The sequence below is a fragment of the Terrapene carolina genome, unplaced genomic scaffold, assembly GCF_002925995.2.
Source record: "Terrapene carolina triunguis isolate 2854851 unplaced genomic scaffold, T_m_triunguis-2.0 Scaffold84, whole genome shotgun sequence".
Taxonomy (NCBI): Eukaryota; Metazoa; Chordata; order Testudines; family Emydidae; genus Terrapene; species Terrapene triunguis.
Window position 1 is genome coordinate 17,306,905 of NW_020664435.1, and position 72,089 is coordinate 17,378,993.

The 72,089-nt window shown below is 43.3% G+C and overlaps 2 protein-coding genes across 3 annotated transcripts in view; both read right to left on the minus strand.

The window, feature by feature from the left end:
• NUP42 (nucleoporin 42) overlaps nucleotides 1–7,320 on the minus strand; it is an 11,193-nt gene extending 3,873 nt beyond the window's left edge. The window contains exons 1-4 of the mRNA XM_024223280.2: nucleotides 7,187–7,320; nucleotides 4,543–4,783; nucleotides 2,686–2,780; nucleotides 2,181–2,257 (exon numbers count right to left, since the gene is read on the minus strand). Of these exons, the coding sequence (XP_024079048.1) occupies nucleotides 2,181–2,257; nucleotides 2,686–2,780; nucleotides 4,543–4,783; nucleotides 7,187–7,298 (525 nt within the window). The 5' untranslated portion in view covers nucleotides 7,299–7,320. The remainder of the gene's footprint in view (nucleotides 1–2,180; nucleotides 2,258–2,685; nucleotides 2,781–4,542; nucleotides 4,784–7,186) is intronic.
• Nucleotides 7,321–20,998: 13,678 nt separating this feature from the next.
• Nucleotides 20,999–59,964, minus strand: KLHL7 (kelch like family member 7). Of its 2 annotated transcripts, XM_024223290.1 has the most exons (11): nucleotides 59,341–59,964; nucleotides 49,370–49,472; nucleotides 46,843–46,936; nucleotides 45,366–45,490; nucleotides 44,278–44,453; nucleotides 40,484–40,658; nucleotides 37,741–37,883; nucleotides 27,997–28,237; nucleotides 24,575–24,776; nucleotides 24,182–24,279; nucleotides 20,999–21,391 (listed from the first exon to the last, which is right to left on the minus strand). In XM_024223290.1, exons 1-11 carry the CDS (start codon nucleotides 59,458–59,460, stop codon nucleotides 21,108–21,110), a joined length of 1,761 nt encoding a protein of 586 aa, XP_024079058.1. In that variant the 5' UTR covers nucleotides 59,461–59,964; the 3' UTR covers nucleotides 20,999–21,107. The 2 variants fall into 2 exon arrangements, with proteins under 2 accessions (XP_024079058.1, XP_024079065.1); XM_024223297.1 differs by lacking the exon at nucleotides 49,370–49,472 and having other exon boundaries at nucleotides 59,341–59,426.
• Between the last annotated feature and the right edge of the window lie 12,125 nt (nucleotides 59,965–72,089).

Sequence of the window (72,089 nt, forward strand, 5' to 3'; positions counted from 1 at the left end):
AACAGAGTTTGCTTTTATAATCCCAGCATATTAGATTCTGGACTGCAGCAATATCGGAAGTCTACTTAAAGGAAGATAATTAACTTGAAATCTAGTCAACTAGACAAGGTTTGAAGTAAGGTAGTTTCTATGTCAGTAATTTATGGGTTTACGACAACATTCTTCTATTTTAAAAAAAATGTTTTCAGTTCCCAGTGTGTGAAATATCCACACAAACGGGAAATCTTGTAATTGTCTATCACAAATTGTTAACTGCACAAAATTCTTTTCAAAAAAAATATTTTCCCTTTAATCTCTGAATTAACATTAGGTGTTACTTGGGGCAATTCTTCAAATACTTTCAAAGAGAAATTTGACTCCTGATGTCATTAGGGTGTTATAAAGTTAATCTTTTGCAATAGCGTAATTTCCTGTTTGTGAACTGAGAAAGAAAGAACAGAGGAAAACAAATTTAAAAATAAAACGCTTGGATTATTGAGGGTGTTATAAACAGTTTTATTATTAACCAGACTACTGCAATTGATTTTAGTTTAACAAGCAAGACTGGTGGTAAAAGACAGACAGATTGGAAAGAACAGAGGGGTATAGAGTCAATGGACACATTTTTCTGCCTGGAGAGAGACTAAGGCCAGGTTTACTTGTGGAATTTTTGCTGCTATAGTAATGTCAGTCAGGATTTAATTTATTTTTTAAACATTTCCATAACAACCAAAGCCCTAGTGTAGATGCAGTTATACCAGCACTAAATGCTTTTGCTGATATAGCTTACTTCATTTAAGAAACTGATATTAGCTATACTGGAAAAGCATTTGTTTGCCAGTATAAACTGTATCTACATTAAGAGGCATTGCTGATATAGCTGTAGAAAAAAAAAAGGGAAAAAAATTGTCAACAGTATAGAGGAGGACTTTTTGAATAGGAGACAAAGGAAAAACAAAGACAAACAAAAAAAAAACACTTTGCTCACAAGAAGGGTGTCTTCACAGTGCCATATGTTTGTAATACAGATAAACTAACCTGTTTGTGTCTCAGAAGTTTGAGTCATCTTTTAGTTATTTGTAAATGCGATAACTTGTATTATGAAAGGATGTGGATGAAACTTCAGCCTGACTGGTGCAGCTGGTACAAAACCCATATAATTAGCTCAAATACACACACTTTTTGACTTTGTCCTCTTCTTCACCAGAAAGATCACTGTACCACTTCATAGTACATATTTTATAAATCTAAACTATTATATTTATATTTAAAAAAAAGTAAAGTGCATGATTAGTGATTCAGGTGGCTGTTTTCCTCCCAAGGAAATCTGAACTCCTGACACCGCAAGAGAGGTTGCCTGTAGCAGATCAAATTAAGTGTAGTGACTGCATTCAGGGCAGGCCTACCACTACCTATTATTTCCCTTTGCAGTTTTTCTATATCCCCAAATCTGTCAAACAGCTCAATTCCTACTATGAGACTGCAGTGTCAAATTGTCTCCATTGCCAGGCTGGTTCCCTTGATACTTACGTGGCTTTAGGGGCAGCAAGGACATAAAATTAAAATGAATAGCTGTTTAACTGTACTGGTACAAGTCCTCTGCTCTAAAGAGTAAACTTTAAACAATACATGGAGTTTATCTTCATTGTGCCCTATGCTCTGCCACATCAATATCAAATTATCGATAGCAGCAGAGTGTGTCAAGCTCTCAGGCCATGATTCAAGCAGTTACACAAATAGTACAGAGAAGATTCTAAGGGCTAGCAGAGAAGAAGCTTGAGGAGTAAGGATAAGTGTGAGCAGAGGAAAATCTAGGCAAAGAGCAGCCCCTAAATTTAATTATGTGGGATTAGCCAAAGGCCCTCTCCCATTGCTTCCCATGGAGCAGCAGCATTAACAAAGCAAGTGCCCAGCACTTTAGGAAATCAAACCACTCTCTTTAGCTGCCTAATTTTAGGCACCCACGTGTGACAGTTTTGGCCAATGTTCTCAATGAAATTAATAATTGAAACTGGAAAGCATGCACAGTATATTTAAAACTAAAACCAGCCAATTCATTGAGAGTGTATTTTGGCATTCTGAAAATTCCTTGGAATTTGTTACACAAATCAAATGAGCTACCACTGTAGTTATTAAAGTAGCACTACTCTGAATTGCGTATGTTACATCAGAAAAGTTCGCAATATTTTTAAAAAGCTTACATAGTTCTGAATATTATTGTTTGCTCTGCAGTTATAGTATTCAAGATGCAACTCTTCTGGTGAGAAGTCTGGAAAACCTGTAAGGAAAGGAACAATCAAAATCCTCAGAGGAAGATCTATTGTTTAAGAGCACTTTTATGAAGCTACAATAGATAGGCCTTGCTGCAACACCCATAATAAGTCAATTAGTTACAGTACATTTGAAAAGATGCAAAGGTCACTTGTAATAGAACCTCCAGGTTGCACATGCCAAAAATGAGGCACCATATCACTTTATTGTCTCCTTTTAGTTGCATCACAAGTTAAGTCTAGATCCTGCAAGATCTCCACACAGGTGGAACAAGTGGAAGGTTTGAGGCTTTAGCTTTTTAGGGGAAGAGCTTTTGTCTCGTGCATTTCTGCAAAGCAACTGGCACTCTTTTGGACCCTAAAATAAATATAATGCAACACCTTGAGAGAAACATTCTTGGTAATAAGTGTATGATGACACTAGGGAAGTTACTACCTGAGATGTTAGGTTTTTCTTTCATAGGTGAGTAACAGGAGAACATCCACTGTCCTGAAGATTCCCAGACTTCCATGTCCTTTATTATGCCTTCGCTAGAAAAATTATACCAAGGAAAAAAAATTGAATAAATCAATTATTCGATCAAAAAAAGAGAACAATAAGGTATTTCAAAATAATTCCGGGCCAGATTCTGATACACTCCCTCATCCTGAGCAGCACCATACTCCATGAGCAGTCTCCCTGACTTTAATGGAGTAAGCATTTCCCCATCCTAGTAGTAAAGCTGAACCATGGACATTAATGGTTTACACATGTTGAAGTAAGGCACTCATCAGTATGAGCACTGGGACAATTGGCCCCTCAGTGAACAATTGTGATAACCTATAGGAATGGTCACTTTTTAAATGTTTTGCTAAAGTATATAATTGCATAATGAATTAAGCAAGTTGGAAAAAGATTGGCAGTCTGAAGTGCATACCTCCCATTACATGATTCCCTCTGAGGGCTGCAGATAATTATCTCAACATTACTATTTGAGAAACCTTGAAAATTACAAAGGTAATTCTAAAAAAATAAGCTAATATGTATAGCAGCAAAAAGTAAAATGCAGAAAGACTCTGACTAGAGGAAAACAGCTGTCTCGTGTCAATTTTAAGAGAATACAGAAGTCCATATACTATAGAAGTAATGAAATAATAGGGATAAAGGACAATCAACTGAAGTAAAACAAAATGGAAAGGAGAACATTTAGAGACAAACACTGAAGAGAGCAAAAGCAAGAATACTGTACTGTAGAGAGAAGATCACTAAGTATTTGAAATTTGCTTTTATTAATCTGGATTTTTTGTAATAAAAACCACACATTCATACGAGGTAACCAAAATTTAGGTAAATGCCAGCTTTTAAGGATTTTAAAAATTTCCTCATCCTACTCTAGACAAAATGACCAGCAAAGGGAATTTTTTTCTCTCTCTAATCTAGTTTGTGCCCTTCTTAATGTATAAAGAATGTCTGAATCCCCCCCACAAGAAGGGGGAGGAGGTTTTATTTGTTTTCTCCTTAAGTGTCAGGAAAGTCAAGACAAATGTTTCCTTTGTTGTTGGAGAACTTTTTGAATGACTGAAATGTATATTGGGAGCTCTCAGCCCTTAATTAACATGGCTGGCACATCAAAATCTTAAAGGAAGTGTTCCCCTAGATCTAGGTACATTAAAACTTTTTTCAGAACACCTGTTGAACTAAAAAGAGAATCAAAGCCACTTCTGGCCTCAACCAGTACCTCAATTCCTTAATACCTGTGATATAAAGATCCTATCAGTACTCTAGTCATCCAATAGCAAAAGCCTGGCTTTTTTTGGTTCAAAACAAGCGGGGGGGGGAGGGGGGAGAAGTGGGGTTTTTTTTTGTTTTTTTAAAATAAGCCCTCCAGGTGTCCTTTATGGGTGAGAATAAAGCAAAAACGGGGGGGGGGGGGGAAGATACAAGCCCAATTTTTCCCCTTTTCAGATCACCTTTAAAGAGAAATGCAAATTATTAAAAGAGTATCTTAAATTCATAAAGACTGTCTGTGTGCATTTTAATGTAAGGTTCACTGAGGTTTTCCTTCCAGCTCTACTGAAGTTCCATGAAATTTAATTTCACTACAAACACACTTCTTTATTACCCCCTAGTGAAGACATTCATATTAACAAGTGATCTATAATGGATAATAAATATTTATGCATTAGAAGCCTCTTTAGACTTCATTATGGGGAAATTACATAATACACTCAAGTGCCTCCATACAAATCTACACTTTTAGAATTCATTTTTCTAAATACTTTCTAGATGCTCAAAGACAGAACAAGGACTTACAGAAGCTTCTCCTCTTCATCTCTGTAGCTATTGCCAATATTTTGCTCAGAGCTTAATGCAGAGAATCTGTTTTGAGAAAATCCTGAACTTTTATTGCCACTTCCAGAGTCAATAGAGGGTCCAAAAAATGCCTTTCTGTCATCTCTGCTGCCACCCCATGTAGTGGGTTTAGAGAAATTAGAAGGTTGGACAACATTGGTGTATCTCTGGTTATGGGCACCCCATCCTCCTCTGCCAGTACCTTACAATGAAAAAGAAAAAACAATAATTAAATATTCTTTCACATTTCACACATTTTCCTCACTACCATGAATCAAGTAAACCAAGCCCAGCTGTACATGGTAGCACTGTACAATGGAGCCTGAAGAGAATCAATTTCTCAGACAGTGTCAACATTTTGAGGTTGTGTTTAATGTGATCAAAGTTTATTTTGTTTAAAGATGCATGGACAAACTAAGAGCCCAGGCCTGCACATGTAAGCAACTGTAATCATGTGAGCAGTCTCAGTGAAGCTAATGGGACTATTTATGCACATGTTTGCAGAGTGGGGTATTAAGATATCCCATTCATATCTCAAAACCTTTCAAAAGGCCAAAACCAAAGTAAAATAAACCTTAAGGGACACCGATAAAAATCGCACACATAGACCAATATGAAATTTACCCATTGTTATTGCAAGTAACAATTAAGATTATTATATCTGAAAGATTAGAAAAAAAATTCTTTTTTTTTTCAGTTTATTTTGCTCATTTGACAGCACTTTGTGATAGTCTCCCATTTAGGCCCCAAATCTTGAAAGATGACCTGCGTAGCTGCACCCCTTGCCCTGCCAAGTCAAGTCCAGATGTTCAGCTTAGAAGAATGAGGCCCTCATTTTCACACTGCTTGTGAGAGATTTCACAGGACAATATGGACAGAAACATTAAAAAAAACCCATAACAAGGGAACATGTGACTGTAAGCTACAAACATTTGCTGGGAGATTCAGGGGCAGATAAGCATCTGAAACAACTTAACATATTTTTTGAAACAGATCAGATTCCAAGTTGGCAGCACCCCTTACAAATCATAAACATTAATGATGTATTTAGCAAGCCTTGGGTGGTGGGGAGTTCCCTTTCAAACTGTCCACTTTGGAAACAACAAATCATAGCACTAGGATGTGTATGTTCTGTCTATGGAAGAAATACGGAAAAACCACCTCTGTGCAGTAGGAATTAGGGAAGGTTTCTCTCCAGTGTACCTGTATTTCATCTCCATTAATACTTATGTCAGAATCCTATTAGTATTCCAATCATCCAGTAATCAAGAATGGAGGAGTTTTTTTGGTTTGAAAACAAAAGATTTTCTGAAAACACCCTCCAGAAACTTTCAAGCCTTGCTTATGTATCAGAATAAAACCAAAAATGCATCTAGACAGGCTATAATTTCTAATGAGAAAAAGTCGACTTTATTTTACAAATATTACTAGCTCCAAGCTATTAGTCATTTACAATAAATTCCCACATGAGCTATGTGAAATAGTGACCAATGGCAAGGATGACAGTGAAAGATAATTCATGGTACAATTTTACAAGTAACATTTAATTAAAAAAAATTTTAAAAAAAGGAAAAAGGTAAAATACTGAACTGTTTGCTATTAAAGTTTTCCTATTTGAACTGACAGTTATTTAACCCTTTAAATTTCAAGTTCCTGATAAAGCCTACAGCATTTGGTGCACCTAAATTCTGTATTTATATGTGGTGCAACACAATTTTTGTTTCTTTTAGAAATCTACTGGTTAAGGAGTTGGAAAGGGTCACCCTCTACCAGCCTCCTGTTCATTAAAGAGGGAGGAGAGTTCGAGATGCCAGTTGTCCGGGATTACACATTACCCCACCAGATTAGGCACTCTGAAACAGCAGGTGCTAACAGCAGCACCAGTGGTTACATTGTTACGGCACAGAACAGAGACAAAAACGTTTTAGGATTCTGACAATAATTAGGGATCTACAGAGATGACAAGACTATCTAGAATTATAATAGTAAACGTTAAGAGAACAAACAAGAGTTTGGGCAGGGATATAAATCTACACGCTTTATGGCAGAAGCTAACCTCTAAATGGGGGAGAGAGCATTCAGGAAGAACCTTCTCTGGGCGCAGGTTATCCCACGCCCGCGGCATGGCTCCGCGCAAGCTGTCCCCTGTTGCGGGCGGGATACTGGACGGGTCAGAGCTGAGCAGCTACCAGGGCAGCTGCGGTAATTACTGCTACTGAAAGCGCCTAGGGCCCCAGCCATGGATCACGGGCCCCGGCGCGAGGCTGGATTTGCCAGGGGGTGATTGGCACAAGCCCCATGGCGAGGGGCGGGGCGCAGTTAGGGTCCCAGACGTTTGGCCACTGAAACCGCAGCGCGAAGGGGGGCGCTGGGACCCCCGGTCTGGGACCCGGCCGGCTCCCCGCGGGCCCCGACAGATCCAGCGGCTTCAAACCCGGGGCTCGGAGCCCTCACCCGCCGGCTCCCCGCGCGCAGAGAGCAGGCGAGGGCCGATCGCCGCGGGCGCGAAATCCCAGTAGCTCGGCCGGCGCCCCTGCTCTGTAAGGGCGCCGGGAGGGGCCGGCGGCGGCCCCCGCAGGCGGAGGAGAAGAGGAGACGCAGGTACCCTGGGAGGGCGGCGCGGCCGGGCCCGAGCGCCCCCCGCCGCGGGGATGTTCGTTCCAGCACTTCTCGCCGAAGCGGCAGCGGCCCTGTAGGAAGAAGTGGCAGATGGTCATGGCAGCGGCCGGGCCCCCCTGTTCCCTCAACCGACCCCTACTACGTCAAAACAACCCGCCGCTACAGCTAACGACACGGGCTTACAGAGCCGCCCACTGCCATCACGTGACAGGGCCCACAGCCGCCTCACCGCAGGACATTTCGGCGCTTCTTAATGACGTGTGCGAGCCCCCCCAATGCAAGAGAGGACGTAAGAAGAAGGCGGGACCCGACTTTTAGCGGTTGTGGAGAAAACTGCCAGTTAAGCGGCGTAATGAGCAGCAGAGTGTTGCTGCGCCCCTTACTCCCTGTTTAGCGCAACAGCCAATCAGAGGGCCTCAGTGACACACCTTGACCCCATGCCCATACGAGTAAGGGAAACTAGCTCCTAATGTTCCAAACATTAATTACACTCTCCTCCCAACAATGTTTTTACATATAAAGCAATGAAAATTACAGCCACTTAGGCAAAATGTGATATTTAGGTAGTGGTAGCCTTCAACTAGTTAGAGAACACTGTTTAAAAAAATTGCCTTTTACCCTATCTAGCTACTAAGCCAGCTCTATTTTAATCAAACATAACTTGTGATAATGTAGGATTTTTTAAAGTTATGTAAAAAGTCAAAATAATATTTTGAATTGCCAGATAAACTGTATCAAATTATCTTGATTGCAGGATCACTCCTGCTTCATAGCTGCATCGCTAAGGGCACATCTAAACTGGCTAAGTTACAGCGCCAGCAGTTACAGCGCCGCTCAGAGAGCACCGAAGGGAAATCGCTGTTGTGTGTTCATACTGTCAGCTGCCTGCACAATAGCGTGTTCACAGTTGCAGCACTTACAGTGGTATTCAGAGCGGTGCACTTTGGGCAGCTATCCCACAGAGCACCTCTTTCTCTTCTGCCGCTAAGACTTGTGGGAGGGTGGAGAGGGTCGCACGGCAGCCTGGGTCCTGCCCCAATGACCTGTGATGCATTGCTTCGCATCCCACAAAGTTGGCGCCATCTTTCAACCCTGCCTCTTCGGGCTGCAGGAATGGATCCCGAACTACTGACCAGTATGCTGCTCGCTCTGACCAACACATCACCAGCGGCAGTGGAGTTATTCCTTAAATTACAAAGGCAAGAGAAATGTGACAACTTTTCTTGCCACGCATAGTAGCTACGACACGAGATTGCTTGTGGCATTCATGGAGGTGCTGACCACAGTGAAACACCGCTTTCGGGCTCAGGAAACAAGCACTGAGTGGTGGGATCACATCGTCATGCACATCTGAGATGATGAGTAGTGGCCGCAGAACTTTTGGATGAGGAAAACCACATTCATGGGACTGTGCGATGAGCTCGCTCACCCTAGCACTGCGGCGCAATACACTAGAATGAGAGCTGCCCTGTCATTGGAGAAGTGCTTGGCGATTGCACTGTGGAAGCTGGCTACTTCAGACTGCTACCGATCAGTCGCTAACCAGTTCGGAGTGGGAAAGTCGACCGTTGGACTCATGTTGATGGAAGTGTGCAGGGCCATTAATCGCATCCTGCTCCGAAAGACCGTGACTTTGGGCAACATGTATGACATTGTGGATGGCTTTGCACAAATGGGCTTCCCTAACTGCGGAGGGGCGATAGATGGCATGCACATTCCAATTCTGGCACCAGACCACCTAGCACATTAATCGCAAGGGGTATTTCTCAATGGTTCTCCAGCTGCTTGTGGATCACCGGGGGCGTTTCATGGACATTAACGCAGGTTGGTCCGGAAAGGTGCATGACACATGCATCTTTTGGAACACTGGCCTGTTCAAGAAGCTGCAAGCAGGGACTTGCTTCCCAGACCAGAAGATCACCGTAGGGGAAGTCAAAATGCCCACTGTGATAGTGGGAGACCCTGCCTAACCCTTAATGCCATGGCTTATGAAGCCATACATGGGGCAACTTGACAGCAGCAAGGAGCAGTTCAACAACAGGCTGAGCAAGTGCAGAATGACGGTGGAGTGTGCATTTGGCCGTTTAAAAGCCCGCTGGTGATGCCTGTATGGGAAGCTGGACCTGGCCTATGCTTATAAGCCACGTGCTGTACGCTCCATAATATTTGTGAAGGGAGGGTAAAAGCTTCAGTCAGGGCTGGGCCACAGAGACTCAGTGGCTGGAGGCTGAGTTTGAACAGCCAGAGACCAGGGCTATTAGATGGGCACAGCGAGGGGGCCATAAGGATCAGGGATGTCTCGAGGCAGCAATTTCAAGCTGAAAGCCACTAATATTTGTTGCTATGCTCGGGATTGCAGGGCTTGTAATGCTAGGAGGTGATTAGTGCACATGAATGCATAAGGGGGTTTAACATAATTGTATGTTGCTTTGCAGTGCTCTTTTTGCTTTCACTTAATAGAATAAAGATTGCTTTCAAACCAACACAGTTCTTTTATTAAAAGACAACAAATGAAAAAATGCATCAGCAGGGAGGGGGATGGGGGAAGGGAAGGTCCCAGGAGGAGGAGGGGTCCCAGGCTGGCTAAAGATTTGTGTATGTCCAGGGATCATAGAATATCAGGGTTGGAAGGGACCTCAGGAGGTCATCTAGTCCAACCCCCTGCTCAAAGCAGGACCAATCCCCAGACAGATTTTTGCCCCAAATCCCTAAATGGCCCCCTCAAGGATTGAACTCTCAACCCTGGGTTAGCAGGCCAATGCTCAAACCACTGAACTATCCCTCCCCAACTTATCTCATATCCAACCTTCTCCTTTGGAGTACAATGCAGCGGGTACTGTACGTCAGCAGGGCCAAACTGCAGAGGGATGGGTGTTGAGTGCAGTGGGTAGTTTGAGTCCACGGTTCTGGACTGTGAGGAGGGAGGAGTGGAATGCTGCGGGTAGAGACTGGAGGTTGATATGAGTGTGTTGGCAGTGTCGATGGGGCACATGGGAAAGAGTTTTGCGACAGCGGCTGAAGGGGAGGGTGGGCGCGGAGCTGCTCGGTTTGAAGAGCTAGTATCACTTGGAGTGTGTCCGTTTGGTGCTCCATAATGTTTAAGAGCTGCTCCGTGGCTTCATTCTGGTGTGCCGCGTTCTCCTCGCTGTCCTACCACTCCTTCAATTCCTGTTTCTCAGCGGCAGAGTGCATCATAACCTCACGCAGAAAGTCCTCCTTAGTTCTTCTTGGCCACTTTCTAATTCTGTGCAGCCTTTCTGCTGCTGATAAAGAGGGAGGCTGGACTCCGAATGTCATCTCTGTGAAGTTTAAAACATTTTACAGAAGCAGTATTGTTTGCAACACAGACAACACTGATTCAGTGATTTAAAACACAGCCAGTTCTCACACACCTGTCACTAACTGGCTGCCCCCAGGCAAGCACACATGAGCCACAAGACCCCCAAAATGGTGAGTAGCCACAGGGGCAGGGTAAATCACTGTTCCCGGATCCTACTGTAAACTGGGCATGTGGTTCTTGGGGAGAGCCAGATCTGTAGGAGGGGCCTGATAATCATTCCTCTCCCCACACTTTCCGCAGGATGTGATCATAATGGAAGATATCTCGCTGCTGAGGGCGAGCAGAGAATCAAGGAAGGGCCTTCTCCAAGCCTGCGGCTTCTGCCCTGGCCCTTATGCGGCTCACCTGTGTGCAGCAATGGTTCCCCTCCCCCTCCCCCCCAGTGACAGCACAGTGGCACAGGAAAGTTACCATTAATGGGGCAAGAAACAAAGCAGCTCTGCCGAAGAACCTGAGGCTGCAGATTGCCCAGTATCTCCACAAGAGTTTTCTGGAGATCTCTGAGGGAGATTCCCGTGAAGTGAGGGAGTCAATCAACAGCCTGTTCCGCCGCTCAGACTAGGCATGCGCTAGGAGACAAGCCTGCTTTCCAACAACTCGCTTCAAGAATTCCCAAAATCAGGTCCACTTACCAGGGGCCTCCTCTCCTGTTTGCGCTTCGCCAAAATCCGACTGCTGTGACTGGCTAGGCTCCTCCAGGGTAGAAAAGAGTTCCTGGCTGCATGCATCTCTGGCCTCTGAGTCATCCTGTGCCTCCCCTCCTCGTCCAAGATTTCCTCCTCCTGGCTTGGTCCACTCTCAACTGGCATGCAAGCCAACGAAGTATCCACAGGGGCCTTCGCAGTGGAGGTGGGGTTGCCACTGAGTATCACATCCAACTCTTTGTAGAACCGGCAGCTTGTGGGCGCAGCACCAGAGCGGCTGTTTGCCTCCTATGCCTTGTGGTAGACATTCTGCGGTTCCTTCACTTTTACCCTACACTGCAATGTGTCCCAGTCATGGCCCCTTTCTGTCATGCATCGTGAAATCTGTCCACAGGTATCATAATTCCTATGGCTGGAACGCAGCTGGGACTGCACAGCCTCCTCTACCCAAATGCTGATGAGGTCCAGCAGCTCGGCATTGCTCAAAACGGGGGATCGCCTGGTGCATGGAGCAGGCATGGCCACCTGGAAGATGCGCTGAGAGCACTGCACGCATCACCAAGCAAACCGGAAGGGGACTTTCAAATTTGCAAAGGAATTTATGGGGCGGGGATGATGGTTGATCACCTGAGGGCAGGGCAGTAGAGTTCAAACCGATGACCAGAAAGGTGAGAACAGGCATTGTGGGACACCTCCTGGAGGCCAATCACAGTGCTGTAATCACCACGGTGCCTACACTGGCACTGCAGCGCTGTAGGCCCGGCGCAGAAAGCTGTACGTCTCTTGTTGGGTTTTTTTTTTTTTTTTTTTAAAGTGCAACAACTGCGCAGTTTCTGCACACTAAGTGGCTTGGCAGGGTGTATATCTTGGGAGTTACAGCGCAGAAAAAGACAGTTACCTTTTCCGTAACTGGTGTTCTTCGAGATGTGTTGCTCATGTCCATTCCACAACAGGTGTGTGTGCTCACCACATGCACTGGTGTTTTTCCCCTAGCAGTACCCGTAGGGGAGTGCCCCTAGCGACCCCAGGAGTGGCGCCTCTATGGTGTGGTATAAGGGGTGCTGCGCGCTCCCCCGACCCTCAGTTCCTTCTTGCCAGACAACTCCGACAGAGGGGTAGGAGGGCGGGATTTGGAATGGACACGAGCAATACATCTTGAAGAACACCAGTTACAGAAAAGGTAACCGTCTTTTCTTCTTCGAGTGATTGCTCATGTGCATTCCACAACAGGTGATTCCAAGCTATATCTGTTGGAGGTGGGTAGGAGTTCACAGACTCTTGGGACAGAGTACAGCTCTGCCGAACCCGGTGTCCTCCCTGGTTTGGGAGACGATCACATAATGCAAGGTGAAAGTGTGAACCGAAGACCATGTGGCAGCCCTACAAATGTCCTGAATGGGAACATGGGCTAAAAAGGCAGCCGACGAGGCTTGCACCCTAGTCGAGTGTGCCCTCACAATCAGCGGCAGGGGGACTCCTGCTAGGTTATACCAGGTACGAATACACAAAGTGATCCAGTTGGAGAGCCACTGAGTGGAGATCGGCTGGCCTCTCATGCGTTCGGCCGAGGCGATGAACAGCTGCGAGGACTTCCTGAACGGCTTAGTCCGCTCCAGGTAAAAGGCAAGAGCCTGTCTCACATCCAGCATGTGGAGGCGGCACTCCTCACTGGACACATGGGGCTTGGGACAGAGCACTGGCAGGAAGATGTCCTGACCCATGTGGTAGGTGGAGACCACCTTGGGGAGGAACAAAGGATGTGGTTGGAGCTGGACCTTATCATTATGGAACACTCTGTATATGGGCTTGGAGGTCAGGGCCCTGAGCTCCAAGACCCATCGAGCTGACATGATCGCCACCAGGAAGGCTACCTTCCACGAGAGGTGCGACCAGGAGTACGTAGCTAGCGGCTCAAACAGGGGACCCATCAGCCAGGCCAGCACCAAGTTCAGGTCCCACTGCAGGACTGGGGGCCTAACGTATGGGAAGAGACGATCCAATCCCTTAAGGAATTGGTCAGTCATAGCATGGGAGAATACCATGTGCCCCTGCACCGGCGAGTGGAAGGCCGATATGGCTGCCAAGTGCCCCTTGATGGATGAGGGCGCTAGGCCTTGGGCTGTAAGGTGAAGGAGGTAGTCTAAAATGAGTTGGATCGGAGCAGCCACGGGCGAAACGCCCCGATTGGCTGCCCACCAGGAAAACCGAGACCACTTTGCCAGGTAGACCCGGTGCGTAGAGGGCCGTATGCTTTTCAGGAGGACGCGCTCAACCCCTTCCGAGCAAGTCCTTTCCTCCCAGCCTAACCATTGAGCAGCCATACCGTGAGGTGGAGTACTGCTAGGTTGGGGTGGAGGCGGCAGCCCTGGTCCTGGGAGAGCATGTCCGGGCGGAACGGCAACGGCCACGGCGGGGCGACTGCCAGGCTCGTGAGAGTCCTATACCAATGTTGCCTGGGCCATGCTAGGGCAATCAGGAGGACCCGAACCCTGTCCGTTTTTATCTTCTCCAAGACCTCGCCAATCAGCGGGATTGGGGGAAAGGCATAGAGAAGCTGGCCCCACCAGGATAGGAGACACCAGCTCCACCGAGGGGGGCCTGCCCCTGAACGGGACCCCGTCAAGTATGTTCCCCGTGGAGGACCATTATTGTAGGGAGGTGATCACTGGTTTGGGCACAGTGAGGACTTTGTCCATCCTGTCTCTGGACTGGGAGAACACCGAGGCCAACCAGAGCTGGAGGGGCCTCATCCTGAGCCTGGTGTGGCAAACTACATATGTGCCGACATGTGACCCAGGAGCTGGAGGCATGCTCTGGCTGTGATCACAGGGAATCTTGTGACTGTGTCAATGAGTCCTTTCAGGGTCTCAAATCTGTCCGGTGGGAGGGAGGCCCTGGCCGATGTCGCATCCAGGACTGCCCAGATAAACTCTATGCGCTGCACCGGGACTAACATGGACTTGGTGTCGTTTACCAACAGGCCCATGGTGGCGCATGTGGACAGGAGGAGCGCCACGTGCTCCCGCTCCTGCGACCTGGAGCTGCCCTTGACTATCCAGTCGTTGAGATGGGGAAGATCTGAACCCCACAATGTCTGAGGTAGGCCGCCACCACAGACATGCACTTTGTGAATACCCTGGGAGCAGTGGACAGGCCAAATGGGAGGACCGTAAATTGGTAGTGTCCCTGCCCAACTGTGCAACAGAGGAAACGCCTGTGTCCCTCGAATATATGAATGTGGAAATATGCGTCCTGCAGATCAAGGGCGGCGAACCAGTCCCCGGGATCCAGGGAGGGGATGATCGAGGCCAGAGAGACCATGCGAAACTTGAGCTTCACCATGTACTGGTTCAGGTCTCACAGGTCCAGGATGGGCCTGAGCCCCCCTTTGGCCTTCGGGATAAGGAAATAGCGGGAGTAGTACCCCTTGCGTCTGAACTCCGCTGGCACCACTTCCACCGCTCCTAGGCCAAGGAGCTGCCCCACCTCCTGCTCGAGCAGGGCCTCATGAGAGGGGTCCCCCAGGAGTGACAGGGATGGAGGGTGGTGAGGGGGTAGAGGTAAACTGGAGGGTGTAGCCCCGGGAGACGGTGTTGAGGACCCAACAGTCTGAGGTCAGCCGCGACCACCCCGGTTGGAGAAGGGAAACTTTATTGCGGGTGGATCCCTAGTATGAACTGGTAAGTCGCCCCTGGGCGTCCCGTCAAAATTGACGTTTCCCCACCTGTTTGCCATTGGAAGGCCCAGGTTGGGGGCAAACCGGGACTGCCTCTGTGGGCATTTCTTATACTCCCGTGACTTTTTATAAGGGGGCTCATATTTAGAGTGGGTGGCCTGGGTGGGAGCCTGCTGAGGCTTAAACTTGGTCCTGGCCGGAGCCAGGACATAGAGGCCAAGTGTCTTAAGTGTCGTGCGGGAATCTTTTAGGTCGTGCAATTTCACATCCATCTGTTCCGCAAACAGGGCCTTGCCGTCAAACGGAAGGTCCTGCAAGGAGTTCTGTGCCTCGCTGGACAGCCCCGACAACAGGAGCCATGAAACCCTCCTCATGGACACCGTGGAGACCATAGACCTTGCAGCCATATCCGTGACAGCTGACGCTGCCTACAGGGTCGCCTTGGCAGCCTCTGTACCCTCCTCCACGAGAGCCTTGAACTCCTTCTTGTCACGCTCCTAGAGGGAGTCCTCAAATTTGGGCAGAGAGCCCCACAAATTGAACTCATACCACCCCAGGAGGGCCTGATGGTTTGCCACCCTTAACTAGAAACTCGAGGACGAATAAACCTGTCTCCCGAATAAGTCCAGCCTCCTTGAGTCCTTATTTTTTGGTGTAGGGGCTGGTTGGCCCTGCCTCTCCCTGTGGTTGACCGACTTGACCACCAGGGAGTTGGGGGCAGGGTGGGTGTACAGGATGGGGGGGGGGGAGGGAGGAGGAAGCTGGGGTTTGCCACGAAGCATTTGAAATTTTTGCCACCCCTTCGTGGAGTGGGAGGGCCACCCAACCCTGGTGCCGAGGCCGAGAGGACGTTGAAGAGGGAGTCTGAAGGTTCCTCCACCTCCTCAGCTTGAAGGTTGAGGCTCGATGCCACCCTTTTCAACAGTTCCTGGTGGGCCTTAGAGTCCTCCTGTGGAACAGGTGGAGGAGGGGCTGTAATCACCTCATCAGGGAGGATGAGGATAGGGGTGCGGTACTCTGCGTACCCACCGATACCGGAGGTCCCACCACTTGGTCGCCCTCTGGGCGCGGAACCGGAGATGAACGCCCCACCGACTCCTTTCTGGGAGGCTAGGAGAGGGAGGCCGATGGTCTCTCTGAGGCTACAGGGCCCATTGGTACCACGGTGCCGGCCAAAGAGCTGTGACACTGGCGGAGCAGGCTGTTCAGCCTGCCTAGCCTGTCCCATTGACTGATGACTACAAAAGGAGGCCGGGCTGGCGTATGACCTGCCGCTATCCTGGGACCGGGAGGGGCGGCGTCATCGGGAACGGTGTTGACCACGAGACCATGATCCCGGCATGGAGGAGCGGGAATACCGCTGGTAGCAGCTGTTCCGCGATCAGCTCTGACGGGCGGATCCGCGACGGTGAGGTGCTGGCGATCGAAGCCTGGGACTATGGGAGTGGTGCCACGGTGGGGTCTTGGAACAAGATGAAGAACGGAAATGGCATCGATGCCCATAATGGGCTATGGTAGCCTCTTGGAGATAAGGACCTCTGGTGCCATCTGTCCCGGTCTAGATGGGGTCCACTCCCAACTAGGGATCAACGCTGACTCCATCAGAATGGCTCGAAGCCGAATGTCCCTTTCCTTCTTGGTCTGAGGCTTGAAGGATCTTCAAATCCTGCAGCGATCACTGAGATGGGTTTCCCCCAGACAGTGTAAAAAGTCCGTGTGCAGATCACTCACTGGCATCGGCCGCCTGCAAGTGTTGCACGACTTAAAGCCCGGGGTATGCCCCTACCCGGGCACACTAAACTGAACTAACACTAATCTAAACTACTTTAACTACAGGTACTACTATGAATGAACAAGAGTTCAAGAGGAAAGCTACAGCCAAGCTGGAGCAGAGCAGTTCCAATGCACCTTCACTGGCGGCAAGAAGGAATTGAGGGTGGGGGGAGCACGCAGCACCCCTTATTCTGCGCCATAGAGGCGCCACTCCAGGGGTTGCTAGGAGCGCTCCCCTACGGATACTGCTAAGGGAAAAACTTCCGGCACCGGTGCACGTGGCGAGCACACACACCTATTGTGGAATGCACATGAGCAATCACTCGAAGAAGAAGCTGCTTTACTGCGCAGAAACTTGCCAGTGTAGACAGGGCCTAAGTAGGGCATATGGATTTGTCACTACAATACTAAGTAACAAACAATTGTGGTTTTTTAAGTTTTTGTGGTGAGATAAGACAAGCATTAACACTTTACTGTTAGTACTGAAGAAAACATTTACTGAACAATGTTTACTGATCCACAAACTTCACTGAGGTATTTGTTTCATTTCCATCAGAAAGTTTCAAAGGGTGCTTCTGATACTTAACACGGAAGCCATAATTTTAAGGTTTATCAGTACACGTGCTTGATACACAGAATTATCTATGAAGAAAAGTTTTGTTGCACTCTCAGTAATGTTCAAATACTGATACCGATAATTCAGACAATGAACCAGGTTTAGCATGCTCTAGACTACAAGCTAGATTACATAGCATGAGAAAACCCAAATAAACTCTAACAGATGAAGTACATAAGCAAGATCTTCATTACTTTACACTAGTTTAAGTCAATAAATTATAGAAAGTATTGAGACTGACTGATTAATAAGAGGTGGATTGATCTTCTAGAAAAGACAAAAAGGCTAAAACCAAAAGTACCGTATAGCAGTTCCAACAAAATGTCCAACTGACGCTGCTTTTTAACTGTGCTACACGACAGCCAAATTTGTTCAAATCCTTTCATTCTTTGTATTTATAAATTTGTCAGTAGTTTAAGAAAATTATCAACCTATCGAAAATAAAATTAGAGAAATGTGCTTCGGAATTTTACAAACATACTAGCAGTTATAAAAATCAGCCTGTTGAACCCAGAAAGTGTAGGATTTAATCCAGTCTATGAGAGTATATGTGATACTTTAGCCCCCAGAGATTCTTGAAAGGTAGTGAGATCTGGAAGCTGGGATTTTACCAAATTTATATAGAACTTGGAGCAGAGCATCTTTTGGACATCCCATTTTCCTTTTGGCAGAGTATCCATTAAAAATGTAATTTTTTTTTTTTATTAAAGTCATTGCTATCTTGATAGTCTAGCAGGGATGGGTCTGAAAAGGATAGGAGGTTATGGAACTGATAAAATTAGGGTGAAAACTCATGAACTAACTGAACTAATGTGCACAGCAGTACAAACTTATGCATACAAGTCTGTAGTTTTTCAAAGTGGGAAAGTCTATACAGTATTGACTTTGATAAGTGTACGAGAGGTTAGCTGACAAGCATTAACACTTTAGCTTATTTGTCTTGTAAACTGAAGCATGGGGGAACTGGAAGATTATATTGTTGCCATGTTTACAGTGAAGTTTTTGATGATTTCGATACACTTACAGTACTGTATGCTTATAGTCCACAGATTTTTCAAAATCTTCTCCAACTTTATAAGTCTCTATAAAATTATTGTAAGGAATTTTATAGTGTCAATTCCAATAGGAAGAAAGTCAATATAACTATTTTACTGACTACTTTTCCACCCCAAATCTTCACAAATGGGTTGGCTTCCACAGTGCTTACAGCACATTTGAATGGGAAAACAGATTGGGAATTGATCCCAAGTGCCCAATCTGATAGTACAGAGCACTATTATTGTGAGGAATGACATATGCAATCAAACTTCAAGATTCTGAGTTTTGTGATAATTTAGAGGTCTTTTTGTATAAGGCCGTCAAAGTGCCAAATCAAATATCTAGGCATCAATGTTTCTGTAATGTACATATGGCCTGTCTAATATTTAAAATCAGTATGCACTGAAATGATCATGAAGGTGAGGTATGAACAGCATGGGAATAAACCAGCCATAGTACAGACAGGCGCTGTGCAAGTTATCTGCACATCACTCCTAATCCATTATTATACCCCTTGTGTTGCAAGGCTGGATACTTACAGTTATATAAGTAGAATCGTAGTTGTGCAATGTGCATCAATGAGAAAGGGAACAGTATGAGCAAATTCATTTTTGCTTGTGACCCAAGCTATATTCACTCACCTTTGGTAGAATCTCTGTGTCTGAGCTGTAGAAATTTCATAAGAACGTAAGAATGGCCATACTGGGTCAGACCCAAGGTCCACCTAGCCCAGTAAACTGTCTTCCAACAGTGGCCAATGCCAGGTGCTTCAGAGGGAATGAACAGAACAGGTAATCATCAAGTGATCCATCCCCAGTTGCTCATTCCCAGCTTCTGGCAAACAGAGGCTAGGGACACCATCCCTGCCCATCCCGGCTAATAGTCATTGATGGACCTATCCTTAAGACGATGTTTTAGTCATGGGTATTTTTAGTAAAAGTCATGGACAGGTCACGGGCAGTAAAAAAAAAAATTCACAGCCCGTGACCTGTCCATGACTTGTACCCCTAATTAAAACTTGGTCTGGGGGGCTGCAGGTGCTCGGGGTGGTGGTGGTCTGGGGGTGCCATGGGTGCTGGGGTGTGTGGCCCAGGACCCCTGCTGGTGCTGGGGGGTAGGCGGCGGCACGCAGACTGGGACCTCCGTTGGTGCCGTGGAGGAAGAGGGGGGCGAACAGCCTGGGTCCCCTGCTGGTGCTGGGGGAGGGGGGTGTTGGCAGGGCTGGCAGACTCCCTACCCGGCTCCGCATGTCCCTGCAGCTCCCAATGGGGGAGGGAAGGCCACAGGGGCTCCCCATGCTGCCCCCACCACGAGCTCCGACTCTGCAGCTCCCATTGGCAGGGAATCGCAGCCAATGGGAGCTGCGGGGGCAGCCCCTGCGAGAGTGGGCAGCGCGCAGAGCCCCCTGACCCTTCCACCTACGAGCTGCAGGGATGTGTCAGTCGCTTCCAGGGAGCCCCCCCCAGATAAGCGCCGCCCTGCACCCCAAGCTCTGCCCCAGCCCTGAGCCCTCTCCTACACCCAAACTGCCCCAGCAGCAGCCGGTGCGGCTGGCACAGGGGCTGCCTGATCTGCTTGGGCATCTCTGGAGCTAGCTGCACCGGCCGCTGAAAAAGTCACGGAATTTGTGATTTCCGTGATCTCTGTGACAGACACGTAGCCTTACCTATCCTCCATGAATTTATCTAGTTCTTTTTTGAACCCTGTTATAGTCTTGGCCTTCACAACATCCTCAACATCCACAGGTTGACTGTGTGTTGTGTGAAGAAATACCTCCTTTTGTTTAAACCCGCTGCCTATTAATTTAATTTGGTGACCCCTCGTACTTGTGTTATGAGGAGTAAATAACATTTCCATATTTATTTTCTCCACATCCGTCATGATTTTATAGACTATCATATCCCCCTTAGTCATCTTTTTTTCAGGCTGAAGAGTTCCAGTCTTATTACTCTCTTCTCATATGGAAACTGTTCCATACCCCTAATCATTTTTGTTGCCTTTTCTGAACCTTTTCCAATTCCAATATATCTTTTTTGAGATGGGGCAACCACATCTGCACGAGTATTCAAGATATGGGTGAACCATGGCTTTATATAGAGGCAATATGATATTTTCTGTCTTATTATCTATCCCTTTCTTAATGATTCCCAACATTTTATTAGCTTTTTTGACTGCTGCTGCACATTGAGTGGATGTTTTCAGAGAACTACCCATAATGACTCCAAGAGCTCTTTCTTGAGTGGTAACAGTCCACTTAGACCCCATCATTTTATATGTATAGCTGAGATTATGTTTTCCAATGTGCATTACTTTGCATTTATCAACATTGAATTTCATCTGCCGTTTTGTTGCCCAGCCACCCAGTTTTATGAGATCCCTTTGTTACTCTTCACAGTCTGCTTTTCACTTAACTAAAGTAAAGTAAAGATGACTTAACTAAGTAACTTAACTAAGTAAAGTAAAGATGAGATTTAGGCTAAACTACATCAAATGCACTAACATTTTCTAAGTAACTGGGTTGAGTGGTGTGGGGTGAGGGTGGAGGTTGTCTGTTTTTTGGCAAAGCCACCCAAAAGAAATATTTTCAAGAGAACTTGTCGTGTGTTCTCAACTATGTTAGTGGAACCTTGAAATGCATCCCATCTTTTAAAACAAACTGTAAAAATTAAACTGGCACATACTGTATATACAAATGTGAGGACTGCATCTCAGTTTTTCAGATTATTCAGTTTAACAAGAATCAATAAAACACAGAAGCAAAGCACCAATGGCCATCTTTTCCAAGTCTCTGAAAAATGTCCTGACCTCTCCTTGAGGCCTTCATGTCTCTAATGTCTCTTCATTTGCTCCACAAGTATCAACAACACAGATTAAACAACTCGTCACTGGGAAAGCACGGACTTTGGAGTTGGCTACCCACTTGTCTGTTTCAGTATTATATTCAAGGATGTGCCCTAATCGGCCCACACCCTGAAAGCCAGCCAGGACATAGACTATAGAGCCCACAGCAGCACACTTCACTGTTACACCCTTCCACGGCATTGGTGACACCATCTTCCATTCATTCATCTTAATATCATAATATTCCACGTTGTCTAGGCCACCTTGAAATGAATCAAACAAGTAACAATTAACAGCAATATGAACACTGCCACCGCTTACATAAAAATATTACAGAAAATGCCTTTGACCGATAGTAGTAGAAGGCTCTTTAATCTATCATACATCTTCTCCCTGTGGGAGTATTTATAGAACACACATATTTGTGTAGAGTGTGCATAACCACACATGTGGGTAATGTTTGTGCTGCTGGAGTTCCAGTTGTGTAACATTTCCAATTATAAATTGCTATTTAATGATTCTTCATTAAAACTTTCACTCTGGGCTGAAACTTGACATCCAATTTTTTTTTTAAATTAAAATCAACCCCCTCCCCCCGTTTCTTAGAAGGCAACATGTTCTTTAATTGGGATTAGTTGTTTTTTCTTTCAAAAGAGGGAAGGGGACAGGGGAAGCGATGAAAAGCAGTTACAAGACCCCAAACATGAATGTATAGCATCTCATCCAAAAATCTTAAAAAGCACTTTACAAACAGTGCCTCACAACACTATCACCCACAAGGCAGAGAGGAGTATTGATTCCCAGTCCCAAATTCTAACTGTTTAGATACATGGGATTTTAAGAACACATTATGACCTGAAGAGATATGGAATCCATGACCATGGCACTGTTATTATACCACAGTGACTGCACTGAAAGGAAGTAATTAGTCAATCAGGCCAATTTTCACTGAACAAAAAGTCAACTGCAAAATAGTATTTTGGCCTACTGGGTAAGTGCTGTATGTTTTCAAATTGGGTGTTCAACTAGTAGGCTCAAAGGGTGGAGTTTCTAACTCTGATTGTCTCATTGTGTGCACGTAAGATGCACCTACATATACCTCTTTGCGTTGGAAACTACCCATTACGTTGGAATACTGTTAGTAAATATTTTGGGAAAGTTTATAATTTGCCATTTAATTAGCATTAATCTGAAACAAAATATTCCAGTTGTTAGCATGAATAAGTAATAATAAGTTTAGCATTTGAGTAATTTTCATCTTCAAAGCACTTTAGAAACATTACCTAATTAACTTTCATCACTCTGTGAGGTAGGTAAGTATTATTATTTCTGTTTTACAGGTGGGGAGACAAACAGAGGACAAGAGACTTGCCCAAGACTGCCCAGCAAATCCTATGTTACGTATTCAGGGCAGTCAAAACAGGTAGTTTCACCCTTTTTAATTATTGATTTGTAATAATCCTTTAGACTGTAAGTTCCTCAGGGGAGTGACTGTATCTTTCTCTCTCTCACAGAGCTAAGTACACCATTGCCAGTTCTCAAAAATATCTAATGAAGAGTAATGAAGTTACCCTCTTGTCAAATGACAAGTTAATCCAGTTAACCCTGTTCTAGAATAGTTTCATTTAACAGTGGGAACAAGCTTCCCCAAAGTACTTACTAATGGCAGTTCCACCAGATCCAATTTCAAGTAGGAAAGTTTGGGAAGTATCTAGGATACAAGGAGGCAGAAAGAAGGGAAGCAACAGTGGAGGGAGGAGAGTATGTGTTTGCTGTCACCCCAAAAGCAAAGAAATGGAGATCAATATCATAAAAATGCAGTTTCTGACACTGCCAGTGTTCAAGAAGTTAAGCTACTAGAGAGCTTAGCAATTCTCCCAACCTAGCTGCAAGGGAAACCTTCCTCAGCTGGGAGGGAGGGAGGGGGGAACAGAGTGCTGAACAAAACAAATAGGTAGATTAATTATTCTTAATGACTCAGTAATTCCAACATACCGCTAGGAAAGGAATTGAAAACAAGGGAAGAGGGTTTGTTGAAGAAGCTGCCATCTTTTGCATATGATGCAATAATGAGGGCCCTTAATAGCCTGAGGTTGTTCAGATCCCAGAGCTCTTTTCACATAAGAGGGGTGCTTACCCTTGTGTCCTGACTAAATTCCAATTTCAGCCTTTTAATAATACCTTTATGTGACTGCATGGTACCAGATTTCTACTAAGCATAAGGCAAAATTCTAAATGATAGGTTCACTTTATCCTAATTTCTGACCTAGATCAGATTTTACAGTGTGAGTATTCAAAAAAGGGAATATGATATAGATTCTGTTCTTATTTTGCATGATTGCCATGCTGCCAAGCAACACATTCCAAAAATAGTAGATGTAGCTTTATCAAAAATTGTAGTGATTTGATGTATTAACAAAAACAAACTAACAAGTGGTCTTCCAAGTTACAAAGTAGCATAATTCCAATTTTAACGTTCATGTTATCAAGATAACTCATCCACTAGTTTAGTTGGAAGACTGCAAACCAGTCTTTTACTTGTCTGCTCATAAGAGTCCTTCAGTTGCGTGAACATGACTGCAATGAACTTTCTCTGTCCAGTACTGATTAGCTGTTTGCTTCAACCTTCCTCCTCCCTCACAGTCTCTTTACCTTAGCTTCACTCCACACCTGCCCCTTTAATCCTCTCCTGCCCCATCCTGATCCCTCCAGTTGATCCCCTCTTAAGTAAATCCACCGCCCCAACCCCAAAAATTGTGGAACTTATATGCTGTTTACCACTATCACATTCTTCACTCTGCTAGTGTGTTTTACCTTTTCTCCCACCCTGTGTCTGTCTTGTCTATTTAGTTTGTAAGATATTCAGGACAAGGAGTATCTGTTACTCTGTTTGCTCGCTCAGTGTCTAGCACAATGGGGCCCTATTCCTGGTTGGTCTTTAGGTATTACTGTAATAAAACATGATTATTAATCATTAATAACTTGTATGTAAAAAAGAACATAGTCAGAAACAATATTTTGTGGATAAATTGAAGAGTTACAAAACTGAATACCTAAGCCATTTTGTCCACCCACAGCAAATATTTTGTCTTTTACAAACACCAGCCCATGATTCTTCCTGGCTTCTATCATTGGACACAGCTCAGTCCACCTGAAAAAAAGAAAAAAAATGAAGAGTTACTCACCTAGTTCTTGGTCATTTATTTACATTTCTTTCCCATCTTCTGGGATTGGGGAAAGGCAAGATATGGAGGAGGAAAGCTACCTAAAGCACAGACCTCCAGTTTGCAGCCAGTCAGTCAAATATCTTGGATTCCTATTCACTATTCCTGTCCCTTCTTCAGTAATTGCACAATTCTTCCTGGTTGTCTATAGTTTAGCTATTTGAAAAGCGAGCAAGTCCACAAGAGCTACTAGTGACAAAGGGCATTAGCATTGGTACATACGTTTCTGTTGCTGGATCATAAACTTCACAGGAATTCAGGACCCTTCCAGAAACATTGTTTCCCAAGCTTCCTCCACATACGTAAATCAGGCCATTTGCCTCCACCATCCCATGACTGCAACGCTGAGTCAGCATGCTGGGCTTTGTGTGCCAGCTTTCTGTTCTTGTATCATAGCATTCAAATAAATACAGAGCAGAATTTCCTTCAAGAAAACAAAGTAATATTTACTTTAGCGGTTGTATTTGAAAAGAAAAACCTAACAATACTGAGTCAATACTTCAATCATTAGTTAAAGGGGAAAGCGGTTTTCTATCCCATTCCTCTCTACCCCAGCCCCCTAAAAACTAGCTGGCCTTAAACCTGGGATAAGTTTTGATATCTGTACTTTAAAATTTAATGAAAGTCATTTGAATAGCTCAGGGAGGTGGATTAAAAGAAGAAATGAACAGACACATGGGAGAGTACATTTACATGTAATTGATAAAATGATAGTTTATGTCAGCTTCATTATTTGAAATATGCTGAACTCTTAGATGCCACAGTCAAATTGATAAAGACTTGTAAATTGTCTTTGCACAAATTCATACAAATCAACAGGATTCACATGACAATACACGGCTTGATTAATTCACTTCATAATGCTGGTCACAATGTATTCTTTTTTGGAATGATGTGGTAGCTTACATCCATGTGATTAGTGACCATTTAACTACAAAGCTACCATCTGATATTGTACTTCTTTTCTGGGGGTGGCAAGATGGCATGTGCCTCTCACTTTCTAAAGGTCCCGTATCAGTGCCCTTCCCTTGACAGGCCCAATCCAGTTCCTTCTGAAGTCAATAGAAAGAGTCCTATTGATTACAACAGTAATTCAATGATACTTTAGCATCAGCTTAGGTGCTTGTCTGAATCAAGGCCCAACTGAAGAAGGTTGGATATGGTTTCCTCTAGCTACTCTGTCATTTTAACTCTTCATTCCATCAGATATCATCACTCGACTGAAGGCAAGGTATTTCCCCCTCCTCTCTACCTCCAGGACTGAGCATGCTACTTCTGCAGAACTCCCAACCCTTGCCTGCCTTGGGAGGTAGGGATTCAAACCCTTGGAACCCATGTGGCAGAGCATTACATTTTCACTAGGCCATCAGGCCTGCATAGACTTCTATGAAACATACATGTATATTGTACATATTATCATCCGACTAGCCAAGCTGCACATTAACTAATTATGAAACAGGCTGTGTCACACTTTAGTTCCATTTAGCAGGGATAACATGGGATAATAAACAATCATAAAGCTAAACTACACACGGAATGGAGCATATTCTTCCTTTATATAAATACACACACATTAACGCTAATGGGAATTGTGCAAGTTAGCATTAACAGGAATGGCCATAGAACTTTATTTAAAAAAATCCGAAATACAACATCAGTTCTGAATACATTTTCAATACAATATAAAGGAATCTCTCTTTTTGTCCAAATAAAATAAAGAGTTCCATCACTTGCAACAGCTAACAAAAATTTTCAAGTTAAAACTAAAATGCACTCCCACCAAAGCAATAAGGGGGAAAGAGGCCATATTAGCCAAAGTATAGTCTACAGTGAATAAATAGAAATCAGCCAGTGAAATCTTCAACCTGGATTAAATTGGTACCATGTTTTTCAGACTCTTATCATAGCCAATCTAACAACACACAATAAGTTACTGACTTGTTGAGGAGTTTATTGAAAAATCTGTAATTTACAACTAAGTATTATAGGAAGATTAGGGAAAAAAACTTTAGACATAAGACAGGTAAAAATGTTACTTATTCACTTTGATCTTAAACAGGATGGTAAAAGTTTGTCACAGTTTGAATAAAAATATTCTTCTGGACAATTGGCCAATGTTTGTCAAAGATTCTAAAATACACTGCCAAAATTAATTCTAATAGAATAGTAAGAGGAGAACTAAATATCTTAAACGTTTATAGTGATAAAAGGAGAACTATACATCTTATTTAACTGAAAACACATAAATCCTAGAACAGTTTCCTATTACAGGTGTATTAACTTCACGAGATGCTGGGCAAAAGAGCCTATGCAGTCAAAGTTTCGGACACACTACCTTCATGGACTGTTGTTTTGGACAGAGAAGGCTAGGCCTTACTCAGGTCTGAATATCACAGCATGAGATGCGTAAATGATTTGAAAGAGGGAAAATGGTTATTTCATATGTACAACACTAGATGGCAGCAATGAACTGTTGCCTTATCAATTGCAAAGCCAAACCTGATGACGTATTTTAAAATCAAATGCTATCTAAATATCACAACTTCTTATCAAGGTAGTAATATTTCAGTGTTAAGCACTGATGCTAATGGTTGTTTATCTTCTGCTTGCTTTATTCTGCAGCAAGGCAGAACTCAAAATCACTTGCTATGAATTGTACTGTCACAGCATTAGATATTTTGGCAGACTGCAGAGCTTTTAGCTCTCACAGCAATAATCTGTGAGATTCTACATACATTACATTGCAGCAATTGGTCTGATGAAGACCTTACTTACATCAGTGTAAATTAGGCATAAGACAATTGAAATAAATTGAGCTAATACTAAAGTGTGAAATCAGAACCAAGGCACTTGTCTTGGCAATCGTTTTATCTTCCTCTGTGGTTTACAGGATCTTTTTCACTGTTACACAGTCAAAAATCTGTTTCTGAAGGAGAAAGTTAGTTTCTGCCTCATTAACTGAAGTTAACAGAGAACGAGAGAAAAACAAACCAGCAAGAAGCAACTTTTTTCAACAAATAATCCTCTAAAATTGGGGGATAGGAAATTTTTCTTTCCATGAACAGTTAAGTAGGGTTTTCCCTCCTGTACAAACGGATAGCTTTTGAAAATACTATATAGTTACATTAAATGGCATTATTAAGATAGCTGATATTTGGGCTTCATATTTATTAGGCCCATTATAGTAAGACTATTAACAGAAATCTTATTCACACTAGCTACCCAAATGCAATGTCTTGGTGCTGCATTAGCTGTGACAAAAAATCTTGGGCTACATTCTGCTATTACTGAATCAAAAGTCAGTGGAATTATCTGGGAGTTACACCAGTCAACAGAGAACAGAATTTGACCCCCAAAATGTATTTGCTTGCAGCTAATTTACTCCAGGCAGTTGTAGTAATTTCTTTATGATACAGATAAAAGATAGACTGTTCATTTTTACTCAGTAAAATAGCATCTAAAAATGCAATACAAATTGATAAAACCTCTCAGCATCTGGGAAAAGAGACCTATTATCGAACAGAAGAACTTTATAGTCTAGTATTACAGCAACATGTATAGATTCTATTCAAACAAGGAAGTAATGGAACTAAAAAGCATTTAATGTATTTCTGGGTTTTTTTTAAAAAAAGATTGTGTCTTACCCACTTCTGAACCACCAGATGTATAAATTTTGCCCTCCGCAGCACAGGCTGCAAGGCTATCTCGAGGCGTTGGAGGTCCCAGTTTGGAATACCAGCTATCCTTCACCACATTGTAGCAGTCCATTCGCTTTATAGGGAAGAGTTGGGAGCCACCCAAAATATAAACTACATTGTCCCAGAAGACACAAGCTGCATCTCTGCGCTTTTCAAAGGGACATCGGATGTCTGTCCAGCTGTAATCCTGCATTATAAAGAACAGGTAATGTCTACCTGGAGTGAGAGTTTTCAAACAAATATTTTCACAGAGATTTAGACATGATCAGTTTTAAGTTTCCTTTTCAAAACAAAACACCAGTGCTGTGAATTGAAGAACGCTCCTCAGGCACATACGTTTTGAAAAATTCTCTTAGACACACATGCGGTTAGCTGCAACGAACCATGGCAGTACCGATTTCTATTTTCTTATTCCTTTTGTGCACCCAAAACAGCTTCCTGAGAACTGAGAATTTAATAAAAGCACAAAAAGTACAAAAAAAGATTTGACCTCCTACTACCATCATATCAGAAACTATACATGCTGTCCATAAAATGGTTAAAGTTGTTTATTTTATGGGACTGGAAGAAGAGACATCTGATATAGAGAAAGAACACATTACTACAGAATAAAAATATGCCCAGTTTTACAAAAGAGTGTTAAAAATTTGCATCTCACATAGAGCTCTAATTGCTGACAGCTAGGAGCTTGTTTACAGTTTTTAGCAACACGTTATACATAGCTATCCACAGTGGATAGCACTAATAAAAACTGATAATGCTGCTGGCAGAAATGTTAGCAGCCACACTGTCAGGTATCTGAGCTCTAACAGACTGCAAGAAGAAACAAGTACCAAACATGGGTGGTAATGAGCGGGGGACCTTCGCTGGGGAAGTCCTAGAAACGTCCAACCAAGGAGCTGACTGCACACTGTGATGGCATATAGTACAAGAGGCAGCTTTTAAACAGCTACATCTCAGATCGTTCAGAGCTTTAAAAGATTTTCACCAACAGCTTGAATTGCATCTAGTGGTGCACAGGGAGCCAGTGAAGAGATTTGAGCACAGGGATTACATGTGCATCACCCTACTCCATTCGGGTGGAGGGTGGCTGCGTTCTGCACTATCTAAAGTTGCTGGGTGGTCTTCAAGATAACTTTAAGTACATGTATTTCAAGGAGGTAGCATGAATGATACCTTGGTCAGACATGGAGAAAGAAATGTTACCAATATCTGGACTCAATGTAAAGACAACAGAGCTAAGTAAAATCAATATACTGACGACTGCAGCCCAAAACAGCTTGCAATCTGCCTTAGAAGCATCTCACACATTAAGAAGGGTTGACAAGATGCATGAGGACCTTGGTGATAATGAGCAAAGGGCTAACACTAATTTCTTGGGCTATGTGACAGGCTGGCTGGCCCCTCATGGGAAGTCAGGCTTAGCCTTGCCTGTGATGGATCAGTTCTCCCCCAGGTGGATCAGGTGGCTGAATTCAGTTTCAGACCCACCTGGGAAGGCATCAGATGAATTCCATAAACGGCTGGGAGCATTCAGCTGGTGAGAAGAGCCGCAAGAGGAAAGTTCTGTCCTGTGACTGGCCCTGAAGGGAGAAAGTGGCAGGAAAGGAGGGTCCTGTGGCAGGAAAGGAGGATTCTGTGGCAGGCCCTGGAAAGGGCCAAAACCCAGGCAGATGGCCAGGAGGGAGATCAGGAATCAGGATCCACACTGGTAAGAAAGGCTCCAGGGTCAGCAGCTTGGATCAGAGCTAGGCTCTGGGGAAAAAATCTGTCAGTGCCCCACAAGAGTGGGGCAGAAGGGCCCCCCAAGGGTAGTGGAAGACCATTCTATTTTATGTCACCTTTGGGACTACTGTTTAAGTTATCAGTATGATGCTGTATGGAATTTGGGGGACACTTTAGGATATTATGAACATTAGTATTGTAAAATTGCAATGAGTTGTGCCAGATATGTCATGTAAGATATCTGCAAAAATGATATAATTTGCCAAATATGATAATCTCATTTATGTGTTTGCATCACCTTTGGGGTCAGAAGAACATTTCTGTATATGTGAGCAGAGTTTTTTAAATAACTTCTCACTGTACTGGACCTAGGTGCTGACTGAGAGCCAGAGAACTGGAATGCAATAAGGGGGCTGTGTGATTTCTTTTTTGCTTCTTGATAACCAGTGGGGGGTAGGGGGGAGAAGGATCAGAAGCGCAGTCTGTGACTGGTTGCGGAGTTTAACTTCAATGTTACCCACAAGTCTTGGAAGAATCTGCTCTCCCTTTCGCAGCCTGCCCTGACCGTGGCATTTCCAGTGAGGGCTGCCCCAGGCACCCCGGGTCACAATCAGTAATGCCACATGAGGATGCTGTTTAGGCTGACCCTCCTGACAGCCTCCAGAGAAGGTATGCTACAGCACTGGAAGAAAACTAATCTTATCAAGGAATACTTAAACCTCAAGTTCTCTTGCTACTTTGTGTAAGATCATCCTGTTTTCTACCTGATTTCATTGCAAAAAGCTTCTCTCCCTCAACTGCAGAGGGGATCTAGTGGGTTTGACCCCCTTCAGCAGCCTCAATCCACAACTCCTATTTCCTCCAGAATCATGCTTCAGACCTTGTAGGGAAGCCCAGGGCCTTCCATGATCCTCCTCTGGGGTGACCTATTCAGCAGACTCATCATCCTCTAACTAGAAGCAAGCAAGGTCTTGTTCTGGCGATGAGGTACTGCTCCCCACTACTAGCCTGTGTCAGGCCTGGTTGGTTTTGGGGGTAAAGGAGAGTAAAAAAGGGAAGCCAGAAAGTTTGAACTCGATAGTTCAGGTTGTTAGAGAAAAAAAAGCTGACTCGGGGTAACGCATACAAGATTTGTGCTGACGGCTTAACAAGAAGCCAGGATTGTTACCCATCTGTCATGCTATTCAGCAGCGTGGATTGGGAAGTAGTTTTTTCCCCCCCCTCCTGCACATGATTTAGATTTATTTTAAATGAAATATTGAAAACCGAAATATTTAATTAAAATGGTGCCATGGCGTCTCATGGAAGCTGTAATTCAGATGCCTTATGCAATCATTCTCCTCTATGAGCTGAACTACATCTTCCATGATGCACCACTCTTTCCCCCTCTTAGTGAGGGAAAGGCATGCATCACAGGAGCCCTTAGCCATAGTGCATCTAGGAAAGCAGAATTTAACTTTAAAAAGGACACTTAATTGACTAGATAGCAAGTTGACAAAAGGCAGAAATAGCTTCCAACCACTCCTCCTAATTTCTGTGCCAATGTGTGCAATCACATTTTTCTATTTTTAAATGGTTTTCCTCTTCCCTGTTTTATGACAAAGGAAAAAAAAAAAAACCAGGAAAACCGACTAGCAGTCTGTACAGGAGAAAAATCTGCATTTGACAGCACTTTGTGTACTAAATAAACAACCTGAAAGAAATCTTTTGCACCCTGTTATTTACAATTGTTATTTGTAACACTAGTAGAGACAACATTTTTAGGGAGACATGCAATTTTTGCAAGTTGATTGTGTCCCTTTAACTCATAAGTTTCTTCACTTCTGTGGGATTTAAATTATATTTTATCTCCTACAATAGCAGATGTCATGCAACCACCATGTTGTTACTCTATAACATTTTTTTAGTATTCCTCCAAGGAGGATACTTAGTCTAGTTTGGAGAAGTATTATATAATCACAGCAAAGGATGAATCAGAGACATAGGGAAAGGCAGGACTTTCCAAGGTTAAACAGCAGCTAAATCCCAAAATAAGAGGATAGCAACATGGGACTCAATGATCCTTCTATAACCTATAGAAGACTAACTGGTATCCCTGTGGGTTTATTTAATGATAATGCTCTAAGGCCCCAGTCCAGCAAAGCACTTAACCACCTGCTTTGCTGAATGAGGGCATTAATAATAGTGTTGGTTCCCACACAGAACTTGATTCCTTTGTGATCTGTCATCTGAAATTCCTTCCAAGTGGCGGTGGGTTTTTTTTGTTTTTTTTTAATATTGATGACAGGTTGAGGAGGATGCTTAATCACCCTCTTTGAAGGCAATGCTCCTTCCCACCAAATAGCTTCCCCCTTCCAAATTACTGGATTGGAAACAACCTTTAGCAGTGTTTCTTCAATAGAAGTGTAGGAAACTCTCTACATTAAAGTTAAATATGAAGGACTACCTCTCTATCAAACCTGTGTGCAGCAGGCAGCATATAACTGAGTTTTATTCTTTACTAAGGCCCTGTAAAGATTTACATATGTGCTTAACTTTTTGTACTGTGAGCAGTCCTACGGATTTCAATGAGATCACTGGCAATATATAAAGTTAAGCATGTGCGCCAATCTTTGCGGGATTAGAGCCTTAGATGGTATATGCACACGGACACAGCATTTGCAACTCCAAGCACACTGGGGCCTTGACCCTTGCTCGGTGACTTCTAGGCGATACCACAATATTAATTTAATAAAAGATTAATTACAGTGCTGCTTGAGAGACTTTTTAAAAGCTCTTTCAGTATTGTTGAGCAAATACAGAACTGCTCAACAACATATATCAAATGGAACATCTAATATGTGGCTAGTTAGCAGCACAAGTGTATGAGCTCCAGCCAGTGTTTACAAAATGCTTTTACCCTGTCTTTGATTCTCAGATCCCCAATTACCCACTTGTCACTCCTCTTTACCATCCCACCTTCAAGGCCACATAACTCAGGAGTTCTTCTGACCAAGCAGGGCTGCACAAAGCTCCATCTAGAGTCAAATAATTCTGACCTTGTGATGGGCCAGAGTAGTTGTTGCAGAACATTGGAAAATTCAAAGGGCTCTTACTTGTAATATCTCATTTAGGTTTTGGTTGAAGATCACCTGACAGCAAACACAACCTTTCTTCAAGTTGCAAGTTATTGCCTTGCAGCACACACACATAGCATACATCAGGGGCTTTTACAAGATTAAGCCTTCAAAAAAATATCTAGGAATTTTGTACTAGTTTATATAGTTATTAATGGGTCTTCCCCCCCTCTCCACTTTTACCTCAATTAACAGGAAGTACTTATCATGGAATTTAGCCTTTTTATTATTAGTTATGTTGGCAAAGAGACTGGATATACTCTAAGCCAGGGGTAGGCAACCTCTGGCACGCGTGCCGAAGGCGGCACACGAGGTGATTTTCAGCGGCACTCTCACTGCCCGGGTCCTGGCCACCGGTCCAGGGGGCTCTGCATTTAAATTTAATTTTAAATGAAGCTTCTTAAACATTTTAAAAACCTTATTTACTTTACATACAACAATAGTTTAGTTATATATTATAGACTTATAGGAAGAGACCGTCTAAAAACATTAAAATGTATTACTGGCACGCGAAACCTTAAATCAGAGTGAATAAATGAAGACTCGGCACACCACTTCTGAAAGGTTGCTGACCCCTGCTCTAAGCCAAGATAACAGAACTACCAATTAATGACTGAAGCTGTAGTACTCAGAGCCAGTTTCCATTCTGCCTTAAAATAATTTCATACATTATCTATGATCTGCGATTAAGAGAAACAATTTGATCTAACACAGAGAGGCATATATCACAGCCTTGTTAAAATGTCAGAAAAAAATAACTGTTTGAAGAGGATGAATAGACTGATCGAAGATAGAAGGTATGTTTTCAAACATGGATTGCACCTCTCTGAACAACCTCTTGCTGGGAATTCATCATTTTACCCTGGAAATGATATCCTACCATATAAATCTCTACTCTGTTTCCTACAAAGACAGTGTTCATATATCTTTCTTTAGTATGTGAATCAAGTGATCAGAGAGGTAAAGTGCAATTAATTATTTAGGAATCCACAGTTCCTAACAGAATTCCATCTTTGGAGATAGAGAATTTAAGTGCTTTCTAAGAGCCAAGTGACAGATGCAGGTATAGGAAAGAGCAAGTCTGGTTACATTTTCCTGGATTTCAAGGGAGACTATCTGTGCACAAAAAGGAAGAGACATGGAATGAAATCCTAATCCTAGCTAAGTCAATGAGAATTTTGCCATTCGCTTCAAATGGAACCCAAGATTTTACCCATGGACTCCTACATTCTGAATCATAGGTTCTATGGCCTCAAATGGCCCTTCACAGTCCACCAAAAACACACACAGCATACAGCCATTTGAAACTGTAACACATATTTGATATGCCAATTTTACAGCAATACGTCTGGTATGGTATATTCCTTTGTGGTATTTTTATAAAAACACATCATATCACCCCAATTAATTTTTAAAATATATATCAATGTGTTTTAGGATTCGTGTGTGTGTTGGGGTGATAGTGGAAAGCATAGATAATCTTTCTATAAGCAGCTGAGGTTACCAGAGTATATATACACTGCATACCATCTAAATTTACTCCCTTCCTGCTGTTTGGATTTATTAGTAACTGAAATAAAAAAAATCTACATTATACAACAACAACAAAAAAATCAATAAAGCACACGTTAAATGGATTAAGAACTGGCTAACGGATAATTCTCAAAAATTAGTCAAGGGAGAATCATCACTGAATGGGACGTTTCTAGTGGGATTCCACAGGGATCAGTACTAGGCCTCATGCTATTCCACATTTTCATCAATGATCTGGAAGTAAATATAAAATCACTGCTGATAACATTTTCTAATGATACTTAGATTGGTGGAATGGTAAATTATGAGCACAGGGCAGTCACACAGAGCAACTTGGATTGCTTGGTAGGCTGGGTCCATTCAAACAAAATACACCTTAATACAGCCAAATGCAAAGTGATAAATGTAGGAACAAGGAAAGCAGGCTATACCTAGAGAATTGGGGACTGTATCCTGAAAGTCAGGGACTCTGAAGTGGACAACTTATCATGAGCTCCCAAAGTGACGCTGTGGCAAGCAGGGCTAATGCGATCCTTGGAGATGCATGCTGGGGAGTAGGAAGGCGATTTTAATTCTATACACAGCATTGGTGAGACTGTACTGTGTACAGTTCTGGTGTCCCTATTTTAAAAAGGCTGTTGAAAAACTGGAGAAGAGGGCCACAAAAATTATAAGGAGAAAATGTCTTACAGTGAGAGACTTAAAGAGCTGTGTAGCTTATCAAAAAGAAGACTGGGAGGTACCTTGACAGGGAGAACATACGGGGTATTAAGGGCTCTTTAATTTAGTGGAGAAAGGCATAACAAGAACCAGAGGCTAGAAACTGAAGCCAGACAAATTCAGATTGGAAATAAGACACACATTTTAACAAGCAACAGAGAGTCCTGTGGCACCTTTAAGACTAACAGATGTATTGGAGCATAAACTTTCGTGGGTGAATGCCCACTTCGTCAGATGCATGTAATGGAAATTTCCAGAGGCAGGTATAAATATGCAGACAAGAATCACTCTGGAGATTTTAACAGTGAGGGTGATTAATCATGGGAACAAACGACCAAGGGAAGCAGTGGATTCTCTCATCTCTTGAGGTCTTTAAATCACAACTGGTTGCCTTTCTGCAAGATGTGCTTCAGCCAAGAACAAGTTGTTGGGCTCAGTGCAGGCTTAACTGGGTGAAATTTAAGTGCCTGCAATATACAGGAAGTCAGAATAGATATCTAATGGTCCATTCTGGCCTCAGTCTTTGAATCTCCAAGCTTGGCTGGTTTTTAAGATTTTTAATTAAAGATCCTCTTCGGCCCAACAATTAGTTCCCTGTGTTTCAGAAAGGCTCCCACTCCCTTAGATGCTGGCTAGAACTAACAAGATGCACCCACCACTGTGACTTAGTAGTAATTACCTGTCATCTTTATGCAGAGCTCAAGCACCCGATATCAGAATGATGAACAAAAATCCTTGCATCGTGTAAAAGGGTTCTGGAATCTGCTGTGCTATCATACATGCAAACCTCTTAATTTACACTAAAAAGTATGCAGTTTTTAAATTTTTTATATCAAAGGTTGATCAGTAAATGTGACAAGGTACAATTAATATGAATACAAAATTGGCTAAGAGACACCAACTTCAAATCTAGTCAAGTTAAAAACAAGCAGAGAAAAGTGCAATTTTTAAAATTGATGATGTCTCTTTATGATCTCTCCTCACACAACGTATTCCTACTTAATTACTTTATGCTAGTATTTCCTGGTATTTATCTGTTTCCAACAGGGATGGCATTGCTGATAAAGCTCTTGAATAAAGTTATATTAAATCAGTTTTATATCAAGTACTACAGAGAAATAAGTTTGGTACCATTAATAAAAATTAAGTACTGTATGTAAATAGGTAGTTTTAAGAATATCAAAGTTAACCTTCCTCTTTAAAAATTAAGTTCTTGGGGCCAGGACCATATTGTGACACTACACCCCATATTCTTCATAAAAATATTGTCATAATATGAATATGGCATAACTAAGATATGTTTTATGTAAGAGGGATCATGTGAGATATCATTGGAAAGGTTATGATTTACTGATGTGATTATCCAATTTGCATGCATGTATCATTTCTGTATCTGAAGTTAGGAATATTGACTATGTAGCAATTACAACTGAAACGCCCACCAGACAGTAGGCAATCAGCCTGGATGGTTTCATTAAGAAGGACAATAGAGCTTTGAAAATACTAATCTCCCACCTTCCTGAGAGGCTTCCTGGGATGCTGCTTTGACTCTACAAGGTCATGTGGTCATGTCACCTGGTACAGGGTCCCATCTTGAGCTGGTATTTTTCCACTGGAAAGGGGGTGGGCTAGGAAACAAAAGATTCCCGCCATATGTAAATCCTATTAAGGCTGAGGAGTGAGTTAATCTAGGCTTTTCTCGACTACCTACCCGCCCAAGGAGGAAGACTGTTTCTTCAGGTGTTTTCAGGAAAGGAACTAGGCTGGGGGAGGTAGGGAGTGAGCCCAGGCGAGACAGATCAGCCTGTAAAAGGAATCCCTGGAGATTTAAGCTGCAAGCAGTGCAGTTTACCTTCAAGAAACTCTGCAACCTGCTTGAAACAACATTTAGGGTGAGAAATGATTATTTGTGGCCAGTACTCCTTAGTGTATTAAGCTTAGTTTGCGTGTTTGGTTTTATTTGCTCAGTAATCTGCTTTGATCTGTTTGCTATCCCTTGTACTCACTTAAAATTTACCTTTTGTAGTTAATAAACTCATTTTTTGTTTATTCCAAAACCCATTTTGTACAATTCATAACTTGAGGGTTGGGGAGGAAGCTGTGCATAACTTCCTCCACACTGAGGGAGGGGGCGAATTTCATGAGTTTACGCTGTATACATTTCTATACAATACAGGACAAGACAATATAATTTTGGGTTAACACTCCAGAGGGTGTGTGCACCAGAGTGCTGGGCAATTCCCTGAGCTGAGCCCTCCACACACAGCGGATTGCAGACTGTGTGAGATTCTACAGTTGGGTGTGTCCCCCATCCAGCACACTCACAGAGGTAGGGCTTGAGAGCCTGATACAGCAGCAAGAGTGGGGGTGGACCCAGTCTGGTGGGACAGGTGGGCTCAGTGGGACACCAGCACATCAGGTGGGACCCCGGAAAGGGGGGTCCAACCTGTCACACATATCTTTCTCTCTATCTATCTGTACAGCACCAAGTAGGTCATCAGTGCTCAGTTAATACCACTACAACCACCACCACCACCACCACAACAAATGGAAATTACAACAGAGACACTGCATGTGTTCTGACGCAATGGTTTACCTTTGGATTAAAGTATCTGCAAGACTGTGGCTGTGATCCTCCAAATAAGGCAATGCGGTAATCGTGTTTTTTCCTTCGTGGCCTCGTGCCCTCCACTAGCTCTTCTCTGTCCTCCGGAGACAGCAGATGATATCGCATTCCACCTACAAGGAAATCCATGCAGATTGTACAGAGAGGTATGTATGCATATGATAATTGTAGAGAAACAAATTTTAAGCTACGTTTTCCAAATATCCAGCATTTTTCTTAAACCTACTTTTTTCACTCATGAAAATTTTCATCAATTTTTTCCATTTAGGAGAGAATATATAGTAGAAGAGGGATTCTTAACCTTTTTCTCTCTGAGGCCCCCCTCAACATGCTATAAAAACTCCAGGGCCCAGCGGGGGGTCAGGTGGGGGGCCGGGGCCTTGGGCATAGGTGTAGTTTGATTTCTATTGGGGGGGAGGGGCGCAGGGGCCAGGAGTCCAGGAAGGGAGTGCCACCCTCCACCCCCTGACTTACCTCAGCAGACCATCCACCAATCTGGGTTGGGGGGCAACCAAAAATTAGAACTCAAAGATGGGAGCTTAGCTCACAAAGTTTGAAAACAGCTTAGGGCGCAGGGAGGGAGTAGCTATGGGCTGTGTGCGGGCAGGGGGTAGCTTGAGGTGCAGAAAGGGGATAGCTGGGGCTGTGCACACAGGGGGTGGCTGTGGATGCAAGGAGGGGGGTAGCTGGAGCTGTGTGCACTCTGGGGGTAGCTCAGGGTGTAGGGACGGGGGTAGCTGGAGCTGTGTGTGGGCACGGGGTAGCTCAGGGTACAGGGAGGGGGGTACTAAAGGCTGTGTGCTGTGGGGTCCTGTTGCCAGAGGGGTCTGCCAGCCACGGAGTCGATTCTCCCCACCTGGGTGGCTCTTACTGGCTGCCTCTGCGGGAGCAAAGGGGACTGGGATTTGGGAGATGAGGAGCAGCTTTAACCCGGGGCACCAGCAGGAGAGGAAGGAACGCTGCGGCGGCCTGCTCCATGGCACCAGCCAGAGCAGCAGCTGCCACGCACTGCCTGTGTAATGGCAAAAACAACAGCCGGCACATTTTTCCACCAATAGCAGTTACCTACTGAGCCTGCTCAGTTCGGGTGAGAATGCTCAGTACAACCTAAATAGGAAATTCTCCCAGGGAGCTCTTTGTGCCCCTATAGTGGTGGGGATCAGGACTTCAGCCCCCCATGGGGTGCCAGGGATTGGGACTTCAGCCCTGCACCTCCCAGCTTGAGCCCCACAGGGGGCGCTAGGCTCACGGTCTGGGTTTCAGCCATGGGGTCCTGCGGCCCCCTTGAAAGGGCTCGCGGACCCCCTGTTGAGAGAACCGCTGTAGTAGAACATGGGGATAGGACAGATGCCCAGTTTTAGGATCCATGTCAGACAGGTCTAGCAACGTCAAAATAGAACAAGGATAAAAGGTGCCTGCATGCTCTATTCGTTTAAAAATCTATCCATTTAGTTAAAGACATAACCGAAAGTTGCCACATGGAAACTGACAGAAGGAAACATGCATAGAAAAGGAAGTCCAAAGTAGAAGTATAAGGAAAGAGAAGCCTGACCAGCAAAATTTAAATAGGGGATACAAGTATGCTAGGAAGACATTGACTTGTTTTTAGTCTCCAGCTAACACCACAGAGGAGAGGCAGCTGTTTGCGTTCCCCTTCTCATCAACAAAACCAAACCAAAACCTTAGTTTACCTGTGGCAACAGTATAAGACCTTTTCAAAGATAATCCAAGCACTTACTTTACTGTCTGTTTAGGAAATAGTCTGGTATGTCCAAAAATTTTACTAATATCAGCAGTGGTATAACTTGTCTCCTCAACCCTGCCCTGGGTTTATACCAAGAGCTCTAACCTCCATTTGGCTTTACTGAGAGTCAAGATCACTCAGCACCCTGCAGGATGAAGCCTTAAGTTTGTAAGAGTTAGGTTAGCAGGAAAAAAATGGCTGAGTGTTGCTTTTAAAGCAGTGCTATGTAGTTTATTCCAGCAGTAATTGGAAGGCTAAAATTAAATTTGGATTTTCTTTCCAAAAACCTGAATAATGTTTATGAATATCTGGATTCATCACTGGCATTTGATGAATTTAAGGATTGCATTAGGAATACAGGTCAGGAAGGGGGCGTAGGAGGATTTGTCCCCTTCCTGTTTCATTTAAATAAACACAGACTATGTCAGAGATATTTCATTCAGCACCTTTAGAGTGCTGTATCTCTAGTCCCAATTGTCAGTCTGCATTAGTACCAGAGATGGTGGAGCATAGGTTTAATTTTCTTAAGTCACTTAGGGAAGCTTCATAGACTCAGACATTTTGACATAAACATTTCTTATTAATTCCAATCTAAACCTGAGAAATATTAAAGTTATTAGCTAGTCTCGAAGGTACACTAACCCTCCCAATTATCCCTAATAATCGTGACAAGGAAGCCACATTTCATTACTTATCACTAAGTTGGGATCATTTACCGCTGACTTTCATTTCTTTTCTCATTATATCTGTTATTCTCTAATAGGTGCTATTTATTTGACAAGCAATTAATTAACTTCAGCTAAACTAGACACTCTAGAAGGCATACAGTTATTGCCACATTTAAACTAAACTAAAATACAGTGAAAAATATTTTCATATTAGAGTAAGCAACAGTCAGAGAGCAAAAAAAGTTACGCATCTAAATTGATCGTATAGAATATTAAAATATGCAACTCGGAGGCAACTTACTGATCACCATTTTAAGGCATTCAGGGTTATCCTGAATAAGTGGCTCAGCTTGTACGGTTTTACTTAAGAAGTTCTTCGATATAAGAGGAAATCTGACTTTAGCAAGGATGTCGACCATGTATGGCTGGCGGTTAGGTTCATCATACTTCAGCCACCTGACTGCTGCATCATAAACCTAAAACACAAAACCAAAACCCAGTAAAGTAGCTAAAGCTGCAAAACAGTTTTTCTTGTGTAGTTGAAATAGAGTTGCCAACTTGGTAATATTTAAAAAACGGACACTCTGGCAGGAGTGCTGGAACCTCCTCATCCCACCTCTTCCCCAGACTCTGTCCCCATCCACTCCTCTTTCCCTCTTCCCTCCCCCCACGTCGCTCGCTGCTTTTCCCCTCCCCCCCGCCCAGGTCAGGGGGGGGATTAGCCTGCAGAGCCAAGGTTGGGAGCTGGAGCAGCCCGACGCAGGAAGGTGGTGGCCCCGGCTGAGTAGGGGATGGCACGGGTGATGACCCAGCGCCTCCCCGCCAGCAGTAACCAGACTTTGGGTGACTGGTCAGTAGATCTGACTGGACACTGCCCGGTCCCCTTTTCGACTGAACTTTCTGGTCAAAAATCAGGCACCTGGCCACCCTACGTTGAAAGTTCATCTAATTTATGATTCCAGAATGTGTAAATTTCACAAAAATATGAAAAATCCAACATACTTTAACAGAGTGGTTCTCAAACTTTTGTACTGGTGACCCTTTTCACATAGCAAGCCTCTGAGTGCAACCCCCCCATATAAATTAAACACACTTTTTAATACATTTAACACCATTATAAATGCCAGAGGCAAAGCTGGGTTTGGGGGAGAGGCTGACAGCTCGCAACCCCCCCTCCCCATGTAATAACCTCGCGACCCCCTGAGGGGTCCCAACCCCCAGTTTGAGAACTCCTGCTTTAACACTAAACTAAACTAAATAAACATATTACTTTAGGATAAATACAGCCTACGAAGGCTTCAGATTTTGAGAGGTCTATGCAAACCAATTCTATTTTCAAATGAAAGGCCCGATCCTGAAAATTCTTACTCACCTGCATAGCCCCACTAATATCAAGTCTACTCATGAGTATAAGGATTTGTATGACCAGGACCAAAGCAAAAGGCAGATGTTATAATACAACACAAGATTTATAACCCTGCCCTTACTTGAAGTACCTTGTACCTGTGTTTGTTTTTTTTTTTAAATGTTTCTCGTCTACAGTGTGAGGGAAATCTCAATTATACTGGAACTGTATGTCTCAGAACATATTTATATTATTTTTATTCCACATTACCATAGCACCTTTGTTAGGAGGGCCACTTCAAATAAAAGTTATTTAAAACAATTAACAGCAGATTACTGCAAATGCAACATTACGGTAAGTTAACTTGGTAAAGAACCCAAGTATGCCGAAATGCAACATGTGGGCATTTTTTCTGTTGTCTTCTTGGGTGAAGTTTAAAGAAAAAAGCATCCAGGGTTTGCATGCTAAAATAATTGTATGTAAATGCAGCAGCTGTTTGTTCAAGAATGCAAAGTGTTTCTTTACTTTATCTAGTGTGTTTACACAGGACAGTTTCTACTTTAAATAATAGTTATTACTGTTCATGCTGTCACAACACATTTGAGCTGAAAACTGATCATAAAAAGTAATTAAGAGTTCAAACTGGATGGGTATTCTGCCACCAAACCCCTTAGCCACATTCTGAATTACTAAGGTCAAAGGACTGTCCTCTTGACCAGACTAAAACATTTCAGTTATAATCCCCTTTACCTATGAATTATAAATCAGAAAATAAGGGTGAATGAAAAAAAGATAGGTTTATTACTAACCCTAAAGGCTAAGTAAGCCCAACAGATGTATAATTGCAACAGAAAACATGATATACACTTACTGATGGAAACATATACAGGAAAAATATGAAAGGTAGTTTATAACTAAACCAACTTTCCTTAGCTTAAGCTAAATGCACTCTGGAGTAGTACACAAGCTACCGGGGTGTCCAGATGATGGGGGACAGCGATAGCTCAGTGGTTTGAGCATTGGCCTGCTAAACCCAGGGTTGTGAGTTCAATCCTAGAGGGGGCCACTTAGGGATCCGGGGCAAAAATCATTGCTTGGTCCTGCTAGTGAAGGCAGGGGGCTGGACTCAATGACCTTTCAAGGTCCCTTCCAGTTCTAGGAGATAGGATATCTCCATTATAAATAAATAAATAAATTGTACACACAACAATCACCCTTCCTGCAGGAGTGCTTGGCTGGCAGCAGACATTTTGGGAGTAAGTTCCCTTTGAGAACACATAACAATTTATGCAACTTCAATCTTCTCATATCCACTTTCCTAGAGGCTTTTTATGCAGGCTAAGTTCTTCCTACACAAAATCTTTTACAACCTAGCTGAACTGGAGCTCACCCCCTCAGCTTAGGGCTTTAACTCTATTCTATTAGTTAGCTAAGCCTGCAAACAAACAAACAAAAAAACCAAAAACCCAACCCCCCCAAAAAGTACTCCAACGCTTTTGGACCGTGCATTTCTAGCTTCTAGGGTGTTACTCTGTGGTCTCAGTGTTTCCATGCCCACAGCTAGAACGCTGAAGTTTCACTCATTTCCACAGCTTGTAGCAGTCAATTCTCATGTTCTTACCACCCAACATTTAAAAAAACAAAAAAGACCACACACAGAGTTTGATATAAACTGAAGCTTCGTTATTTAGTCTTTGCCCAAGCAAATTCACATAGTTTTATGTAAATGCTTTATTGCAGCAGCTATATTAAGTAACCTGAACTAATCTTAGAGCCTGTATAACTTACTAAACCTTAAAGTCAGCAAGATGCCAATTTTATCTTAGCGCGCACACACACACACGCACACACACTGCTTTTTGTTTGCTACTGTGACAGGAAGTTGCTCATGGTTTCCTCTTAACCCGATTTTTCCAGTTTTCCTGTAGCTGCAAAGACTGGCTAGAAAACAACATGCAGAAGCAATATCTGCAGTCTTACATTCCAAATGGGATGGAGTGAAGGCAACTTTTAGGGCTATCAACAACGGCAGTAATTCCTTTCACTGAATGGTCTTCTGGCTCCTTTTAGCTGCCTACAAGCATTGTCTTGGATCTTCTATCTAGTCAATCCCATTTCTTTCTCCATTTCCAGGTTTCTTGAGTGCTCTGTCCATTCCAGTTATATAGACTCCCCTTCCAACTCAGCTCATGTACTATGGCTAAGGATACAGTTCTGTCACGGAGGTCACGGATTCTATGACTTCAGCGGATCTCCATAACTTCTTCAGCTTCAGCCCACCGCAGCAGCCAGCAGTCAGCCCCTGGAGGGGCGCCCAGTGTTAGTCTTCTCCAGGTATTTTTAGTAGAAGTCACAGACAGATTGTGGACTTCCGTGAATTTTTGTTATTGTCTGCGACCTGTCTGTGACTTTTATTAAAAATACCTGGGACAAAAATCTTAACTTTAATGATGGCAATGGAGGTCATATATGGACCTAAATAGACAGAACTCTTTCCATAATCCCCTCCTTATTTCCTTGAAGCCATCCTCACAACTACACAGCTTCCTACACCTGAAATGCTGCCCTGTATTTGTTTTTGTCTGAATAGGACTGAAAGATTTCTGGGTCAGGGTTCATAAATTATTCCATGATCTATGAAGCACTATGGAAATAGTAAATGTAATACATTGTAAGTCAGTGTTTAAACCTTTCAATTGATGTATTTAGCTGGCAGAAGACACATTTTACTAAGAAAACTGGACTCTTACCTGATCTTCTGCCCTTACAGTTAGTGTGTCCTGGTTCAGGAGATGTGTCACACGTTTAACATCAAGCTGTAGAAACTCATCTGTCTTGTAAACTTCAGTGAAATGTTGATGGATAAAGTCATCTGCAGTGGCCTTCAGTTCTGGACAGTCTAGGCATTCTGCTAATACACTTATACCTATACAGGGAGGTGGAAAATATAAAAAGGTGTTGGACTTTTCCCAAAGTTTGTATTGCAAGAAGTTTTCATACACGCCAATGGAATAAGTATCTCTGAAATGATGGTATTTTTATTACTTACATAGCACACAGTTTTACCCATAGCACCCATAACTCATCTGCAAGTCAAGCTGAAAGAACTAAATGCTTCTATTCTTCTGAAACTGGAGGCAAACACCAATTTATGGATCTATCTCAGCGGAAAGGAGGGAAAGAAATAACACCTCTACCCCGATATAACGCGACTCGATATAACCCGAATAAGCAGTGCTCCGGGGGGGCAGGGCTGCACGCTCCGGCGGATCAAAGCAAGATCGATATAACGCGGTTTCACCTATAACGCAGTAAAAAATTTTGGCTCCCGAGGACAGCGTTATATCGTGGTAGAGGTGTACTTCTATCACAATATAATGCTATTCCACTTTTGGATCCTAATCCTGTGCAAGCCCATAATTGGATCAGGTTAATGGGTCTCTTCACAGGCAAAGCTAGTTGTCGAATTGGGACCTCAGTTTATAATGAAAACAACACCAGTTCCTTAAAAAGTGTCAAGAACATGACACTATAATCTTCATTTCTGCTAAACAGGATCCTATACTTAAATCCACGGAACCTCTTATAAGAAATATTGTTTGTAGAAGCTGCTCTGAAACTTGAGTTGATCTAGGTGGGATAAGTTTTTAGTAATATTATGCAGTTCATAAGTTTCCAAGTAAAGTCTCAAAAGTTTATGACATATTGAATGATATATACCTGATTTGTGCAAATTCTGTTGTCTTTTAAAAAGAAAAACACCCAGCTCCAAACATTCATTGGCATTTTTCAAAGAATACCTTTAAAATGATGCATCTGTGTTAAAGTAATCACTTACCAAGACAGTTTGAAGCATCCACTTGCTCTTTCAAAAAATCCACACACATTTTTTTCACAGGTTCTATTTGATATTGGTTTGCTGCATCTAGTAAAGACTGGACATTATTGCTATTAACGGAAATTCTGCAAAACACATTTAGTACAAAATGAGCACCACAAACTACCAAGCTACTGGTGTTTGAAACATTTAAACAAAGTTACACAAAAACATCTGTAAAATTATTTCCCTACTCTTTCCCAGCCAGCTTTACCTTATATTTAAGGGTGAGATGTATTCTTTCTTTGGGTCCTTTCCTGCCCTCCCCTAATAATGTATGTAAGCATAACAATAAGCAAATAAAGACAGGTTGGAACCACTGGTCCTTAATTCTAAAGGATGATTCTTAACCTCTGGACATTTGTAGGGGCCTGATCTTGCAACCCTCATTTGTACAATTTGCCCTTATACAAGTGGTAGCAGATTGAAGGAACGGACCATCTCTTCATCAAGTGTCACCCCACAGTCCTTTTAGCCCAAATAAGCTCAATATAAACATTCCAGGTGACTGAAGTACTATTTAAAAGCAGAAGAGAAAAGAAATATTGTTATGAAGTTTACAGAACTACCCATCTAATCTTCCTAGAAACATTTGCCCCAGTCCTGCAAGCTATTCTGCATATGCAGACTCTGGTGACCGGCGCCCATGTAGAGCTCCACTGATGTTAACAGGGGCATATATATGCAAGTGCCTGCCCACAGACAGCAGCTTGCAGGATCCGAGCCTTTGGTATCTCTTTCACTGATATTTGCATCTATCAGTTTTAGGTGCTGTCAGACCCATGTTTAGAGACTCCATGTAGCAATGCAAACAGCATTTAAGCACTTGGGAATGTTTATTTAGAAACAAAAGCAAAAACTTGCCAATTATATATTCAATTTTTTTTTAAAAAGTTCCTAACCTGGAACAACAGAAACCCTGTTTTATTAAGTTACATCACTATGGCCCTCATCACACGAGCACATTAGAGTTCAACTATACACACTTAAGCTATGTCTACACATGGAACTAGGGGTGTCATTCCATGCTCGTGTACACGTACTTCTCTAGCTCGACTCAGCTTGTACTCGACACAGCTCAGATGAGAGCTAGCGTAAATATGTTTACACGAGCAGAGGAAATCATACTCCTAGCTCTTACTGTACATGTACACACACGTAGCCCCATTTAAGATACAAGTTTAAGTGTTTTCAGGATCAAGGCATACATTATTAATATTTTAGTTGGAATAAGTATTTGAATGACTATGGTACAGAGAAAAAACTTTACCAATGTTAACAAATTTTAAGGAAGACTTAAATAAGGAGCTATAAATAGTAACAAGTCGCTGAACTACACACGCTTTTTTTTTTTTCTTTGAGATTTTATCATTTATAAATAGAATACTAAGCTTTAAACTTTCTGGCAAAAATGACAAATTTTTAAACAACAAGCTACCTTGCAGTATAAGCAAACTCCACAAGCTGTTCAATAATGTCAGGCTCTGCATCTTTTAGCTCCACTTCAAAGGACTTTGATTCAAGCATATTTGCTGCAATGAAAAGTAACAATAGAACTACATCAGTCTATCATTCTCTGAGCAGTTATTTTTCCACCAGTCACAAAAATCAGCAGTAAAGCAACTATGCCAAGGGGAAAACCTTAAAACAAAAACAAAATAAAACCAGCATTCCCAGAACCTAAATATTCACACATAGGAACTATTTAAATAGAAACAAAATTAATTTATACTTTGTCATAATATAAAAGTTTATTATTAATATTCCAATAATAACTTCACTTTTGTAAGTTCTACTCACATTTACGAACATAAGAACTAGGGCTGTCGATTAATCGCAGTTAAGTCACACGATTAACTCAAAATAAATTAATCGTAATTAATCGCAGTTTTAATTACACTGGTAAACAATAGACTACCAATTGAAATTTATTAAATATTTTGGATGTTATTCTACATTTTCATATATATATTGTATTCTGTGTTGTAACTGAAATCAAAGGGTGTATTATTTTTATTACAAATATTTGCAGTGTACAAATTCTAAAATAAATAGTATTTTTCAATTCACCTCATACAAGTACTGTAGTGCAATCACTTTGTCGTGAAAGTGCAAATTACAAATGTAGATTTCTTTGTTGTTACATGACTGCACTCAAAAACAAAACAATGTAAAACTCCAGAGCCTACAAGTCCACTCAGACCTACTTCTTGTTCAGCCAATCCCTAAAATAAACAAGCTTGTTTACATTTACAGGAGATAATGCTGCCCTCTTCTTATTTACAATGTCACCTGAAAGTGAGAACAGGCATTTGCATGGCACTTTTGTAGCCGGCATTGCAAGATATTTACAAGCCAAATGCGCTAAAGATTCATATGCCCCTTCATGCTTTGACCACCATTCCAGAGAACATACTTCCATGCTGATGACGCTCGTTAAAAAAAATGTGTTAATTAAATTTGTGACTGAACTTCTTGGGGGAGAATTGTATGTCCCCTGCTCTGTTTACCCACATTCTGCCATATAGTTCATGTTATAGCAGTCTCAGATTATGACCCAGCACATGTTGTTCATTTTAAGAACACTTTCACTGCAGATTTCACAAACACAAAGAAGGAACCAATGTGAGGTTTCTAAAGATAGCTACAGCCCTTTACCCAAGGTTTAAGAATCTGAAGTGCCTTCCAAAATCTGAGAGGGATGAGGTGTGGAGCATGCTTTCAGAAGTCTGAAAAGAGCAATGCTGCAATGCGGAAACTACAGAATCCGAACCACCAAAAAAGAAAATCAACCTTCTGCTGGTGGCATCTGACTCAGATGATGAAAACGAACATGCATCGGTCCACAATGCTTTGGATTGTTATCGAGCAGAAGCTGTCATCAGCATGGACGCATGTCCCCTGGAATGGTGGTTGAAGCATGAAGGGACATACAAATCTTCAGCGCATTTGGCTCGTAAATATCTTGCGACACCAGCTACAACAATGCCATGAGAATGCTTGTCCTCACTTTCAGGTGACATTGTAAACAAGAAGCGGGCAGCATTATCTCCTGCAAATGTAAACAAACTAGTTTGTCTGAGTGATTGGCTGAACAAGAAGTAGGACTGAGTGGACTTGCAGGCTCTGAAATTTTACAAAAATGATTGGGGTATGGAACGGCTTCCGTATGAGGAGAGATGAATAAGACTGGAACTTTTCAGCTCAGAAAAGAGACAACCGGGAGGGGGGCGGGGGGGAATATGATAGAGGTCTATAAAATCATGTCTGTGTTGTGAAAGTAAATAAGGAAGTCTTATTTACTCCTTCTCATAACACAAGAACTAGGAATGACCAAATGAAATTAAAAGGTAGCAGGTTTAAAACAAACAAAAGGAAGTATTTCTTCACACAACGCACAGTCAACCTGTGAAACTCTTTGCCAGAGGATGTTGTGAAGAACAAGACTATAACAGGGTTCAAAAAAGAACTAGATAAATTCATGGAGGATAGGTCCATCAATGGCTATTAGGCAGGATGGGCAGGGATGGTGTCCCTAGCCTCTGTTTGCCAGAAGCTGGGAATAGAAGACAGGGAATGGATCACTTGATGATTACCTGTTCTGTTCATTCCCTCTGGGGCACCGGCCATTGGCCACTATCCTCCATGAACTTACCTAGCTCTTTTTTGAACCCTGTTATAGTTTTGGCCTTCACAACATCCTCTGGCAAGGAGTTCCACAGGAAGATACTTAATCACATGAGTAGCCCCACTGACTTTAACAAGAGAAGATAAAAAGGGTAAAAAGCAGCGCTGCATGAGGGAAGGAGAGAAATTAAGGAGAGAGGAAAGTACAAGAGCTTTCCCTCCAATTGTTTAAGAGCCAGTCTCTATTATCTTCTTCAAAAACCCCTGGCAAAAAGTTGTTAACCTTTTTATTTTAAATATTAAAAACATTAAAATAAGCCAATTTTGAGAAGACTTACTAGTAAACATCAAGTTAAAAAAGTGACTGGCTGAAGCAAGCACAACACGATGAGCTGGGATCTTTCTTTCCTGTACCATGAGAATGACATCACAGAGAGTTTTCTAATAAAAAAGTAAAGATCAACTTTGTGAGAAATACACACAAGAATATTATCTTAAAAGAGGTTTTCAGAAATCCATTGCTTTCTCTGCTCTCCAGCTAGCAGGCTCATCACATAATGGTAAAGTAAAAAACATAAGAACAATTAGTAGTTTAGATACGCCAAACAAAGGTGAAGGGATGATCAAAGTTAAGGCTTACATATCAATCTTGGTTTACCCTGTTTAGCAAGACAATAATGCACCTTTATATTGGAGACAAATAGATCACCCAAGCATCAACTCAAAAATATGCAAGTTAAAGGGACAGTTGTCAGTTTAAAAGTTTCCACAAAGAAATTATTTTTTACCTGTCATTGTCTAAGTAACATGTAAGATCACTGTTCTGAGAATTTTCTGTTTACTCAGTTTGGTTACCTGGTATATTTTGACAGCACTGAATATCTAGTCAGACAGTTTTTCCCATTTGTGTGATCTTTCACACAGTGACGGGAAGAGAAAGCACCTGTAAAACTAGAAAAATTGTTGGAGCAAGAATAGTGTGTGGGGGTGGAATATATATAAATGAATAGAATTAAAGTTGGCATTCCTTTAAGACTGACTTTAAGAACATGAACACTGACTTGTGTCAGATTTCAATGGGACCCGAGGACATATAGCATCAGGTTCTTATTGAATTCACTAATATTGCTGTCTAGCATTAGAACTTCATTCGGAGGTACATGAAGTTCCCTTATTGCAAAAAAGTTAAACCAAAACAACCCATTAATAGAGTGGGAAGGAAGTGTGCATAGTCAGAACTAGATAGGGAAAACAGAATGATAGTTTAAATATCCGATTATCTGAGTTTCAGTCAGATCCCTAAATGCTCTTTTAGTAGTTTTTGGTTCACTCAGGAAATAACACAGATCAGAAGCACCTACAGCTACAACAACAGATTCATAAAAATAATGCATATGTTAAACAAACATTTGTTTGAGTAACAAGTGTACACCAGAAAAAGTCTCTTTGCACACCTGTAGCTTAAAATACTTAAGCAATAAAGACCAAATTTGGTCTTAAAAAAAATTGCTCCAAACCCAAGACCTTGTAGGTAAAGCTTCAGAGCAAGTCCTTTTACAGATGAATTAGAAATTCCTAAACACATTTGGCTTAAACAGAAATGCTGTCTGACTTATGACAAGCACAACTGTAATATTCTGCATTTAATTCAGATGGTAGGGTCCAAGCAGGGACCAAAGCCAAGATTTTTAGTGACGGTATTAAAAGCTGCCAACACTTTTGCACAACACTTTGGAAACATGACCTGTTGTCAACTACCCCTCCCTGCTTTGTTATAAAAAATAAGCATGCCGCCATTTGAAATGTACCTAGAGAAGGTGGGACTTCTAAACAAACAAGTTTTATTTCTTAGTCAGATTTTTCACTCAAAGATGGTAGTTAATTTTTTCCTCTTAAAATGCTTTCCTTCACCTCCCCCCCAGAGATGGCAGAAGTGTGTGAACACAAGCAAAACTAAATACAACCCTCTAGGAGAAGGAAACTGATTTCAGCTTCAGTACAAAGCCTTCTTTCCTCTATTGCACACACATTTGTTAGAGCAATTTAAGATGTCATATTTGGAGCCTCCCAATCCGGACTGTCTCTTTTTAACTAAAATTGGTAGTTTTATGGGATGAGAAATATTTCCACACTCATTCATTCCCACCCAATGGTTCTAGAGCATAGGCACCGACTCCGTGGGTGCTCCGGGGCTAGAACACCCATGGGGAAAAATTAGTGGGTGCTCTGCACCCACTGGCAGCCAAGCTCCCCCCGCCCAACTTCCTCCTCCTCCCCTGAGCGCGCCGCGTCCCCGCTCCTCCGACTAGCTCCCAGCCCGCCGTTAGCACGCTCCAGGAGGGAGGAGGAGGAGGAGGAGCGGGAATGTGATGCGCTCTGGGGAAGAGGCGAGGCCGGGGCGGGGATTTGGGGAAGGAGTTGGAATAGGGGCAGGGAGGGGGCGGAGTTGGGGCGGGGGCGAGCACCTGCGGGAAAGAGGGGAAGTCGGCGCCTATGTTCTAGAGCATCAGACAATAGTTACACCTCAAGGTTCTAATCTTTCAAATTCTTAAGCAGGTAGCTTCACTCATGTGAGTAGCTCCATGGAATCCTTTGGGTTACTCACTTGACTAACTTAAAATTGCATGCCTAAGAGTTTATTTTACAGACCATACATCTGATAAATTTTGAGCTGTTCTACTATGTGTACTGAATATAGCATTAAGAACATTGCCCTGCCACCATTAGCTGAAGCAATGGAAATACAGAAATAAAATGATCTAAATTAGTAAAAATTGGAGTGGAAATAAAAAGCGAAGTGGTCCATTTGTTCAATGAGAGGTTCTCAGCAGAAGGGTAGCACATCATGGAGATGAATACTGCCTGAAACAACAGCTTTGAGAGGCGTGAATTGCTCCATTCATCACAGTAGGTATTCTCACTCCCTCTCCCCAGTGTCAGAGCTCATGAGCCTGTCCTATGAAAGGAGCAAGTCCATTCTCACCCACAATCTCAGCACTTTGTGCCTGGTGCATGCTCCAAACATGCCTGTTTTCAACTCCCCACCTAGAGGGCTTAGACCCCCAGAGAGATAGGGTCCCCCAGTTGCCAGCTCACATGTGGAAGGGCAGCAAGAGAAACTTCCCAGAAAAGTTAGAACCCCTTTTAAATTAACTGTACTACTCAGGGCTTATTTCCCAAAAATACATAAGCCCCCTTGAGAGAGGCAGACAGTGGCAACATGCCTACAGATTTCTGCCAAGGATAGGGTTTGGACTTACAGTGCATGGGTGCAGCTCAGGTTCAATGGCCACAGCATTTCCCTTGAGCCATCAAATTATTGTGAAAATACAGTGCAAATCCTCATTTCAACAGAGCCCTAGGGCTTGTCTACACTGGCAATTTACAGTGCTGGAACTTTCTCGCTATGCCCCTCGTGCAGGTGGGTTTTTTAGAATGCTGGGAGAGCTCTCTCCCAGCGCTGTGCTGCGACCACACAAGCCACGTTGGAAGTGCTGCCGTGCTTTAGTGGTGCCAGTGTAGACTAACCCTTAGGGCTTGGCTACACTTGCAGCTGTACAGCGCTGTGAGGTAAACCTGTCTTCGTACAGCTGAGTAGGGAAAGCACTGCAGTCTGTCCACACTGACAGCTGCCAGCGCAGTGGCGTGGCCACACTTGCAACATTTGCAGCTGTGTTGGGAGCGGTGCATTATGGGCAGCTATCCAGCATTCATGTGGCTGCAACGTGCTTTTCAAAACGGGGGGTGGGGGTGGGGTGGAGTGTGACAGGGAGTGTAGGGGGAGAGAGAGTGCTTTTTGGAGTGTGTCAGCACTCTATTTTGCAAATTCCGAACTCCCGGCCCCCTGCTCATTCACTCACTCACTCAAAGCAAACAGCAAACTGTTTGCTTTTTCTCTGTGGTACAGCTTTGAAACAGGCACTTCCGCATTCCTGCAACCGGTCACAACAATGGAGAGGACTGGCCACTTGACAAGGTGATCAGTACAGCGCTGCAGGTTGATTCCTGGTACACACTCACAGGGGAGAGTTGTAGCCACTCCGCTGTATCTCTTATGCTTCTCGGGGAGGTGGAGTAACTGCAGCGGTGTACCCAGGGAGATACAGCGCTGTACGTGCCTTGCCAGTGTAGCCGGTCAGTGAGTTACAGCGCTGTGGGTGGCTTTACAGCGCTGTAACTCGCAAGTGTAGCCAAGGCCTTAGTCTTGCTGCACACGTGCATTTCATTTTCTTTGGCTCCCCCTACTTTCCTAACTTAACCCTGAATACCTTCTACAGCAGTGTTTCTCAAACTCCCTTCCCTCCCACACCCCAAAGATACTATTTTGAGAACAAAATGGTGTCCTCCAACATGTTCCAGCCCTGGTTCAAGGGACAGACCCCTGCATAAACCACGGTGGACCCTCAGGGATTCAGGGACACCAATTTAGAAACCACTGTTCTACAGCATAAACCTCCAAAGGGGCATTGAGTGTCTTGCACTAGTGAACTAAATCCCAAGTGCCTGAGATCAGTCTGAGGGGAGGACTAGAGCCACAGTCTGAGCATGGGCAAAACCCAGAAGCTTAGATTTTGTAAAATGTTGTATTTTTTTTTTTGGTGGTGGGAGGGGGGGAGGTGCTACATCTAAGGAACACTTTTCTCAGATGACCTCTAACTTGGTCTACTAACATTACCCAGCACCCTTGTGTGTCACTGAAAATCTCAAGATAATCTGAGTAAGCATGCAGATTTTAACACACTTTGATGAGTCAGCCTTACACCTGAAAGTGATGTTCAATCTTAACTACAGTGGTGCTGGTGCTCTGCTATAATAAAGCACCATGCACCCATATGCCAACACATTATTATTTTTTTGTGTTGTGGCAGCACCTAGAAGCCTCAATCAAGATTTGGGACCTCATTGTGCTAGGCGCTGTATGTACATGTATTGAGAAGATGTTCCCTGCCTCAAATTGCTTACAAACAAGGGATAGCACCATTCAGTGGCCTCAAATTGGTGTTGTGAGTGAATGGCATTCTACAGAATGAATTTCTGTAATTGTCTTTCTCTCCTCACTAAGTAATGGACCTACCTTGACCCTGGTCTTCCTCTTGCTTCTCATGTATTTGTAAAATGCTTTCTTGTTACACTTTATATCCCTACCTAGTTTAACCTTGTTTTGTGCCGTGGTCATTCTAGTTTTGTCCCTACATGCTTTTGGTGGTGTTTTATATTCATCCTTTGTAATTTGATCTAGTTTCTACTTCTTGTATGACTCTCTTTTGAGTTACAGGTCATTGATCTGGTTAAGCTAGCATGGTGCCTTACCATACTTCCTGTCTTTCCTATGCAGTGGGATAGTTTGCTTGTGTGCCCTTAGTAATGTCTCTTTAAAAAACTGCCAACTCTGTTTAAAACAACCAACCAACTCCACAAAAGCAAACTTAATTCTAGGATTCAAGTGCCTTTGAGGTTGAGGATAGGAAGGCAGGAGAAAAGATGAGAAGGAATAAAAGAAAGCAGCAGGAGCTGCAGGGAAAGAGAGGAGGAGGAGCCTCTTATGTACCTCTCTAGCACCCCCAGGAGCCTGGACTGATTAACACCAGCTTCTCAGGGAGCTTCCTGTTTCCTGCTGGTTCCCTGAACCCACTTGAGGAGAACAGGCAGTCAACTGAAGTAGTAGGAGCCAGTTAGGCCCTTAAGACGCTGATATCTTCCCTCACTCAGGCTCTGCTACCAGCCTGCTTATTTGTCCCCTTCAATTGAGTGTTGAGAGCCACTATAGCTGGCACAGAACAGCAGTCATAAGTGAAAGAAGAAAACGCCCCTCTGGGACAGCATTCAGAAAAAGAAAGAAAGGAAAGGAAGCTTTTTTATCTAAGCAGGAAGGAGCTCTCCTGAGATACATAGACTCAAATGTTCACGGTGAGCCTTCCAGCCCCAGTGAGGATGTGAGTGGTGAGGAGATGTCTGATCTTCCAGTTAGTCAGAGTGCAGGTGACCTGGCAGCTACTGCAGCATCCATATCTCCATCTCAAATGGATGTAACCATGCACATTCCTGAAGAAAAGCGTAGATCAGAGAAGAGTGTGGTGGAGGCGCAAGAAACAGCTGCTGCTGAGTTTAGTTCCTTAAGTCTAGATGAGGGGGTGAGGGATAGCTCAGTGGTTTGAGCATTGGCCTGCTAAACCCAGGGTTGTAAGTTCAATCCTTGAGGGTGACACATAGGGACCTGGAGCAAAATCAGTATTTGGTCCTGCTAGTGAAGGCAGGGGGCTGGACTCAATGACCTTTCAGGGTCCCTTCCAGTTCTATGAGATAGGTATATATTATTATATTATGATCCAAGACTGTGGACCCACTTGAGCAGTAGCCTGAGGGACTTTCTTGTACTGCATGGGCCACAGCAAGTGAAAAACTTCATGTTCCCCAAAGACAACAAAAATAGAAGTTTCCATCCAATACATTACTGGCATGAAATCCCCAATGGTGACAAAGTGGAGAGGCCATGGCTTATGTACTCAAAAACCCAGAATGATGCATACTGTTTTTGTTGCAAACTCTTCCAGTCTAATGTTCCATCCACGTTGGGTTCTACAGGAACAAAGGACTGGAAAAATCTGGCTAGAAATCTGGCATGCCATGAGAAGGCAGCAAATCACCAGAAAGCATTCCATAGGTGGAAAGAGCTTGAGATGAGACTAAGGTTAAAGGCCACCATAGATGATCAGCATCAAGAGAAGACTGCATCAGAGTCTCTTTACTGGCAAAATGTTCTGAAAAGGCTCATTGCCATTGTGAGACTGCTTGCTACCCAAAACTTAGCACTGCATGGCACTTCAGATCAGCTGTATGTGCCAAACAATGGAAACTTCCTTAAGACTGTGGAGCTGATGGCTGAGTTTGATGCTGTACTCCAGGAGCATCTAAGAAGAGTCACCACCCAAGAAATGTACACACACCACTACCTTGGAAAAACAATTCAAAATGAGATCATACAGTTACTGGCAACAAAAGTCAAACAGAAGATTATGGCAGATCTGAAATCAGCAAGATATTACTCTGTTATTCTGGACTGCACACCTGACATCAGCCATACGGAACAAATGACTCTAATGGTGCGTTTTGTAACAACAACAGAACCTAGTGAAAATGTCCCTGCAAAGGTGACTGTCAGAGAGCATTTTATAGAATTTATTGATATAGATGATACTACAGGAGCTGGTATGACAAATGTGCTTCTTAAAAAGCTGGAAGATACGGGAATTGCGATAGCTGACATGAGAGGTCAGGGCTACAATAATGGTAGCTACATGAGAGGAAAGAACAGAGAAGTGCAGACACGGATCCGAGAGTTAAACCCTCGAGCTTTTTTTGTCCCATGCAGTTCTCATTCATTGAACTTGGTGGTCAGTGATGCAGTATTAGCTTCTAGTGAGGCTGCTGAATTTTTTAATGTAATTCAAAGCATCGATCTATTTTTCTCTGCATCAATTCATCAATGGCAAATTTTGAAACAACATCTGGGAACATCCTCTCTGACACTGAAACCACTGAGTGCCACTCGATGGGAAAGTCGAGTGGAGGTGATAAAGCCTATCAAACACCAAATTGGGAAGATAGATGAGGCAATAGTTGCCATTATGAAGGTTAATGCTATGACAGGAACTGTTCGTCGGAGAACAGTGGCAGGGGGAAATGGAATCACCAGAAACATACATAACTTCAAATTTCTGTGTGGCTTAGTGTTGTGGCATGACATAGTGTTTGAAATAAATGTTGTAAGCAAGAGACTCCAAGGTGTTGACCTTGATATATCTAGAGCAATGGAACAATTGGACAAAGCAAAATCATACTTACCGGTCAGATGAGGGATTTCAAAACGTTCTGAAGAGCGCACAGAAGTTGGCAGAGGAACTTCACACTGAAGCTGTTTTCCCACCCATTCAAGAATACAAGAGTCACCAAAGAAGAAGACATTTTGATTACGAGGCACGGGATAATCCCATAAGTGACCCCAAACAACAATTCAAAATTGAATTCTTTAACCAGGTGCTAGATTGTGCAATACAGTCAGTTGAAGAATGTTTCATGCAGCTCAAGGAACACAGCAATATATTTGGGATGTTGTATGATATTCCAAAACTCCTCACTATACCTGAAGAAGACCTACACCAGCAATGCAGGGCACTAGAGACAGTGTTGACACATGATGACATGCGCAATATTGATGCGAGTGATTTAGGTGATGAACTGAAAGCCCTTTCAAGATACACTTCTACCCCGATATAACGCTGTTCTCAGGAGCCAAAACATCTTACCGCGTTATAGGTGAAACCACGTTATATCGAACTTGCTTTGATCCGCCGGAGTGCGCAGCCCTGCTCCTCGGAGCACTGCTTTACCGCGTTATATCCGAATTCGTGTTATATCAGGTCGCGTTATATTGGGGTAGAGGTGTACATTTCAGCAGGATCAACTCCAAAGGCTGTTCTGGAATATATGCGCACAAATAAGATGACCACTCTCTTTCCAAATGCTTTTGTTGCTCTGCGCATACTTCTAATACTTCCTGTAACAGTTGCCAGTGGAGAACGCAGCTTCTCCAAGCTGAAGTTAATAAAAACACATCTACGCTCCACAATGACACAGGAGAGGCTGGTCGGCCTTGCAACCATCTCAATAGAGCATGAGCAGGCCCAGACTGTGGACCTTCAGGAAGCAGTTCAAATCTTTGCAACCAAGAAGGAACGGAAAGCACCACTTCAATTATTCGAACAGATAAAAATGCCAGTGTTTACTATGCAGACAAGAAAAGTTACATTTGCTGTTCAGGCGTTTGAAAGTTAAGTGTTACTTAAAATTTTTGAACAAGGCATTTTAAGTTGTTAGTTCTCCTTTCATGGTACTGCTCTACTACCTGCCCCAATAGAGGAGTAGAACAGGAAGAAGGCAGATGAGAGACCTTTCAAAGTTTTGGCCCAAGCAAGGGGGCATGGGGGCGTCATTTGAGCTCAGGTGCCAAAATGTTGTGGGCCAGCCCTGCAGTAGCTACCTACCAGGCTATAAACATGAGCATGGGCTTCTTAGGTAAGCAGTCAGATATAGCAGCCATGTAGATCAAGAAACAACATTTTGCAGGGTTGTCACCTAGAATTCTAACAGAATCTCAACTGATTCAGTTGACAGGAGGCATATTTAGTTTGGGATCCACATTGGGAGAATAAATACTAAAAAACACCCAACACCCATTCCACCTACACCAAGCATAAAGACTTGACTGTGCATGTCCACCTCAATTCCAACAGTCTCTGAAAAAGGGTTGTGTGTTAATACAGTTTCAACCTGAAATAACTCAGCCCTCTACTCAAACTTGATTTTTTGGCTTAGTGCAGAGAAGTCCTCAGATAAGAAAGTGGACCCACTACAGTAACTCTTCCTGTTTTCGTATTAGCAACAAACACTGCATAACAATAACTGAACTTTCAATAGATACAGGAGGATGTTCACTGTGCCACAGTACATAAGTATGTCAGCAGCTATTTATTATTTTTACAATGCCCAAAGCATGCTGAGTGCTGAGACTACTTATTGCTTGTATTTCATACAATTCGTTTTGTGACATCTTCCTCTCAAAGTCCAATATGTGCAAGGATTAAATAGAAAGGGGTTTTGTCCATCCCTAAACAATTTTTAGAAGCTCCACCAGATCTCTAGATTATTCTATATGAACATATTCATTTAATAAAGGATACTGAAGCCTAGCTGATAAACTAGTTTTGGCTGGGCTCAAACTCTGAATTGGTGGATTACCCCTATTAAAATACTTAAAAGCAGATGTTGGTTTAACACAATAACACTGAAAGTTGTCTTAAGCAACCACCCTATAGACAGGGAGACATCTATTAAAGATGAAACAAAGTTGAATTGTCTAGTGAATACAAGTGGGATAGCAGGATTCCTGGGATCAACATCTGACCAGATGTGTGCCCGTGGGAAAATTACTTACATGCTTGGTGCCTGTAAAATGGGAACAATAATTCAGTCCTCGTGTAGCTTACTTGGTTACAGTTTCCGGTGCATACTCAAAGCTATGCAGAGAAGTCAGTGGAAGCCCACACATGCATCCAAAAACAAAGGACAGGACTAATGATGACATGTTCTAACTACGATTACTGGGAAACTTGAGGTTGATATAGATCAGTTTACTAAGACTGGGTGGTGATGATGTTGGCTACTAGATATTGGATCCTATAGGGCAGATTTCACCACGAACAGCGAAAGAACACAAGACGTTCTGCTCCTTCAGCTGTATCTCCTGCCCTACCTGTTTTCGCATGGTATTCATGACTCCCATAAAGCTCGCCAGCAGTTTAGCTTCTTCTCGGGCTGCAAGTTTCTTCTCTGTTTTCTTCTTGTTGCTTTTTTCCGACCCAGAGGCTGCCATGCTCCCCTCCTCTCACCACCAAGAAAACAAAGGCTGGCAGGACTCACGCAGGCCCATGCACAGCAGCCAAAGGAAGCCAATTATAACACACCGAACTGCCCTAACCAAGATCCCAGACGGACGAGTAGGCTGCGTAACCACGCACTACAAAACCTCCTGCTGCTTCTGCAACCGGGCAGCCAGCAGGGCGAGCAACCTGGGCAATCACCTGCCGCAGGAGCCGGGCTGATCAGATCCCAGGAGAAGCCGCAGGGCCAACCAGCCCCTAGTGCAGACGCCTGGGAACGCAGCCTGGGGTCCGCGGCTGCAGCGCTCCGGGGATGGTGGGGGCGCGAGACACATCGATCGCCAGCGTTCCACCGATAGAACGTGAGCTCCTGGAAAAAATTCTACATAATTCCCAAAGGGGGTGGGGGGAGCGGACCGGCGCACACTGACGTCATAGAACGGCGCGGGGGTCTATCTCTAGTCTTCCTCCTATCCCCGCAGGCGCTCCGGAGCCAAACAAACAAAGGACAAGGAGGTGGAACGGGTCACGTGCTTGCTTTATTAACAGGGGCGGGGGGGAGGAGGGTTGAGTCAAGTGCGCACGCGCACGCCTGAATGAGCACTGCTGAGAGGACGCTGCGGGGTGGTGGATGCGCGTGTGTGCTTTGCGGAGGGGAACAGGGCTGTGCAAACCCTGCGCCTTTTACTGTGTTATCCGAGCTGCCAGCTGCAGAGCTTCGGAGGCATGCAATGTTTAGGGGAAAAGGTAAAAACTGGTTCCTGACGGGTTTTGTCCTCCCGCCCCCTCTATAAAAAACCCCTTCCCTTTTATGGAGGAAACAACTAGTCGCTGCTTGGGCACCAATCCAGCCCTGAGCATACTGGCACTGCAAAACAGGGAACCTGCTACTGTGTGTGGTCACAATCACATTCATCCGCCAGAGCCTGAGAACAAGTGTAGCTGCTGTTCTTGCACTTAAAAAAAATTCGGATATATCCTGGAACAATAATACTATAAATACCTGGATCCTGCCAAATTTTTGACTAGTCTACCCCCCCCCCCCCCAAAATCTGGATTTTAGCACATCCCTTTACTTTTAACTTTAATGTGGTGTTTGTGTAAGGGGACTGTTGCCCCCTTACTAACACTCAGTGGGGGTGTTTTGGTTGGCTAGCTCCCAGTACTAAAAGGGGAAGGGTCGATGGGAAATCAGGACCCTGAGACTGACAGTCCCCAGGAACAATGGGGAGAGGCCAGTGGTCCAGGTCAGCCTAATTGACAGGGCGGACAGCCTAATCAGGGAGTCAGGAGGCCAGGGGGGTCCAGTCCGCCGTGTGAGCTGGCACTGCCTGGGTCAGACGGAGTGGGGCCAAGCTAAGGAGAAAGCAGGGGCCCAAGCTGAGCTGGGGAGCAGAACCGTGCCAGATCCAGAGGCGCAGCCACAGAGCCAGAGACACAGCCCAGGGAAAGAGCAGATCCTGTGCTGGGAGCAGAGCTGCAGCCACAGAGCCAGGTGTGGTGAGCAACTGGGGCCAGCCAAGGGGGGACCTTGGGCAAAGGGCCCAGCGCAGAAAGACACCCCCAGCCAAGGGTCTTTGCAGGCCAGACTGGGAGGGGAATCTTAACCCAACGGGGAGCTGACGCTGGGAAGAAGGGTCCCACCACCCAAAGCCAGGAGGTGTGTGGCCACCACCATTGCAAGTGTCCAACCCGCAGCATCCCTGCAGCACAGCCAGCGCCTGAGAAGGAGACCTGGGACCTACAAGGAACAGACTGTGAAGTGCCCTCATGTCCAGAGACACTGTTTGTGATGTTCCCTGCCACAGAGCAGGGTGATGTGTTTTCCTTTAACCTTTCCCATTTTTCTTATTCTTTTTTAAAATTAATTGTTAATTAAACAACTTCTACTTGCTTTAAATTGTATGAAATGATCAATGGGTCAGGGAGGTGCCCAGTGCAGAGAGAGTACCCTGGAGTGGGGATACCCTAGCCCCTGTCCTAGGTGACCACAGCAGGGTTGGGGGTTGAGCCTCCCAGGAATCCTGGGCCCAGCCTTGTTGGGGTTATGAGGACTCTGCCACACAGGAGAGTGGAGGGGAGTCCTCAAGGGCAGGGAGGCCTCTGGGTAAAGGAAGTGGGAGCGAGGACTCAGATCCTTTCGCTAGCCCACTTCACCGGGGTAGTGCAGAAGCCAGGAAAGTTCCCCACAATAGCGGGACCATTCCCCCGCTTGCATTTGTATTCTGCTGGATATGGCTAATTTTGGCTGCATAACTGTCCCTCCTCCCAGTTTTAGCATCTAAATTTAGTACATAAATATGCAGCATGTCCTAGTCCACCAGAAGAAAACAGATCTCAAAGTATCATGGTACAAAATCTAGCCATTCCAAGTTTTTGCAGTGAAAATTTGGGTGTTGGGGTTAAAACTGGCAGGATACAGCTTTTACCTAGAGGATAGTCCCACTTTGACTTGTAAGTGCTCTACTTTTAATTCTTTGCTGCCAAGGTTTTATAACTGAGTAACCCTGTGATTTGTAGGCGAAAGGGATTTATATATGACCTTTAGTTTAAGGAACATATTATATTTGGTGCCTAATATCCTTATACTGTACTAAGTCACTATATGATGTACTTTGTCCTGTGCTGCAGCAATAATCGTGTGTGACTTTGTAGTACACAAACTATTTTGTATAGAAATCCATATTATACTATAGAAATCAGATTTGGTATTTTAATATATTTATCCTTTATTTCATTTATTATTAGGAGGTCACCCTAGGATAAGATGGTGACAGAGATATTACCTGGCTTTCCCTTTTATCTAATACATTGTAAAAACAGAAAAGAGAAATGTACATATAATATCATTGCCATGTTGAGTCTGCCATCCCAGGCTTATCCTGGCAATTATATTACAAATGGACCAAAACTGAGATCTTGAATCTGCCCCATTTCAAATTGCAGGGTGTACAGATCCAAACCTACCTATAAAGTTTTAGTTTCAGAACAAAAACAAAACCAGAAGAGATCTATTTCCTAGTTGGGATACACAAGAACAGCTATTCTTCCAATATATAGTCCTAAATGGTGGAAAACTCATAAGAGCAGTTGATCTCGGTGATATTGACCATTCATGTGGAGGAGAACCCTAGATCAGTTAAACTCACAAGATTTCCACCATTGTTGGATGAAATCTTATTGAAACAGCTCAGAAGAGTTGGGTACTGTTGAACTCCAACCATTGTTTTTGATTGGTAATCTGAACCTGATCTGGATATAACAATACATTTTCTGCCCATTTCTAAATATTATAGACTCTTTGTTTAAAAATCTCTTATTAATATAGCACCACTAGTTCACATCCTGCACATTGTGAGGTATGCTAAACAATCGCAGAAACAAGGTGGTTGAGGTAATATCTTTTATTGGACCTACTTCTGTTGGTGAAAGAGAGAAGCTTTCCTGGGACTGATATGGCTACTGCATACAACAGTGGAAGATAATCTCAGGTACGGTAAGTACAAAAGAAGACAGAGTGATGTGAGTGTATTCTATCTAAGTCAGGGGTGGGCAAACTTTTTGGCCTGAGAGCCACATCTGGGTATGGAAATTGTATGAATGCTCACAAAATTAGGGGTTTGGGTGTGGGAGGGGGCGAGGGCTCCATCTTGGGATGCGGGCTCTGGGATGATGCCAGAAACGAGGAGTTCAGGGTGCAGGAGGGGGCTCCAGATTGGGGTTGGGGGAGGTGACGACTCCAGCTGGGGGTGCGGGTTCTGGGGTGGGGCTGGGGGTGCAGGCGGGGGCTCCAGGCTGGGACCAAGGGGTTTGGAGGGCGGGAAAGGGATCAGGGCTCGGGGGAGGGGAGCAGGCTCCGGGCAGCGCTTACCTCAAGCAGCTCCTGGAAGCAGCAGGATGTCCCCCTTCCAGCTCCTACGCAGAGGTGTGGGCAGGCAGCTCTGCACATTGCCCCATCTGCAGGTGCCACCCCCGCAGCTCCCATTGGCCACAGTTCCCGGCCAGTGGGAGCTACGGGGGCCGGGCTTGGGGCGGTGGCAGCTTGCGGAGCCCCCTGGCTGCCCCTACACGTAGGAGCCAGAGTGGGGACATGCTGCTGCTTCTGGGAGCCACGTGGAGCCACGGCACGCATGGAGTGGGGCCAACCCCCGACTCCGCTCCCCGGCTGGAGCACTGGAGCGGGGCAAGCCCTGGACCCTGCTCCCTGGCGGGAGCTTGAGGACCAGATTAAAACGTCTGGAAGGCCAGATGCGGCCCTGAGGCTGTAGTTTGCCCACCCCTGATCTAAGTACTTATATGGCCTGTATCAACATAGTGTCTGATTGCCTCATGAGTATTTAAAAATAGAAACAACAATCTCTGTCTCTTCCTTCCTTTCCAGCCAGCGGGGAGAAATAGCTTTATTAGTTCATGGTGGGCTTTGTGTGTGTATATAATGTATTGAAGACAACCTACCATAAGTCAAAGAGATGAGTTTTATATTTACAGCTGAATACAGGGAAGTTAGTAGCTGGAATGCATCAGAAACAGATAGATGTTCATGGATTCCATCTTCCTCTTTTGATGAAAACCAGATAACAACATTTTCCATATACAAGTAAACTAAAAGACAAGGGGGACATTTTTTAATGAAGAAAGAAATGTGTGCCAAGGTCCTAGATTTCATGATGTGAGTAGGGTTTTCAGCCTTAAGAGGAACATGGGAAAGTGTACAACATAAGGCACACATGGAAAGTCTTTTATTCAGAATTTTGGGGTGGGGATTGGAAGAATACCTGTGTACTTCCAATCCTCTTACAGGTCTGTTGCATCGTACGCTGGGGTTACGTTCCGCAGTCAGCGCGTAAAGTGAAAATCGCGTATAGTCAAAATTACATTGAGTGTAATGGCGGGCGGAATCTCCCACACTACAGGTACAGTATTAAAATGGTTATTTTTCTCTTTTTTTGTTTTTGCCGACCACGTAAAGCTGAAATCGCGCATGTTAAATGCGCGCAAGATGCGACAGTCCTGTATATGGATCTGAAACATGGACATTGCTTAAAGAATTCATCAGAAGGCATTTTATATGCATTGGTAACGGCAATTACAGGGCATAAGATGGTTTGATTTTATCAGTAATAGGGAGGTATTATTGAGAACTGTCCTTGAGAGGATAGAAATCATTGGTCACCAGTGGCAGGCACTTTTTGGTTATGTAGCCCCATCGGAGATAAAGTGCCCACAAATTGAGCCCAGAAGATCAGACTTGAGGTCAGGAGGGGACGTTGTCCGGCCACAGGCTGGCGGTAGCTACAGTCTTCAGCGATTGACCTGGCTGCACCAGATCAGTGATAATCCTATGATGCTTTCAGAGGCCTGGAATAAAGTTGTACAATGTGACCAGGGACATTCAGCACCATAGATCCTCACCATGTAAGCATGGTGGTGGTGGTGTTGATTGGAAATCGTAGAAGTGATAGAGCTACCCATTACAAAAATAAGAAATTGTCAGATAATTTAACTGAAAAAGAAATAGGCAACTTGCAGTGTAAATTGGCATATTATGCAAATTAAGATAATTTTATCATAATAATTAGCACTGGTATGGCACATTATGTTTTCAAAGCCCTGTACAAACATTAACTGTGTCTTATACTCCAGTCCACAAACTGAGGTTATAAGAGACATTTAGATCCTCCCAAAAGAGTATTTTATTCACAGGATTGGGTGGGAAAATATTTGGACTGGTACAAACGACATCTTTTTCAGAGCAGTCTCAAGAACTGCATCGTATTACATTTTGAGCTTTCAACTAATGCTGCTGAACAGGTTTGTGCATTATTCCTGTGTATCCTGAAATGTTTGGTTACTCCAATAACCTCTAATCCATAGCATTGTAGAAACATCAAAACCAGCCTCTCTGTTGGTGCAGCAGTAGTGTAGTGTGCTGGCATGCAGACAACTAAGGTTTCTGTCCTGCATTTATTCTGGCAGCTATGTATGCAAGATCAGTGCTTCATTTTTGTACTATAAGAGGAGGGTGGAAGGGTTGGGTCATCCCATGGGAATCTCAAAAATTATTCCGGTGTGTCTAAAGATTAAGATGTGTAGAAATATTTAAATTTGAGCAAAACTCTGTGATAATACTCATATGAATAGGCACAAACATTAAATATTAATAACATCCCCCTGTTGAACACGAACTCTGATTTTAATGTCCCTGGTCTTTTCATGGGTGTATAGGAAGTAAAGTGGGTCCACCACCTTGTGTGCCCTATGCAAGGGCCGGGGACAATCGCAGCCTCTGCACTCAGGGAAGGGCAAGGAGTGCTATGTATCCTGAAGTGTAAATTTCCCCAGAGAGGTCAGGGAGATCGTGGGTCTACTGCTCCACTACAACAGTCTGTGGAGCTGGCTCAATGTATTCAGAGGAGCAGGTTTCATATTGCCTGTGTGCTTCCATTGTGCATCTGGAAGATCTCACAGGAATTGCCCCAATCAGAACTCCACCTTAGTTTCATACTGTCACAGGGTGACTGGCTCCTTTAAGGGGAAATGGGACCAGCTGTACCTGTTTCATAATTAGTGGCTTCCCGGCCTAAAGGAGTAGGACTAATTGGGATAAGGTGGGAGACGGATGAACATCTGAGCCTCAGGAAAGGGCAGAGAACACAGTTTGGAAGAGGAACCAGAAGGAGCTATTTGGGATTCTATGGCCTTGGAAGAATCAGGGCGCTCAAGGGAAGTTAACTGGGACCCTATCCTAGAGCAAGGATGACTGAAAGATAGCCTAGAAAGGCTGAGATTGTGAGAGGGATTTAGGAAAGCAACCTAGGAGCTAGTGCTCTGTCCCACAGCAGGGAGACCAGAAGACAAGCTGATGAGCCCAAGTGGGGCAAAAGAACTTCTTTGTTGGGACTTTTGTTACCCTGAAAGGGAATGGAACTCTGATGGTGACATAGCTGGAGAGCTGAGCCCTGTGAATTCCTGGGAGAGAGAGAAAACCCTGGGGAGGGAAAACGAGGCAGAGTTCTGTAAAGCCACCTGAGGCCATGAGGAGGTGCTTAGGAGGTGGCTGCCTGACCACAGGGACATTTAAAAATGTCAAAAATTGCACAGCAGTCTTTGTGGGGGCAGGTTGTTCCAGTGACTGATATCAATTAAGTTATCTGCTTCTCTCTGATAGTTCAGTATGTTCAGTCAAGCACTGCTCTTCTTGTAACTGACTACATTCCTGTTCTAGCTTGTTGTGGAATAACTTCTTCTCAGGGCCACCCTAGGGAGGCAACTATGACAAATACATGTAAATGTTCTGAAAATAATCTCCTTATGGGAACAGATAAAACAAACTATTACAAAAGGAGGAAAAAACCCTGAATCTTGCTTGGCTGACCTCTTGGTCAACCAGCTAATGGGTGGGGTGAAGTTATTGCTGTAATAGTACTTATTACACATTATCGTCTCTGATCATGGGTATTTGACTTAGATTAAATGTTTTTGTTTGGTTTTGTTAGTGTATTAGCTAGTTCAAGTCCTTTTCTTAAAGTTAACTTGTTCACTCTCTGAGGAAGGATAAATATCAGTGTCATCTACCATCCATATTGCTAAACTAATTAACTTCCCTGGACCCACCCCTACAAAAACAACATTGTAAGTTGTAATGACTTCAAACACTGCAGAAATTTATTACTAGTTATGCATTATAATATCATAATTAGATGCAGCAAGACAATGTGAGCATCTCTGAAGTATAATGGCCTGGCAGGCTACTGGTAATGCAACATGCTGTCATGTGGAAGACTAACATGTGGGTCCAAGGTCAGGTCTTCACTTCCTGGGCCAGCAGGATATAGGGGTACTGCAGAGGTTCCAGACAGAACAAGGGCCAGTCTTCCTTGGGTGGAGGGAATATGGGCAAGTAGTCTTGGTGATGTAGGATTTGTAGTAAGGCCAGTTGCTGAGTGACAAGAAAAATCCACTGGAAGCTAAGGTGTGTTTGACAATCACCTTTTCTGGGTTGGGTTTTGTTGCAGGGGTTCTGTATGATGTCCAACTTGGCAAAAGCTTCTACCTGCATTCTTTCACACAGTTTAAAAAGTAAACTCAAAACTACAAAATACAAACCAAACTGGGTCACTCCTGTATTTCCTCAGCACTCCCTGCCCTGACTTCTAGAACACAGAATGCCCATACTGCTGTCTTCTGTCTAGAACTAATCCACCCTTCTTTTAAGGGACTTAGCTGCACTTAATCAGATGCTAGCTCGGGATATCTCCCTGTGTTGTGTCTAAACTCTAGGAGGAAATGAGCATTAACATACCCAATATATAAATAGGGGAAACTGAGGCACGGTGAGGTTAAGTGGCTTGTCTTAGCTCTCACAGTGGGTCAGTGTCAGAATTGGAAACAGAAACAAAAAGAATATAGAGCCATTCTCTCTCTCTTTCTGGCCCAGAAACACTTCAAATATTTTCCACAAAGTGGAACAGCTTCAACAGGAGAGAGTGAGAAAAACCCACTACAGAATATCCCACAGCCCAGTTGTTAGTCACTCACCCAAGTGGAGGGAGCCCCATGTTCAAATCCCCGTTCCAATGAATATTCAAGAATTTTATACAAAGTGGAACAGTTTCAACATGACAGACTGAGAGTGACCCACCCAAGAATAGGCTATAGCAGGGATCGTCAATCTTTCAAAAGTGGTGTGCTGAGTCTTCATTTATTCACTCTAATTTAAGGTTTCACGTGCCAGTAATACATTTTAACGTTTTTAGAAGGTCTCTTGCGATAAGCCTATAATACATAACTAAACTATTGTATGTAAAATAAATAAGGTTTTTAAAATGTTTAAGAAGCTTCATTTAAAATTAAATTAAAATGCAGAGCCCCCCGGACCGATGGTCAGGACCCGGGCAGTATGAGTGCCACTGAAAATCAGCTCACGTGCCGCCTTCGGCACACAGGTTGCTTACCCCTGGCCTATAGCCTGGTAGTTAGGACACCCACCTGGAATGCGGGTGAGGGAAAGGGAGACCTGGATTCTAATCTCTGCTCCAGGCCAGAGCAGAGATTTGAACCTGAGTCTTCCCTCTTCCAGATGGGAGCCCTAACCACTGGGCTAAAGGCTATCCAAGGAACTTCACCTACGCAGCTATGTGTTTTGTGAAGGATACCAAGGTCCCCTTGTGAATTTAGTTTTTTTAAAAAATGGCAAAAACTATTGAGCAAATTCATGAATAGTTTCAGGCTGACTGAAACTGCATTTTTCATGGAATAAACTATTTGAAAAATTTTGCTGAGCCCCATGTGGGATGCTTTCCAAAAAAATCCTTCACAGACTGAACTCTGGCCTGTATTTCAGCAAAGAGTTACACTAAGGTGCAGGAAAGGGGAGTGCATCAGTAGCAGTTATATGTTAATTTAGCCCATCCCATTATACAAATTGATTCCTGCAAATGTTGGATTTCAGCATAGAAAAATGTTTCTACAAACAGTTTCAACTCTGTCCTCACAACTGTATACTATTCTCCCCAGATAAAACCAATATATCCTTGATCTCTTTTGCGTCTCACCTGATCCTATCTATGAGATGCTCCTCCTTTAAAAAATAAAAAGGGAAAAGAAAGGAAATTCCCAGGTGAAAAACTTATCTTCATTAACTTCTCAAAGAATAATGATCAGTTAAAGTAAGGTGGATAGAGATCTGAATATCTTACAATTCATGTAGATTGTTATGGATTCCTATACTTGCTGCAGTCTCAGACTGTATTAACTTTTCTGCAGATTCTGCATGAGGTTGGTGGAGGAACAATGTATATCTTACATTGCCTCTCTGCCTTCCGAACCGTGCAGAGAACTTCCATGTACCAGAGATTAAGAATATGTGCCATGGAGCAGGGCTGACCCCCTACTTTTGCACAGGAACAAAGAGATCTTGTGCACAGAAAAGACCTTCCATATGGCAATTTGTGGGGGATGGAGAAGAATAGCAACAATCTGGCTCTGGAATTTTAAGACAAAGCTGTTCTTAATTATCATTGTAACCATTATGATTGATCTGCATTTGCAAAGCATCACACATCATAAAAGGATCTGGGTACAATTTTTTAAAACAGTAGCACACTGCCAGAAAATGACAAAAAAAAGGACAATCTTCATATATCCTGGACCACCACCATAATTTAAAGGAACTCAGAAACACTATTTCCCCATGAATACATCCTTGGTCCTAATGATATTTCTGTAAACGTTTTAAGTAAAACATGTTTTCCATTCCAAATGTGTTCTGTAATTTGATGCCTTCAAAGAAAGGATGTATGAGTCATCTTCATGAAACATGCAATTGAGGCGAGTCACTGTGTAACCAACTAAAATATCTAAGTAATATTAACAGTGTTATGTTACTTATGTAGTTGCCCAAGGTTTTAAGAACCAAATCTGTTCTTTTTACTACAGTAAGAATTACTGTTGTGTTTTTTTATGTGGAAAGTGAGGCTAACATAACTACAGAATTAAGATCAAAATTTAGTTTGAAAGACAAGTTACTGCAGAGGTATTCTCATTAGAAAACCAATGAGGCATTAGGCATTGACCTGTGACCCACCATATCCAATATTACTTTTATTTCTTGTTCAGTACTCGATGCTTTAATATCTGTTTCCTGGCTTAATTCTAGCATGGGCTGTCAGATTGGATGGAGAATTCAGTGTGGTTTTGGGTGGTTAGGATTAGTAAAATTTCAGATTTTTGCCTGGAATGCTCCATTATTTCTAACTATTCCCCTTTTTCTATTATGAGAGTGAAATTTACTTCTTCCTGTACCAGACAGAATAAATGGGGTGATGTGCTGAAGGTTGGAGAGGATGAAATTCACACCTCAAAACCTATGGGCAAGGTATGAGGCTGCCATTCTGTATCTGTATTGCTACTATTTCAGCTAAGAGCTGGAATAGCAGCCACTGCCTGCTGCACCCCCAGTGTAGGGCTTGGGTTACAGTAGACCTATGTAAATACAGAGCTAGCAGAGAGGGCACATTGCACAGCTTGACTCCCCACCCAGTGAATTCAGAGGGCTTAAATGGTGTATATGACCTTATATGGTTCCTCTGCACTTGAATGAATTTCATCCTTGATGTACAAACACAGTAGACATCAGCACTGAGCTGTGCAGGGTAGATTGTGGTCAAATCAAAATTTATGTCGTGGCTGCCATCTCACAAGATAACCCATTATCCACTTCTTTCCTAAAATCAACTTTGGCATAATGTTTGTAGCTGGGAAAAATGTGTCTTTTTAGAATAAATTTTGCATCATTTCACCTGACAAGATGGAACTTACAACATTTCATCTGCGCGGATGCTGAATCTTCTTGCTTCATTTCAATCCTGGTAATTTAATTGGAAAACCTTTTAGGCTTCCCTTTCCAAAGACATTCTGTAAGTGACATGGATGTATTCTGTGCTGTCCTAACAGATTTATCACTAAGTGAAAGGCTCTAGCAGTCTGAACAAAACTGTAACATTAAACACAGCAGAATCTTCTTAGACTGAATGAATTCATTCACAGAAAGCTTGATTATAAGTAATAACTGTGACTGAAGTTGCAGTTAGCAGTGTGTAGTGTATTGAAACAATAATGGAGTTTCACCTATCACAGTTCACTATGAGCATTTTTATTGTGCCATTTTTATTCTTTGAATTACTTGTAAGTAGCTATATTATTTTATTAATTAGGTATATTATCATAGCCCCTTGGAGCCTTAGTCATAGACCCGGATCCCATTGTGCTGGGCACTGTACAAACACAGAATGAAAAGATGGTCCCTGCCCCCAAAGTGCGTACGATCAAGGTATATAATACTGTCAACATTTAAGACACGTCTTCCCTAAAAATATGTTGCCAGCATCTATATTAAAGATTGTGAGCACATCTATCTCGTAGGTGCTCATAACCCCTACTGGCTACAGTGGGAGCAGTGGATATATATCTGTCTACAAATGGCTCTATTTGGCACTAGGTTAATACATGCGCTAGAAGATCTCATGAGAATACATCTGTATGCTAGATGAGTGAGAGGGCTGTATATTGCAGCTGAGTCATTTTGACATCCATAAGATGAAAATGACAAAAAAAAAGCTAGCCCTCTCATCAGTTACTCATTACTTCCTCAGCAGCTGCTCAGAACTGACATTGTTCCAAAGACTTTGTTTGTTTAGCATGTTGTCTGATACAGCTCTCTCTTCAGTTCTCATCACAGAACTCTGTGGAGCTCGAAAGTTTGTTTCTCTCACCAACAGAAATAACCGTAGTTCAGTAATCCACCTTGTCTCTCTCATATCCTGGGTCCACCTAGCTACAACAACACTGCAACCAGCAATGAATATTAGTAACAAATGGGAAAGAACAGGTTAAAGAATATTTAGATAAGTTGGATGTATTCAAGTTGGCAGGACCAGTGAAATTCATCCTAGGATACTTAAGGAACTACCTGAAACAATCTCAGAACCATTAACGGTTATTTTTGAGAACTCATGAAGGATGGGTGAGATCCTAGAGGACTAGGTTCGACGGGGACAGGTGAGCAAAGCCCGCAGGTAAGTGGGGAACATGGAGACCTGGGAGATGGGTCGGAAACGAGAGG

What these genes read in the sequence shown, in the direction of transcription:
- KLHL7 (XM_024223290.1), bottom strand. Translation starts at nt 59,460, where the DNA reads ATGGCAGCCTCTGGGTCGGAAAAAAGCAACAAGAAGAAAACAGAGAAG. An exon ending in ATGCCTTAAAATGGTGATCA is followed by an intron (nt 37,884 to 40,483) that starts GTAAGTTGCCTC and finishes ATTTCCTTGTAG; the next exon opens with GTGGAATGCGATATCATCTG. An exon ending in GGGTGGACAAAATGGCTTAG is followed by an intron (nt 21,392 to 24,181) that starts GTATTCAGTTTT and finishes ATTCATTTCAAG; the next exon opens with GTGGCCTAGACAACGTGGAA.